The following is a 71,563-nucleotide window of genomic DNA, read 5'->3' on the forward strand; positions in this document are numbered from 1 at the left end:
GAAACAGGAAGTGATAAGGCGGAGGATCAGGATAAGAGACAGGATCTGGCCCTTTGGGTCAGAGGATTCGGAGAGGTAAGAAGTCACTGGTGGCTGTTCCTCTGCTTCTCTGACCTTTTCACTTTTACCCCAAGATCTGACTCCTGGTTTTTATTGATAAGACTAATTAGAATCACGCATCAAAGAAGCATGCCTACGTGGTCTTGGTCACAGTGTGGACTCAGCTCTGGTCTGTCCTGCAAAATGGTTCTGTGAGTTACCAGAAGAGTGTAAAATCTCTTCCTGGGGAGCAAGTTCTCTCTGGCAGGCACCATGCCTTAGCCTGTTCCTTATTGCTGCAGGAATTCTTAGGTTAATTCCCATTTCCTGGAAACCATTGTTTCTTGACTCAAGAGTCTGACCACTGAATGCAGGTACGAGTGTCTCTCTTTAGAACAGGGTTTCAGGACAGTTATGTGACATCACATGTTTGTTTATAGGGAACTATTCATCATTGTTGTGGTGGTTTGAAAGAAAATGGCCCCCAAAGGGAGTGGCACTATTAGGAGGTGTGGCCTTGCTGGAGGAAGTGTGTCACTGTGGGGGCGGGCTTTGAGGCCTTTTTCTCAAGCTTCCCTCAGTGAGACAGTCAGTTGACTTCCTGTTGCCTGCAAGATGTAGGACTCTTAGCTCCAGTACCACATCTGCCTATACACCACCATGCTCCCCATTATGATGATAATGGACTGACCCTCTGAAACTGTAAGAAAGCCACCCTCAATTAAATGCTTTGGAAAGAGACACCTAACAGGCTGCCACGTTATGCCCATGCAGGCATGGATTCAGGATTCTGACAGCTCACAAAGCATGACCATTCCAATGGAAAGCCTTAAAAATCAGCCTTTTGAGGCCACCTCACTCCTGTGGTGCTGAGGTCCAGCAGACACAGTAACTCTCCATCAGTGTGGATTCCCAGCCTAGGGCTAGGTGACAGTCAGTCTCGGAGGTCTGCAGGCAGCAAAATACTTAATTACTATCTAAACTAATTTAAAAGGGGGTGGGGGGTAACCTACTGTGGTTCTTCCTTATCCATGTTTTTTCACTTATGCAGTCAGTTACCTGTGGTCAATCACAGCTCAAGAATATTAAATAAATTTTTTCAGAAATAGATAGTTCGTAAGTGTTAAGCTGTATACAAATTAGAATAGCCTGAATAAATCTGATATCCCATTCTGTCCCACCTTGTCCCAATGAGTCATTCCTTTGCCTAGTATATCCACACTGTGTACACACCTGTTCGTTAGTCATTTAGCTCCCAGTTCAGTTATCAGATCAGCTGTGGCAGCCATAGCAGTACAGGTATTTAAGTAACCCCCAGTTTACTTGCTAATGGCCCCAAAGTACAAGAGGAACGATGTTGGTATTGGGTGTGCTGCAGAGAAACCATGATGTAGCACCTTCAGATGCAAAGGCAAATGAGGGCAGGTGATAGAGTGCTTGACATGCCAGTGTGGGGAGCTGAGTCTGGATCCCCAAAGTTCCCCTGGAAGTAGCTGCACATTCCTGTAATCCCAGCGCTAAGGAGGTGGGGACAGGAGAACCCTAGGGACTTCCAGCCAGGACAGCTGAACTGGTGACTTCCAGATTCAGTGAGAGACTTTGCCCCAAAATTAACATGGAGAAGCAGTTGAAGATATCAACACAAGGTCTAGCCTCCACACATAGGCTCACACACCTGCACATGCTCACGCACACACACACACACATACACCTACCTACACACCTACATGTGTACACACATGGACATGTGCAAACACACACACACAAAAAAAAACTTTTTATGATGTACTAATTTTTTTTAATTTTGAGAGAAACCACATTGACGTAACTTCTATTATAGTGTGTATGATAACTGTTTTCTTTGTTAGTTGCTTCCTGTGTTTAATTTGTAAGTTAAATGTTATCATAGGTATGGATGTAAGAAAAAAAAAGACAGTGTATGGAGTTGGGAAGCATGCATGTTCCAAGGGTGGCAGGTCATAGCAACAGAGGGAAAGGGAGCAGCTGGAGATAGAGGCACCAGCATGGGAGGAAGACATGTGGATCCCACCCTCCTCCTCACACCCAGAAGCCATGTAGGGAAAGATGCACTGGAGGCTGTGTAGGCCTGTTTCTCCTCAGCTGTCGCCTGTGGACATTACTTTAACTCAACTGGGGCTTTTAATACAAACTGGATGAGACTAGACTTCAAACTGAGTATGACAGGGTCACATGTCAGCCAGGACCCTGGGAGATGGACAGAGAGAGACCAAAATAAAGGAATGACATCCTCTCTACACTGTAAGTTCAGCTGGTGACTCCACACTGCCTTTGGCTCAGGTCGTACATTTCCTGCTGTAGGGCTCTGGCATTGGTGCTCTGAGGGTCCCTGTTTATACATGAGGAGGGACACAGGACAGATAGAGACTTACAACAGAACTAGTATGTAGGGTACTCAGAGTCAAACCCAGAAACTCCATCGGGGATTGTAATCGTATCTCACTAGTTCTGAGCAAAACATAGCTAAGATTTGAAATGTTTGAGCCACTGAGCTGCCCAGTTCACCAAAGGAAGACACCCTGTGGAGTGTTAGGAAGACACCCTATGGAGTGTTTGTCAGGAAGACACCCTGTGGAGTGTTTGTCAGGAAGACACCCTGTGGAGTGTTTGTCAGGAAGACACCCTGTGGAGTGTTTGTCAAGAAGACACCCTGTGGAGTGTTTTGTCAGGAAGACACCCTGTGGAGTGTTTGTCAGGAAGACACCCTGTGGAGTGTTTGTCAGGAAGACACCCTGTGGAGTGTTTGTCAGGAAGACACCCTGTGGAGTGTTTGTCAGGAAGACACCCTGTGGAGTGTTTGTCAGGAAGACACCCTGTGGAGTGTTTGTCAGGAAGACACCCTGTGGAGTGTTTGTCAGGAAGACACCCTGTGGAGTGTTTGTCAGGAAGACACCCTGTGGAGTGTTTGTCAGGAAGACACCCTGTGGAGTGTTTGTTAGGAAGACACCCTGTGGAGTGTCACGAAGACACCCTGTGGAATGTCAGGAAGACACCCTGTGGAGTGTTTGTTAGGAAGACATCCTGTGGAGTGTCAGGAAGACACCCTGTGGAGTGTTTGTCAGGAAGACACCCTGTGGAGTGTTTGTTAGGAAGACACCCTGTGGAGTGTTTGTTAGGAAGACACCCTGTGGAGTGTTTGTTAGGAAGACACCCTGTGGAGTGTCACGAAGACACCCTGTGGAGTGTCAGGAAGACACCCTGTGGAGTGTTCTGGCACCAAGCAGAAGTCTCCCACCAGTAAATAATATACATAATTCCAAAGTATCATGGGTCCATCAGCACAATCTGCCCTCACAACCCAACAAAAATTTAAGGCAACAGTTAAAGATGGGATGGGAAGAAGGGGAAAAAGGGGGATCAGAAGAGGTCTCCTGTGAGAGGAGTACATGAGAGAAAGAAAGATAAGAAATGTTTTTCTCTGATGACTCTGGATCCAACTTTGAAGTTTGATTAAAGAGATGACCTTGAGCTACAGCAGAGAGTAATCAAAGATGGCGTCCAGTAAGTACATCCTCTCTGATGAGTGGGTTTCATTTTATTTTTAAACTGAATTCAGGAGAGACCTACATGCATTAGGTTAAGGTGATTAACAGTTGAAGTTTGACCTTGAAATAATCTTTACATTGTAAATTCTTAATGATCAAAACCGTGTTCTCAGTGATTAAGACATATTAGTAATTAATTATTAAAGAGGAGTAATTGCAAATACATATTCTTAAAATCTTGAGGCTTTTAAGCCGTTTGTAGAAGTGACTGAACATTTTTTTTTCAAATTTGCAGGAAAAAAAACCTTCCATCTGAGTCTCGAGTTCATTGTCAATGTATCAGCAGCACATGGTCTTTCTCCACTTCTTATTTCCCATTGTCTCATACGCTGGAACTAAGCAGCAACCTGGTCCCATCAACGCCAAGGAAAATGGTTCTACAGAAACCCACGACATTAAAAAGTAAACAAAGCATGTGGCACACACGTATGAAAATGCCACAGTGATCCCGCTACGTTGGATGCTAACTTAATAAAAAATAAGTCGGTCAATTCAAACAGAGGCTGGGAGGTGGCGTTGTCAGGAATGTGCTAACTGCACACTAATTGCCAGCACTGACATAGAAAAGAAGGGGCAGCGGCATGTACCTGCGATCCTAAAGCTGGGGAGGCAGAGACGGAGGAGGCCAGGGGCTTAGTAGCCAGGTGGCTGAGCTCCAGGTTCAGCAAGAGATCACATCACACAAAGATAAGGTGGAGAGTAATTGAGGAAGACATTTGGTATCATCCTCTGGCTTCCACATATCTCTGCACACATGTATAGTCATACCACACATATATATGCACATGTACCTAGGTAACACATGAACACATACACATAAAAAAAATTATACAATAAAAAGTACCCCCCAAACTTATAAAGTCCAGTAACTAAAAGGCCAGCATGCTTGACCATATTTCCTAAAAAATACTGTAAAAGTTTAACAACAGGGATAGAATGTGGTCTTGGAACTTAAACTCTTCAGACAGCCATGTTCTAGAACATGGCTGTCCTAATGAGCATTCCCACCAATGGTGCCAAGTGCTGTGTTTTTCTCCATTGCTTCATCGATCCTTGGTACCCCCTGATGTTGACAATGGCTATCCTAGCCACTGTGATGTGACCTCTGGTTGTGGTTTGGCTGTGCATTCCCCTGGTGGTGACGCTGTAAGAAATATCTGCTCAGTCCTCTGCCCAGATTATTTCTTGTTTTGATTCTTCTCTAGTCTGGTGTCTATTGCTGTAAACAAATAACCTGAGAAAAGGCGACTTGGGGAATAAAAGGCTTATTTCAGTAGCAGTTCCGGGTTAGAGGAAACATCGTGGAGAGATCAGGCAGGAACTTCAAACAGCTGGCCACATCACATCCATGGTCAAGAGCACAGAGAAATGAAAGCATGCTTGCTCACTTGCTTCTCTATCTTTATACAGTATTAGGCCCCCTGCCTAGGGAATGGTGCTGCCCACAGTAGCCTGGGTCTTCCCACATCAACATCATCTAAGGTGCTCAAGACAGTCCCCACAGGCATGCCCAAAGGCCAACCTGATCTAAGTAATCCCTCATTGAGACGCTCTTCCCAGGTGATCCCACGTTACGTCAATTTGATGATTAGAACTAACTAATCACAGTTCCTTGTATGTTTGGGATACTAACTCCTTCCAGATGTATATATGCTTGGAAATGCTTTCTCCTGCTCCTTAGCCCACCCCCCATATACACACAAATTTTTGGTGTATGGATACATATGTAGTGCTGCAGATCAAACCCAGGGCTTTGTCTGAACTCCACATGCACTGACCCTGAGGTAGACCCCTCAGCCTTCAGCCGCCCACAGATGATCTCTTCCCTCTGCTGTGTCCTCTGCTAAAGAGCAGAGTCATTCTTATTGATGCAGTACCATTCATCCACCTTTGCTGGTTTTTTTACCTAAGTTACTGGGGTCAAATGAAAAATATCTCCCAGACCAATGACATGTAGTTGGACTCTGGCTTCACACCACATTCAAATAGATGAAGGTCCTAAATGCAGGGCAAAAGCTGTGAAGTACTTAGCAGAAAACAGATTTAAACTTTAGTGACTGTTATTTATTATGCGGCACTGTTTACTGTGGGAGAAAAGCCACAAGGCACAACAGAACCCACAATAGGTGTCTATTAAGGGAAGAGAACAGAAGGGGGCACTTCGGCCTTTTGAAAGATCATGCAGGAATGGGGGAAGGGGTGTGTGGAACTCGCTTTGATGGATTGCCCCAAACATGCACATATGGGCTTACATAGCTACACCACACATGTGCATACGTTACGTGATAATGCAGTACACGGATTACGAGAACATTAGGCCCTGGGATAACTAAGCATCTTGCCAGTTCATGTGAAGTCATGGGGGTGTGGCTAGGAATTCTATCAGTGACCTTTGGTTAGGTTTCTTGAATATGTCACTAAAAAGTACAAGCAACTAAAGACCAAAGAGATAAACTGAACTTCACCACAATTAAAACTTCTCATGCTTCAAAGCATGTCAACAAAATGCAAAGAAAGTTCATAGAACAGGAGAAGATATCTGCAAATCTAGTATACATGTGCTAAATGTCTAGTACCCAGAAAATACAGCGGACTTTTACAGCTTAAAATACAATGCAAAGAACCCACTTAACAACATATAACTAACTTGAATATATGTTTCCCCCAAGAAGGCACAATGCACACATGAAAATATTTCCAATATCATTACTCATCGAGGAAATGCAAATCAAGTCCATGGTGAGATGCTATTCATGCCCACCGAGATGACTACCGTCAAGTTGGCCGACAAAGAACAGTTGGCGAGTATGAGGAGTAACCGGAACATCGATACATCACTAAGGAGAATGTGATGGTCCCAGATGCAGCCACTTTTCAATACACCTGGTGGTACCTCAACACACCACCCCTAGTTATGTTCCCAAGAACTGAAAACATGTGGCCACATGTAAAAGTGTTGTGTAGAAGTGTTCAGCATTGTTCAGAAAGGCTGAGAAGTATAACACAAAGCTCCATCAGTTCATGAGCTGAATAAAGTACAGTGTGTGTGTGTGTAGCGAAATATTGTACCATACAAAATTTAACAAAGTACTGAAGTAGACTAAAACACAAACTTGGAAATACCACACCACGTGCAAGAGTCAGTCATGAAAGACACATAGTACATGCTTCTGTTCATATGAACTATGCAGAACAGAAAAAGCCATGGGGACAAAATGGGCCATCACAGGGCCTGAGGAGATGGTCCAGTGGGCCATGATTCCTATGGTAAGGCTATTTCTTTGGGTGGGAGTATTCTAGTATCATTTTTGCTTCTATGATAAATACCCTGATGAAAAGCAGCATAAGGGAAACCAGAGACAAGGCTCAGCTGTTAAGAGCACTGGCTGCTCATGAGAGAACCTGGGTTTGGTGCCCAGCACCCACATGGCAGCTCACGACCATCTGTAACTCCAGTTGCAAGAAATCCGATGCCCTCTTGTGGTCTCTGTAGGTACTAGGCACACACATACATACACACAAAATAAAAATAAGTGGATACCTTTAAAGCAGTAGAGAGGAGGAAAGGGCTTACTTGGTTTACAGTTCCAGGTTACAGTGCATCATTGAGACAAGTCAAGGCAGCCGGTCAACCACAGCCATGGTCAAGAGCAGAGAGAAACAGCCACAGCCACGCTGCCTGTGTGCTTGCCCTGGGCTGGATCTTTTCGCTGCATTTAGAGCCCAGCCTGGGTAATAGTACCGCCCACATTCAGGGTGGGTCTTCCCACCCTCAATTAACAATCAGGCTCCCTAAGGTGCACACAGGCCAAACTGGTCTAGGTAATTCCTTGGCTAGACTCTACCCAAGTGAGTCTAGGTCGAGTCAAGCAGACAACTGGAGCTCACCAGCACAGGGAGTGATGGAAATATTTGGGGACAGATAGTTGTACAACTTCATAAATATACTGAAGATGGAGTTCTCTATTTTTAAATGGTAATTCCTATGGGATGTGAATTGTATCTCAACATTTGAAAATCCTTTGAGAACCTGAAGTTCCCAAGAATATTCTCGAACAGATACGGTGAGGAGAAACAGGAGGAGAGAGATGTGTGAAGCACAGACCCTGCGGTGAATGAGAATCCGTGTCACAAGGCCCAAGAGGACTTGAAGCTGGAGCTTTGTAAGGGACAACTCCAAGGTACGTGTAGAAGACTGATATGCTAAGCCAGGGAGCAGCAGGGGCCTTCAGCTATCAAGTCTCAGGAGAAGAAAGACATGGTCTCTTAGTGCTATGCATGTTGGAGTGATACTAAGAGTCTATTAATGTTATCAGCAGAGTGAAAAGTTTTTTCTAACATGTATTTGTGTGGTAAAGTTTGTGTATATGTCCATGTATGGGGGTATATGAGCACCTCCACATGGAGGTCAGAGGTCGATGTCAGTGTCTTCTTCCATCACCCCCACCTTATTTTTATGACAAGATGTCTCTTGTCATATGAACCCGGAGCTCACTGGCTGCTAGGATGGTTATGCAGGGAGTCCCAGAGCTCCTCCTGTTTCGAGCTCCACACATGGGATTACAGATATACACAGCCCTTCTGGGCCATTTACAGGGGATACCCAAAACTTAGTCCTCGTGCCTGTGAAGCAAGCACTCTACTGACTGAACCATCTCCCCAGCCCAACGATGTAAAAAAATAAAATAAAAATCTTAGTGATGCAGGCTCATCTGACCCCATGAGCAGACCAGGGGATTGAGTCCTACCTCTGCCTCGACACTACCCACATGCACCTGAACTTCCTTCCAACTCTGTAGTTTCTATGAAGTAAAAACTGAGAATAGGAAGGTGGGGTGGGCAGGAGAACCCAAGGAAAAGATGGGGCTAAGAATAAGCCTGGAAGCGTGCCCTCCAGGAACATGGGAAGAGAGTGGAGCTTAACAGAAACCTGGAGGGAGGGAAAAGGAAGAGCACGTGATTCCTCAGGAGCAGAGGGTGTAAGGAGAGATCCTGTGGGCCCAAAGACTCAAGTCGGATAGAAAGGCAGGTCAAAGGAGAGAGTTCTTTCAGGGCAAAAGTATGGGGAAAACAGATTTGTTAGATGCCATAAGGTAACACATGTACACAGACATATAGAGAGAAAGACAGAGATAGGGAGAGAGACAAGAGATAGAAACAGAGAGAGAGAGAGAGAGAGAGAGCAAGAGAGAGAGAGAGAGGGAGGGAGATCAATAAACCTTGTTTGTAGTTGCTGAGTAGAGTATTGCTGACTCCTGGGTGTTCTACAAAATCCAAAGCCCTTCCTGTTCAACGGTGATTTAAAGATGGCACAAGATCTTGAACTTTTTGTCTGTGGTCAAAATATGTAAGTGTGGAAAAGGCAGTGATATTAGTTTATAATCATGGAATCTGTGATGAGAATTCACAGGGTTGGTGTGCAGGGGCCTTTCATAATTGATGAATGACTTCATTATTATGTATCACTGATTGCTTTTCAAAAACATTGCAACTGTGGGAAACATCCATTAGTCAGTATTTATTAACATTTTAGGGACAGATTAAAGTGTACCAGTGTTTGGGGAGCAAAGAGAAATACGGGATATGATCTCAAACGTTAGAACATCAACAGATTCCTGGGGAAGAGTGCAGGAAAGCAGAACACTGTGGGCCATCTACTCACTACCATTCCCTTTGGGCAGGTTTACCAGTTAGCCCTCATTGTCACCTAGAAGGATCTCAGCAAAGTTTTTAAGTGGTATGGTAGTGTTGGGGAAGCCAAATATAATCTAATGTTACACAAGATCATGTTTACATTGTGTTCATGTTATCGTTTAGATTGTATCCATAGTTCACAGTCTACTTTTAGCCTCCATCTCTCTTTTTTAAGGGCATTGAGGCCTGAACCTAGGGCCATGATCATGCTAGGAAAATGTTCTATCAAAAGCTATATCCCAGCACTTTGGACTTTTTATATTTGAAATACGGTCTCATCAGTTTTCCAGGCTGGCCTGGAACACAGTCTATACCCCAAGCAGGCCTTGAACTTGTGATCTTCCTGCCTCAGTGTTCCAAATAACTGAGATTACAAGCTTGTAACACCAAGCCAGGCTTCATCTTAATATTTTAATTAGAACCATCAAATTTTTTCTGGGTTTCTTTTGAAGGGGGTTAATTCTTTTTTATTTCTTTTTATCAAAATGTGTTTTGTAAAAATATCCACTCCTTAGCCGGTGTGTGACAAGCCACATGGTCTCTGTATGGACACTCATAGCTGCCTTTGCAAAAACAAGCTAACCATGTACAAGTGAGTAAGCGTGGCTGTGTCCCATCAACTTCATTCACAAGGAAAGGCGTCAGGCTAGACCCAGCCCATGAGCACAGTTCATCCTGTCTGTGCAGTCCCAGAATCCATACAGCATGGCTCCCATTTCACACCTCTATGCCTTTTGTCATATATGGGTTTTGTATTTGTCCAACATAATGAGACAAATCATCCCTTTCCTTTTCTCTTTGTACCCTGGCAAATTATACAGTGGGGGCAATACAAATTTGACATGTTTTAATGAGACACATCCAGGAAAATGAAATGAGTGAAAGGCAGCAGAGGAAGAACTCTGAGGAGGAAGTGTAAAATAATAAAAATCGCTGCTCCTCACAATGCTCCTTCATGTCCTTCCTCCCCATCTGGATTGGGATTTTTGTAAGATAACACATGAGGAAACACAGTTTGAAATGTGATGTGCTTGGGATGGGGCTGCATTAGTTTCCTTCTTCGTGTGGTGAGCAGCCACCTGACAAGAGGCAGGAGGGCAGGGAGCGCTCATCCTGGCTTCCTGTTTAACAGGACAGAGCCCTTCATGGTGGGGAAGGCATGGCTGGGGGAGTGCCAGCACTGATCACACTGGGGTATGAGCTCTGATCACACTGGAGTGCCAGCACTGATCACACTGGAGTGCCAGCACTGATCACACTGGAGTGCCAGCTCTGATCACACTGGGGTGCCAGCACTGATCACACTGGAGTGCCAGCTCTGATCACACTGGAGTATGAGCTCTGATCGCACTGGAGTGCCAGCACTGATCGCACTGGAGTGCCAGCACTGATCACACTGGAGTGCCAGCTCTGATCACACTGGAGTGCAAGTTCTGATCACAATGGAGTTTGAGCTCTGATCACACTGGACCTGAATCAAGAAGCAGAGAGCAGACAGGAAGTGAGGGCACACCCTAAGATCACAGCAACCACCCCTGTGACCTACCTCCTCTGAGGAAGCTCTGCCTCCTAAAGGTTCCATAACTTTCCAAAACTGTGCCACCAGCTGAGGGAACAAGTATTCAAACAGATGATCCTATAGGAGACTGCGCTGAATGGTTTGTCAGCTTGACACAAGTCATCTGAGAGGAGGAAACCATAATTACAACAATGCCTTCATAAGAGCAGGCTGCAGGCAAGCAAGCCTGTAGGGCATTTTCTTAGTAACCAATGGGGGAGGGACCAGCCAACATGGGTGCCATCCCTGGGCTGGTGGTCCCGGGTTCTATAAGAAAGCAGGCTGAGCAATCCATGAGAAACAAGCCAGTAAGCAGCTCTCCTCCTTGACCTCTGCATCAGCTCTTGCCTCTAGGTTCCTGCCCTGCTTGAGTTCCTGTCCTGACTTCCTTCAGTAATGACTATGACCTGGACTCATAAGCCAAATAAACCCTTTCCTCCCCAACTTTTTGGTCATGGTGTTTTATCACAGCAAGAGAACCCCTGGCTAAGACAGAGGCCCTTCACATTAAAATTACAACAGACACCAAGACAGGGAATAGGGCCACTCCCTACCTAGGACACCCTTGTCATGGGCCACTCCTTTCCCATCCTCCATTTCTCAATCAACCACTCCAGAAAGCCCAGCTCTAAGGATGGGGTGATGTTAGCTTCTTGACCTTGCTCTGGGCACCTCCTTTCTGTCCTCCACAGCTCAAAAGAATCCCAGAGCTGACACCAGTTCCGTGACCTTCCACGTGGGAAATACCCCATCTACTTTATCTTCTTCTCTGATCCCTTTCCATAAAACACAGCTGAGGCTCCTTGTTCCACTGCTCTGGATGACCGCCATGCAGCAGAAGTATCATCTGAGACAACCACATCACCCCAGGCAGCTGGGAGGTACACACAACTAAACTGGGGAGTCCATTGCATTAGCTGGAAAAATATATGTATTTGCTCTAGGTTTAAGAGAGTGGATGGATGTCATCTCTATCTCAGGCCAAGAGTTTGCCCGTGGCTAGAGCATTCTCCAGTGGGATCATCTGGTAGGTACTGAGTGCCAGGTAGCAAAAAACAAGGCCTGGCTCAGGGACCAAAAGAAGAAATCTCCAAGGAAGCCATGCAAGAGGGCTCATAGCTAGTGTACTAAGTCTAGCAGAGACCAGCTAGCTTTCCTTGTAAAGGGCCAGAGGAAAATGTTCTCCCTTTGTGAACCACCCTATCTCTGCCTCAACTAGTCAACTATTGCAAGAGACAAACAGGCAGGCACCACCTTCCATCATCCTGGGGACACACGGAGCTATTGACAAGGACTCAGATACTAGTGTGCCCATGTTTGCTGCAGCGTTGTTACAATGGCCAAGAGGAGAAGCCGCCCCAGCATCTACCGGTTGATGAACAAACATTGTGTGTGCCCATGAATCAGAATATCACTCGGCCTTAGTGAAATTCTGCCATCTCAGTGAACCTTACAATCATCCGCTAAGGAAGAGTCAAAGAAGTCTGCAGGAAGGGACAAATTATGTAACATAGCAATGAACATATTCTAAAGATGCATTTGTATCCCTCAAACTGACTGCCAGACTACTGAGGAGATAATGGACTCCAAGAAAATAGAATCCCTCAGCCGGGCAGTGGTGGCACACACCTTTAATCCCAGCACTGGGGAGGCAGAGGCAGGCGGATCTTTGTGAGTTCAAGGCTAGCCTGGGCTACAGAGCGAGATCCAGGAAAGGTGCAAAGCTACACAGAGAAACCCTGTCTCAGAAGAAAGAAAGAAGGAAGGGAGGAAGGAAGGAAGGAAGGAAGGAAGGAAGGAAGGAAGGAAGGAAGGAAGGAAGGAAGGAAGGAAAGAAAGAAGGAAAAGAAAAGAAAATAGAATCCCTCACTGGAACTTAGAAGGGAAAAGCTGAAGCCAGCCACCACTTTGGCAAGGACTCACACATGCCGGCAACTTGCCCGACCATTTTGCTGGAGGCATTGGAGTCCAGAAAGTGATGGGCCCACAATGAGCAGACCTTGACCAGAAACCCAGCTGTGCACATCCCTGGCCTCCTGTTTAAACCTCAGTCTCTCACCTCAGGACCCCAAAGACAGACTGGAAGAGGTCATTGGATCTCTGTCCCTCCTCCAAAGGTGGCCGCATTGAATGACTCCTTTTCTGCTTTTTACTGTCAGCTTGGCTGTTTGAACTGGCTTCTCAAGCATCAGTGTTTGAACTGGCTTCTTGGGGTACAAACTATGACCCAAATTTCAGTAACAACTATATTTATGTGATATCACAAAGATAGATATTATAATGGAGAGTACCAGCAGCCATGGGAACAGAGGACTTCAGGGGTTACTGGTGAATGTAGGGTACCAGCAGCCATGGGAACAAGGGACTATGGAGTTACTGATGAGTGGTGCAGAGCTTCTGCTTGGAGAAGGCAAACATTCACTGCACTAAGTGTACAGTTTCAAACGTTCAGAGGGTAAACTGATACTGTGCACGCTCAGTCACAGGAAAATATGCTTGCATTAGGGTGGCTTTATTTACAAAAACAAGGAGTAACCATAGTTTGCCAATTCCTGGTCTAGAATTTTCCATAATATCAAAGAATAGGAGACAATAAGGCAGCAAGTGCTGGCCTCTATCATGCTCACTGGACTGTGTTTCAGCTTCAGGTAAACACACACGCACATATACAACACACACACACACACACACACACACACACACACACACACACACGCCCATAGTGTGGAGGATGGCACATTTACACCGCCTTGTGTGAACTTACACCTCCAGATTTGTGACTTGACCCATACTCTGGGCCTGAGCAGAGGAAATATGCTATCCAGTGGATCATGGTGACCACGGGTTTCAGAGGCCCAGTCTGTAAGGATTCTGTCCTTAATTACATCATCAGCCTAAAGAGCAGGTGGGCCCTCTGTGCCTTCCTTTTCCCTTTCTCTGCACTCTCTTCCCTCTGTGCGGTCTGTCTGCCTCTCTCTCTCTCTCTCTCTCTCTCTCTCTCTCTCTCTCTCTCTCTCTCTCCCCCCTTTCCCTTTCTCTCCCAATAAAGCTCTAAAAGGTAACTATAGTGCACTGACTCTTCTGTCCAACACTCTCCTCTGTCGGCATGGCCACCACAGGCGGCAGCCAGCCAAGAGCACCACTGCCTTAACCAACACAGTCCCCACTCACCCTAGAGGCCCAGTCACTGTCTTGTCTGCTCGCTATGGCTGTGACAGAATGGTGACCATGTGTGGGGAAAGGGTTTATTTCATCTTACAGCTTACAGTCTCAGGGCAGGAACTCAATCAGGAACTGAAGTGGAAGCCATGGAGGGATGCTAACTATTGGTTTAATCCCCCTGGCTTGGTCAGACAGCTGCCTTTCTTACACAAACAAAGACCACCTGCCCAGGGGGCGTGGCGGGGGGGCTCGCATGTCAATCCATTTATCAAGAAAATGCTCACAAACTTGCCTACAGGTCAATCTGATGGAGCCAATTCTTCAATTGAGGTTCCCTCTTCCATAACGGCTCTCCCTGGCTTCAAGTTGACAAAAAATAAAATAAAAAACTCTCCCCTGACCAGCACGCATTTGGCTCAGTTGCATCAGATGAGTCGACCTGGCTGGCTGTATTATGCCCTGCACCAGACATGGGCACTGCTTACATGGGAAACCATATGTAGGCACTATGCCATCTCATGAATGGCTGCCACCATCCTTAGGCATAATAACCTCATCCAGAACAAATACCCTGGTAGAAACGTGTGAAGTGTGAGCTCATCACTCAACATCTAACAGCCTGCACACCTGTTCGGGTTCATTAGCTAGCTAGTAAAATAAACCTCGGTCGTGTTTCAGATGACTTCTCACTGTCCTGGTTTCTCCAGACTTATTGTAAAATCGGCTGTGACGTGCTGTTTCCTGCAGCCCCACCCCCACCCCAGGTAGAAAGGGATTAGAAGGCTAAAGAATGCAGACATATAGTGTCTGCAGAAACCATTTTCAGGAAAGATTGAATGTAATGTTTTCTTTCAACAGGGACAACTGCTTTGAGATGTTCCATGCAAGCAACCTTGAACACAGCCTCCGGGGTTGGCCAATTACCCTTGACAAATACCAGTTGGGCTTGAGTGATACTGTAAATGAAGTAAAACAGCGGAAGGCTAAGAAACGGAGCATGATGAAAGAGTTGGTTTCTTTGGTTTTTGTTTTTTTGTTTTTTTTGGTCTGCTGAGAACTTCCTGTAAGTTACATATTCACAAGCCAGGCCCCACTTGCTGCCGGGGACAGGCCCCATGTGATCTGGAGTTCTGTGCTGACTTTTGTTGAGAGTTTTCTTGTCTCTTAAAAGGGAGTCAGCTCTCTCTTCCCCTTTCTCAAAGCAAAAAGATGCACATAAGCAAAGGCAGGGCTGCTCTCTGTCATCCTGCTCTCTGTCATCCTGCACCATCGGCTAACAGGCGAAAACAATAAAGCCACCGGCCGGCAAGTCTGCAGCTGTCCACAGCTCCCCTGGTCACTGTACATCAACCATAGGCATGTCGGAACCCGCGGAGAGAACCAGAGCCCAGGTAAAGAAGAGGCCCAGCAGTGTTCAGAGTGAGCTTGTCTGGTTCCTCAGAGTGTTCAGGCCCTTCTTCCCTCCCTCCACCCTTCTCTCCCTCCCTGTCTCCCTCGCTCCCTCCCAGAAGCCAGGGTACCCAAGACAGAACAAAGACAAAGCCAGCCCCGCCCCGGATATTCTCACCATCCTCCCTGCCCCTCACTCTTAAAGACTCCAATGAAACTTGACCTCAAGGGCTGAGGAGCATCTGAGGGCTGCCATGGACAACACTGAATGAGCAGAAGCACACGTGTCTCCTTCCAGCCGACAGCTTTGGGCAGACAGGCCTTCCCTATGAGGCGGTGGAGAGAGACTGCACATGTTGTGTTAGACATTCTGGGGGTCTGCAGCCAGGCTGCCCAGATGCCCTGAGTACATGATTGGGCCATGGTCCAGAGGCCCCGCTCATACACCAGTAAGATTTGGGATCTGCCGTGCCCCCAAGAAAAGAAACAAAACAGCAATCACCGCTGAGACTCCTCTAAACACAGCTCTCCCCACCCCCTTTGGAGTGTGAGCCCCGCCGGCTCCATGTGTTGAGAGCAGGTCTCCCCACAGAGTGAATGGATTACTGATGGTCACATGGACCAGCCCAGAAGACTGGTATAAGCCAATCCTCAGCATTCATGCATGCATTCACCCTTGCAAACACCAAGTCCCTCACACAAAACGGCATACAATTTGCAAATCACTCACATGGTATGCATACTTCAAATCGTCTTTACTGTTTAAAGCTTTATCTGCTGTAAACGCTATATAAATAGGTACACTGTTGACCTAGTTCTTGTTCACTGTTGACTCAGCTTCTAGTCATCTGCGAGGAAAGCATGGATTGAGGCGCTGCCTGGAACAGACTGACCTGAGGCCATGTGTGTGCAGACTGATTGTTATTGGTGTAGGAAGGCTCAGGCCACCACGGGCCATACCATCCCTAGACAGATCGTTCTGAGTTGTACAAGAAAGTTGCACAGAGCATGAGCCAGAGAGTGAGCCATCCAGCAGCAGGCCTCCCTGGTTTCTGCTGGACCTGCTTAGCTGTTTGGAGGTAATGCTTTGTGGGAAAGCGAGCCTTAGGTTCCTGCCCTGATGTCCCTGACCATGACAGGCTGTGACCTGAAGGGATGAGATGAAATGAACCCTTGCCTTCCACAAGTTGCTTTTGGTCGGTGTGCTTTTATCCCAGCAACAGAAAGCAAACCAGAACCAGTTTGGACGCAAGGATGATTGACTCTCGGATGCAGAACCCGTAGATACTGTGGGTACTGCACACTCCACACAGCAAAGTGACTCCATCCCTGGAGGCAGCCACACCCCTGCAGCACAGACATTTTAACTTTCCTGTGCACAGATTGTATGGATGCAGACTTTGTCTTGGTGGGTCAAGGAGGGCCAACATCCTGCATCTCCCACAGGCTGCTGGAGCTTCTAGCTGCAGAACACTGTGAAGAATGGGGCTATAAAGCAAATGACCCCAATAAAAGGCATTGCCTTCACTCCCCAGGAACGCTTTTGGACAACAGGGCCGGTCCTCTTCTACAGAAGCCTTCTGTGGACAGGGAACCAGAGCGATCAAACTCAGTTCTTTCAAGATTCTGAAGGCTATTGAAGCAACAAGCTGAATCCCAAACACAACCGGCAGGCTGCTCCAATCCGGTAAGAGGTAATACATGCTTCTCTAGTTGGACTCTTTTTGTTTGAAAGTAAAATTCCCATGCTGTGATAAGGGCCTCGTCCAGACCAATGTGCTGAAACAGACCACACCAACCCAAGGACCAAAGTCAGCAGGGCTCAGGAAGGGGTGAGGACAAAGAGCGAAACGCCTTGACAAGACGGTTTCCGAGGCCACCTGCGTGAAGTGGTGTGTGGGGAGACTAAGTCGGCCCAGCACGGGGGTCTGCAGTCTGTCAGCGGCCTGTGCACAGAGGGGCCAAGAGCGGGGTGAAGCTTGGCGCTCAGACCTAGGGGCACCCCCACCTAAGGCTGGGCCATCTGTCCGCAGAAACAGATTCTTTCCAGCCCTCCACAAAACGCACCTTTCTAGAAACATCACCAGATGAGGCACGCTGAGGCCCTGAGGACTTTGAGTGGGTGGTCCATTCCGCTCCTTAAAGGCGGCTCTGGTCTTTGCCTGTCCATCAGTCAGCTAAGTTCTCAGTTAAGACGGAAGTTAGCATCTGCTGCCTGCTCCTTCCCTGCGGTGCTGAAGACATCGCTATACATCTGTAGAGAAACACAGCTAACCTCTCCTCCACCCTGAACTCAGCCACCCCAGCCGCACTGCCCAGGCCCCTCCCGCTCATCATCGATGACCTTGAATTGACGTCCATCTGCTCATTTCTCACACCTCAAATAGATACTGCTTCCCAAAAGGAATGTAAATATAATTTTTGTCCCAAAAGCAAAACAGAGAGTTGTTTTTGCCTTACTGGGATCCTGCTAATATGGGTTGCTTGATTTGATAGGGCCCTAAGGCCCAAATCAGCATCCTCAGCGCAGCAGTCCTCTGGCGCCACCTCGTGTATAAAGATGGAAATGACTCAAGGCTGCAAAGTCCCTGCACCTGAATAGAGGTGCACCTGAATAGAGGTCCACCAGAAAGGCTTCAGGCACTGACCCGTTTATTAAGGGAGCCTCGTGAGAAAATACAAAGCCTATTACTTGTCATACACTGGGCGCTGATATCTGTGTTTTTTGCGCCAAACAATAAAGCATCTGACCCTTGGGTGCCTCTTTACTTAACACGAAATGCTACCAGTTAAAAAGTATTTATATAGCAGTAGCCTCTCTCCCTTCTCCTTTCCAAAACTACCATAACTGAAGGTCTTTGAAAACAGAACATTCCATCTGGGAACAGCTGCAGCAGATTATCCCAGAGGATACTGCAGGCAGCTGTGCCCGGGGAGTCTTAAGGACCCCAATACCCTAGCACGCTCCAGAGCCATTCAGTCTGCCCCTCTTCAGGACTGATCCACATCTTCCAGGTTTCCAGTGAGAATCCAATGCACAGCTAAGGCCTGGGAGGCAAAAAACAAAACAGGTCTCAGAGACTTGTGCCTCTGTGGCCAGAACACCCCCCTTAGGGTTGACCTGCATCTGCGGCCAAATTCTGAACTCCCTTTGATCTTAAAGAAGTTTAGAGTCTCCAAATGTCATGAAGGCAAAGTTAGACTGAAATTGTTTACTGTCTCAGTAATTGAGACGTGGGCTCTGTGCAGCCCATCATATTGCAAAAACAAACAACAACAAAACCCACCAACTGCTTTAAGGTGGTAGTGACTGTCCTATATCCTAAGCTACCTATGCCTGAAGCCAGAAATGGGCCTCACTGACAGACCAGACTTGAGCTCACACTGGACACTTCTGGGTTTTGATCTCGGAGGTGTGATGCGGTCCAGGTCACTGGGCTCCTGGTGTCTGGGCTTCTCTCACTAATAGAAGATGCAATCAGTACTTCCTAAGACTACTGTGGAAAATGAGAAAGACAGACACAGAATGGCACCCCAACTGGCAGTCCCTTCTCTTCTTGGGTGGAGGCTACCACTTCCCTTTCTCCTCCCACAGCCCTGTTCCAGCTTCCTGGCTCCAAGTGGTTCCAGGGACCCCTGAGGAAGGGTGTCTGGACCATACAGTCTGAGAGGAGGATGCAGAAAGTGGGGGGATCAAAACTGGCAAAGACATGGATTCTGATCCTAAATCTGTGGCAGCCCAGAGTGTTTCAAACTCTTGTAGTTTCTACCACAAAGTGGGGGCTCTGAAACATAACCCCAAGGTCCCATTTGGCCCCAATCCTCTGATGCTAAGTGCCCTGAGACTCACCTTGGATCCCTCTTCAAATCACACAGGGATCTGAAGTCAAGTTTGCTTAACATCACTTATCAAGAGTCAAAGGACTCACTGACACCCAGGACTCCTGCAGAATTCTACATCAGTGGTCCTCAATTTTGGCATGGTCAGGAATTACCTAGGAGCTTCTTTGAACTCTGCATTACTGAACCAAAACCTGACTTGGGTGCCAGGGCCTGATGAGAACATGACCCAAACAGACTCCAGCAGCCTTTGGGGGAGCCTCCCATGCCAGCCCTGCTGCTCTTCCCTTACATGCACAGTCCCTGGACATATGTCCTCACTCTGAGCCTGTGTCCTGACTGGGGGCAGCAGATGGCCGTGGGTGCGGTTAGGAGGCTGTGAGGGATAAAGATCGGCATGCTGTGTAGTCTGCTGTCCTGATTTGTGAGAACACTGCAGTGCTGTGTGTGTTAAGGAGGTCGGAGGTACTGCAGTAAGGAGCATCCAGCAGCCATGTGTGTGGTGCATGCCTGTGGTGCATGCACTCCAGAGGATACCACAAATCTTAAAAGGTCTTATAGTAAAAGAAAACCCAGAGTCAGATAATGGGGTAAAAGCTGAAAGATCAGAGATGCAGGCCAGCTACTAGCTTACCTCTACAAAATCCTCAGCCTCAAGAGAGCAAGTTCCTGTTTCCTCACGCCTTATATACCCTTCTGTGTCTTGCCATGTTACTTCCTGGAATTAAAGGTGTGTGCCACCACCTCCTGGCTCTGTTTCTCTCCTAGACTGGATCAATCTCATGTAGCCAGTGTGGCCTGGAACTCACAGAGATCCATCTGGATCTCTGCTTCCCTAGTGATAGGATTAAAGGCATGTACCACCACTGCCTGACCTCTATGTCTAGTTTAGTGGCTGTCTCTGTCCTCTGATCCCCAGGTAAGCTTTATTAGGATACACAATACATCACCACACCAGAGGGTAGGGCAGAGGATCACCAATTGAAGGCCCACCTGAACTACATAGCCAGGCCTTGTCTCAAGAAAAGGGCAGCTAAGTGGTTGCTACTGAAGGACTCCATTTTAGGCTGTATCCCAGTAGAGAAATGTATTTCTGCTTAGTGGAAAAATATTTCTGCTTAGCTCTTACAGAAGGCTTCCACGTTGTAAAGCTAGCCCGCAGCTCTTGCAAAAATAAGCTGCTTGTGGCGGAACCACCTTGTAAAACCACGTAAAAGCCACAAGATCCAGCCGGATGGCTGAACTCCGAGCGACCCTCACTCCCCAACCCATGCGAAACTGCCCTATAACAAGCCTGCGAGCTTGAGCTTCAGGGTCTTCAGTCCCACGCTTGACTGATTGACCCGTGTGCACGCATACAATAAACTGTTTCTGTGTGACCTGATATCGGAGTGAAGCTTCTGGTTTCAGCGCCGACTCTAACACTACAAGCTGCAAAAATATACAAAGTAGGATTTCAGCTGATTATGACAAAGCTAATACCTGGAAAAAGCCAAGGGCCTCCCAGAGGTCAAGCTGAGGTTCAAGGAGCCTTGGTGATATTTGGCTTTTGATTATCAGCTGTTTCCTGCTAAGAGTCTCTTGTGTGCTATTGTAGCTTTTCCACCATTTATGGGGCACTATTTCCCCTCTACTAAAGGAATATTTAGATAACCTTGTGCGCTGACAGCTGTGCAGAGCCAGAACCCCAGTTCAAGCCTCCCTGTAATTATCATTGGCAGCATCTGGCCAGGTCCATCCCCAGACAGAGGAAAGTATCTCATCAGAGATACCTCTGTACTCTCTAAGAACAGACTTAAGCATCCAGACTGCCTGTTTGAGAAGGCCTGGCAGATATGCTAATTAAGTTTAACTTCCTCCTTTCCCAAACCTTACCTCTAGTTCCAGATCTCCCTTTAACTATCACCAGAGGCATCTAGCTGTACACAGGTTGCCTAATGACCAAGCACACTTTCCCCCACCCTGCAGAAAAAACAGCAGATAGCTTGGACAGATAGGAGCCACAGGAAAAAGAAGGCAGTTTTATTTTCTCCCATTGACCTAGCAACTTATAGATTCTTAACGTTTTCTACAAATCATGTTTAAGATTATAGTTGAGCACATAAGATCCCTCTTCTTAGATATTACCTGAATTTAGCCTTTAGTTAACTCATTTCCTCATTGGTCACTTCCTTTTGGAGTTGCAAATGATAATTAATGGTTATTGCCTCTCTGTGTGATTCTTATCACCCCACTGTTTGACCCTGGAAGGCTGGCTTTGCACTGCTTGTAAGTGTATATATACTGTGACTTCCAGGGCATGGGAGACGGAGAAGAGAAAAGAGAATGGAAGAACTAGATGGGTAAGAACTTGAGAGGAACAAACTGAGATGGGGAAGAACTAGATTGAAGGACTAGAAGAGAGTACTAGAGGAACGAGATGGTAGATGAGGTAGAGCCAGATAGGGAAGAACAAGATGAGGAAAACCAGAGGAGAGAGAAGGAGATGGGAGAGGAGCTGATATGGAAAAGAACCAGATGGATAAGAACCTAGAAGGGGCAGATGAAGGAATTGAGATAGAACCTGGAGGGGACAGTAGTTAAATATAGAGAAAAATCAGGCAAGAAAGGAGCTAGACATGAGAGCAGAATAGAAGCTTGGAGAGAGAGAGAGAACTGACTCAGAAGAATAAAGTGTGTGGACTAAGGGGGTTTGTGTACATAGACTCATTTCTTATCCTCAAAGATTATCAGCTGGTTGTACATTCTTCCCGGGCCCTGGGAGGGAACTATCAAGGAGCTGGACCCCCATAATCCCTGGTAAGTGGTGAAAGTGCTTGCCAAGGTGTGATGACCACAGTGTGGATCCCCCAGAATCCACAAGAATGCCAGGTGGGTATACCAGCCTGCTTGTGATTCCAGTGTGCAAGCAGAGATGGGTACCTGGAGCAAGGTGGCTATCCAGACTAGCAATATTGGTGAGCTCTGGAGTTATCTGAGAGGCATTGCCTCAGCAAAGAAGCAGGAGATCAACCAAGATGCCCAGCATCAACCACAAGTTTCTACATGCACACACCATGTACCCTCGCACAGGCACACATACATACCCTCACACGTGCAAATGCACACTCACACAGGCACACACAGAGGAAGCACAAACACAAGCAGATGCTCACGGGCCACTTTTTCCCTCCCATGGTTCACGTTCACTTCGGCTCACACTTGACTTTCTGGCTCTGTACAAGCAAGTTCACTCCCGAGGGACCCAACCTGTAAGCATTCCTGACAAAGGTCCCAGCCAAGAAATCAAAACACGTTTGTTCTACTTTCCCTCTGGGGACAAAATGACCAAAATGACCCGGCCTGTGGACAGGACTGCTGCTGACCACACCCCACAGCCTGAAGTCGGCTCTGCTTCCCTGATGCCAGAGGTCATTTTCAGAACCACAGCTTCTCAACAGTCACCCATAGCTTCTACCCTGGGGCAAAATCACTTAAGGCCCCAGCATGAAAGGCTGACACTGCCAGCCTGCTTTTAGCCGGAAGGGTGATGTCGGAAGGCGGCACATAACTTAACTCCTTGATCTCTATCCCCTGGGGCCAAGGCACTAGAGGGAGGCTTACCACCCACAAACTCAGGAACAAGATGGGGGAGGGGAGTGTAATAGAAACCTCAGGTGGGTGAAGCTAAAGGTGAGGGTATATGTGAGGTGTGGAGTACGGAGGCATGATGGGTACTCAAAATGCAGAATAAGACAAACAGCACCGGCCAGGCCTTCCTGAGGTGGGGGAGACAGGTCTGAGGCTATGACCATTGGCTTTTTAAGAATGCATCAAGATGGGGTGGCCTAGAAATAATGGTCTTACCTGGAGGCCACAGACGCCCACCAGGAGCCAGACCTTCTGGGGGGGGGGGGGCGGTTGTGGTTTCTGTCACCTGTAGGCGTACTTTTGCCAAGGGCTGGCTGCAAACCAGTCCTACCCACTGTCCTTCAGATAAACTTGAAGTGTGACTATAAAATACCACCGTGTATATGGTGATATTTTATTTGTGCTGAAATGTGATTTTATTTGTATATTAATAAAGTTGCCTGGCAGTCAGAGCTAAAAGCAAGCCATTTAGCCCAAGTCCGGTGGTGGTGACACATGCCCTTAATCTGACCACATGGCAGGCAGAGTCTGTGTGTTCAAGGACACAGCCAAGCGGTGACCCAAACTGCTGTGGATATCGCTCTGTGTAAATAAAGTTCTGATTGGCCAGTGGCCAGGCAGGAAGTATAGGCAGGACAAGAGAGTAGAGAATTGTGGGAAGTAGAAGACTGGAGGGAGACACTTCCAGCCACCGCCATGAGAAGCAACATGTAAAGACACTGGTAAGCCACAAGCCATGTGGCAAAGTATAGACTAACAGAAATGGGTTAATTTAAGATAGAAGAAGTAGATAACAAGAAGCCTGCCACAGCCATACAGTTTCTAAACAATGTAAGTTTCTGTGTGCTTTCTTGGTTGGGTCTGAGCGACTGTGGGACTGGCGGGTAAGAGAGATTTGTCCTGACTGGGCCAGGCAGGAAAACTCTAACTACAATTGGCGCCCAACGTGGGGCAAGAATTTCCACCTAAAACCTGAGAAAAAAGATTCTAAAACAGAGATAAAAAGAACTTCCTAGTTGTCTTTCTCAAGTTAGTGACAGCCTGCCAGTTTGAGCTACTATGGTGGGTTCCTGGCGTGTGCATCTGACCTGCAGTGTGGCAGGAATGAGGAATCTATAAGCGACACTTTACTCTACTGCATGGAGAATTTAGCCTTTGCTAGTTAAAAAAAAAAAAAAAAAAGATTTCTGGGCTATGCGCTGCTTTAATAGAACTGATTCTGATAGTTGATGGTACACATGGCTCCAGACACAGAGCTGGTGGTAAACTGAACCACCACCATGTTGAGAAGCTGAGGTGGGCGGAGCCAGCAGCCACAGAGGCGTTTCAATCTTACAAAGATGGAGAGTCTGGTTTGTCTTGTCTTTGGGACTTTTAACTGCAAAAAAAGATTTGATCGTAAAAGCTGTTGAGTTAAATAAATATGTAAATTTTAAAGGTAACTTGACTTCAAAATTTGGATATAAGGATATGTTGCTTTGAAAAAGAGTCTCTGCTTTTGTTTCCACAGAAAGCCAGAGGCTATGGATTTGTTCCAGATTAAGATACATCAGGTTTGATCAGCCAAGACCAACCTGAAAGGTCTCTGATGACACCATGGCCCAGATGATCCTACATCCAGAATGCTTTCAAGGCAACTGGGTCAGAGGTTCACCCTAATGGTCTACTCCATAATCCTAAAATTTTCTTTTTGTCCCCATAAGATAGAGCGCCCCCCTCCAGCAGGAAGTAGTAAGAGAAACTACGCCCAAATTCCCAGCTGGCTTTGGAGATGGAATTGGCTCACTCCTTCTCTAAACCCAGACATATTGCTAAAAGAAAAGGTTAAGAGATTCTTGTGTCCCAAATCAGAAGAGCCCTCTGGTGTGGGACAGAGAAAAACCAGTATTTTTCTTTAAAGCAGGTTGATTATAAATGTGATCTCTTTCTAAAGAATAAAAGGGGATATGATATAGATATAATAGGATAAAAGGATAGATTAAGGAACTTACTTCTAAAGAGCAACAACTTGTTTAAAATGTTTTACATTGGTATAGACTTTAGTCTATTGATACAAACTTAAAGTTAATTTTGTTATACTGTGTGCATATTTCTACTCATGTTTAAGGTATGATGTTTGTATAGCTCATTTAAATTGTAATGGATAATTAAAAATAGATTAATAATTAGTCATCTATGATAATCAAACTCGTAGCCATGTTAGTTAAGTCTTCTAGGTATACATAGAGATATTTCAGATAGATAGGTAATCTTCAAATACTTCAAAGACCTACAGAATATGGCATTTAAAATACTTTTAAAATTTAGACTTTCTGGACAGTGAGACATGTCTGCTCCTGGCAGCACCAATTTACTTCAGAGAGGAGGATGGGCATTAAAGACACTTCATATCTTATCTTCACCTTTGCAAAAATAGCCATTTGGGCAAGAAACTGTTCTTGCCTGGACTGCTTGATCGACTAGACATGCAGGACCCATAGAAAGGTGACCACTAAACTTTGCTTGACAAAATGGTCCTTCAGGTTCCTGCTTCGCAGAGGAAACTGCCAGACATTCTACAGGACACTGAGAGAAGTGATAGAGAGACTCTAGCCCTGTGGGCTGAAGACAAATGCCCCAACTTTACAAAGGAACATTAGGTGACTGTCCAGGCTACCAGCTGTTTCTGTCTACTCTTGCAAGACTCCTGAAAAATGCTTGCATCCTTCTCCTGGTTCTCAGGTAATATTATATCCTTCTGAGGGCTTTGATGTGGTTGAAGACTAGACAGTTATAATTTCCTCAATTATGATAAAAGATAAGTTAGATATAAAACCTTAGACTCACATATATAAGATAGATAGGATATCTTCAATATTGTAACTATAATTCTTGCTTGATAATTGTTTTGTTATATGTAATTTTACTATGTAAAAGTTAAAAACCTTTCTTTAAAAAAAAAAAGAAAAGAGGAAGTGCTGTGGATATCACTCTGTGTAAATAAAGTTCTAATTGGCCAGTGGCCAGGAAGGAAGTATAGGCAGGACAAGAGAGTAGAGAATTGTGGGAAGTAGAAGACTGGAGGGAGACACTGCCAGCCGCCGCCATGAGAAGCAACATGTAAAGACACTGGTAAGCCACAAGCCATGTGGCAAAGTATAGACTAACAGAAATGGGTTAATTTAAGATAGAAGAAGTAGGTAACAAGAAGCCTGCCACAGCCATACAGTTTCTAAACAATGTAAGTTTCTGTGTGCTTTCTTGGTTGGGTCTGAGCGACTGTGGGACTGGCGGGTAAGAGAGATTTGTCCTGACTGGGCCAGGCAGGAAAACTCTAACTATACCAAACCTTTAATCTCAGTAAGAACCATAGAGACCTGGAGGTCTGTATAGACAGGCAGTGAGGAGGAAGTCATGTGGTTGGGTTTAGAGCCAATGAGAAGGCAGAACAGAAAGGCAATAAAAGATAGTCACAGGAGAAGGTCTCTCTCTCAGGGGAAGGACGGCAGCGGCTGGTAAGCTGAAGGCTATTCGCTAGTGCTCTGACCTCTTGGGCTTTTAACTCTGTATCTGGCTGTGTGTTTCTTATTTAATAAGACCGTTCAGAATTACATTTACAGATGTAACTGTGTCCAGGGAACTGTGGGGGACAAGTAGAACAATAATAACCACATGTTGTCCATGGAAGTCTCGATGTTCAAGGGGAAATTACGATTCCAATGGTACAAAGGAATGATATGGCCCATCACCTGACCTTGTAAACAAAGTTTTGTTGAAATACAGCTCTGTGACCTGCTTGCCCATGGCCTTGATTCTGTCTGGAATACACCAGGACAAAGACCACTTTAAGAGCCAGGAAACTTAAACTATTTAATATTTGGCTCTCTACAGATATTCTGCCAAACTCTGGCCTAGTGCATCATGGGATACATTATAGCTGTTAAAAAGAACCACCGGCTAGGGAGTCAATCAAATGTTTGCTATGCAAGCATGAGGACCTGAGTTCAATCCATGGAGGGGGGGGGCTGTCAGCACATGCTTGTGATCCCAGCACGCAGAGGTAGAATGGGGATCCCTGTCTGGCCGGCCAGCCTAGCTCACCTGGGGAACCTCTGACCCCACTGAGACTCTATTTGAAAAAAAGGGTAGATGACTCCTGAGAAATAAGACCCAAGGTTGCCCTCTAGCCTGCCACACACAAGTGCACCCCACACACACAAGTACACTCACACAACACGCCATGCACATACCATGAGCACAGACATTTTTTTAAAGAGAGAGAGCTGAATTGCTGAGAGGCTCAGTGGGTGAGGGCACATGCCACCAAACTGGATGTCCGGAGTTCAGTCTCCAGGATCCACAAGGTGAAAGGAGAGACCCAGTTCCCACAAGTTATCCTCTGACCTCCAAAGCATACCACGGGTGTGTGTGTGTGTGTGTGTGTGTGTGTGTGTGTAAGGGACACACGTACACACACACACACACACACACACACACACGAACACGAACACGAACACACAAACATACACTCACACACAAAAACACACATACATGCACAGACAAACACACATACAAATACACACACACAAACTCATGGGCACACACAAATGTGTTTTTAAAAAGCCAACACACACAAGTTTATGTGCACACTTGTATGAATGATGTGCAAGGGAAGTGTTCAAACACAGCTGCAAATGCTTGTCTGCACTCACTGCACCCTGCTGGGCTCCACAGAGAGAAAAGAATTAGCTAGGGGAAGAAGGGCTGGGGCAGCAGCCATGGCTGCCCGAGAGACCCCGTTTGGCGGTCAGGTCACAGACTGACAAAATTTCTGCGCCCCGGGTCTTAGGAGAGAAAAGACGAAACTCAGGGAACAGACACAGACAATATGTCATAGTGTCTTTAGTTGTCCTGGACTGAACTGTCACTGTGAGGGGGCATCAGCCGTCGCCTAGGGGACTGCCAAGTTCACTCCATGGCATGAACACAGAACCGAACAACCCGGGAAGACAGGAGAGCAAGCCGCAGAGAAAAGACTGTTTCGTACATGGGGGGGGGGGGGGGGGGGGCTGGAAGCTCGCTCAGTGGAGGCTGGCTCGGGTATTTTACAGGTCCCTGGGCACCCCTCCTCCACCCCCACCCCGCAACTGGTCCTAACACCTGCCCCTGTGCCTTCTGGGAACAAGAGACACCATGCCACAGGGAGAGTGTCAGGACAGGGCCGAAAGCCCTGTGTGACTCAGTCCTTCCCTGCCTGCGGCTTGCAAGAGGCCCTCAGCGTGCTGTCCTCAGGAAGACAAGAAGACTCCTCAGCTCACTTCCTTCAGTGGGGCTACACAGAAGGACCAACACTGTCAACCCTCCCCCCAGAGCCACCTGGCTCCAACTTGACCCTTAAGCCAAGAGTACCTGAGAGTCTTAGTGGTTCCCTTCTTGACCGATAGCAGCCAGTGAGTGAACTGACGGGGAAGACGCCATGGGCTGCCTGGCCTTACAGCTTCCCACTCTGCCGTCCATCACTCCATCCTGTTCCTTCCCACTGAACGACAAGTCTAACTCAGCCACAGGTCTGTCTTCAGCTACCCAATGCCTAGAACCCTCCTCTGCTCCCTGCAGACAGCCTTCCCTGTGCGGGGAGCAGCCACCATTCCATCCCACAAAGATGCTCTTCAAAGTTCACTAATTATAAGAAAAGCAGAGGGGAAAATATTAAACACATTACTGCTTAATAGAAACCATCCAAAGACTGCGATAATTTCATATAAAAGTCTATTTATTCCAACCTCAGTAAAAAATGCAGAAAGTACACCCTCCACAGGAGGGAATCACGTGCGTCCTGTGATGTCACAAAAAGGAGGCTTGTAAACTGCTCACAACCTCAGCAGAAGCCTGGAGAATCCTCAGCTCTTCCATCCACAATGCTTCCACCAAAGTGAGTTGATTTATCAGCAACATTTCCCTCTCCTTCATGTCAGAAACCTGCAAGTTATTAACTTTTTATTATAATAGAAATACGTTATAAAATACACTGATTTAACTGCTTTGAGACAGATGGTCAGTGGCCGCAAGTCCCCCAGATCACTTTCTCCTCCCACCCAAAACTCCTCTAAGGATGAAAGAGTAAGCCAGCTCCCCTCCCCCAAGCCCTGTGAATCTGCCTGGCCTGGAACCCCTGTAAGGGGACAGTACTTGTCCTTTTGTGGTTTCATTTAGCATAAAATCTTCAAAATGCACTAAGTTTTTTAATTCTAATACAGTCAAGTCTCTTATAAATGAACTGATTTCTCATTAAAACAAAAAAATTATTAAATTAAGACGCACATAGGAAAAAAACATTTGAAGCACCGTCACCAGGAAATCAAGCACTGATAAAACAGAAGGCAAAAATTGAGACTCATCCTAAGTACCCAACAATGACTGAGCAAAGGAAGTGTTAATAACTTACACAATGGCATCATCTAAACAGAAAGGAAGGAGGCGACAGGCTCAGGTTTAGAGTGTGGGCCTCTTCCCCAGGGTCACAGAAAAGGGGAGAACAGGAGACCCTATTTGTCTGGAGGACATCAGGTTGAATGTCACAAAACAGAGTCTGGCTAGAGAAGAGAAACGGATCCCAGAGTTCCCTGCACACAGTTAGGAACCAGACACACAGTGCATGTCAAGGAACAGACTGAGAGCCCCGGCGTGGATAACACCGTTAAACAGTCTGACCAAGCAGTTGCACAGGTGAGTGTGCATCGCACACTGTCTGTAACCCTTCCAGACTGGCCCACACCTGCACACGCAGGGGCCAGAGGCTGACACTGAGTGCCAGCCTCTACTGCTGTCCACTGTAGTGGGTCTCGGTCTCTCACCTAAGCTGGAGCTCACTGGACTAGGCTGGCTGCCAGTGAGCCTTCGTGATTCTCCTGTTTCTAAGTCGACCGACCCCAAACCCCAGCACTGAGTACAGGCACACACACTGCCACACCCAACTTTTACATGTGTGTTGGGGATCTGAACTCAGGTCCTCACACTAGCACAGCAAGCATGTCACCCACTGGGCTGTCTCCCTGGCACCATATACATAACTTTAAACTCTGTTAACACAAAACATTTGCTCATTGGAGATTCTCAAGACTTTCCTAACAGCATGCCTGACAAGCACCCTCAGGACTGGAACTGTGTGTCCAAGCAGCACCAGGGAACACACCTTACGCAGCACAGCATGCGTCTCTTCGATGAAGTCAGCGCATATTTTCTGTGCCGTGTCCAAGCTTCTCTTCTCATTTGCATCTGAGATGACTTCTCCAAGGAGTACTTTTTTCCAGGATGTACTAGAACCAGAATGTCCAATAAGATCATTTCAGCAGATCCCCCAGTTACAGGAGACAGCATTCACTCTGCAGCATGACACACAAGCACGTCCCTGTTCTTCCTGAGCACAATGAGGCTCATCCCCTAAACCTGTAATATCACTGCAGTCCCTGAATGGAAGCCACAGTGTGGTAGTTTGAATGTAATTGGCCCCCATAAGTTCAGGCACTATTAGGAGGTGTGGTCTTATTGAAGTAGGTGTGGCCTTGTTGCGGAAAGTGTGTCACTATGGGGGTAGGCTCTGAGGTCTCTTTTGCTCAAGCTTCACTCAGTGTAACAGACAGTCCACTTCCTGTTACCCTTCTGATCAAGATGTAGCCATCACCATGTCTACGTGCATGCTGCCATGCTCCCTATGATGATGATAGTGGACTAACCCACTAAACTGTAAGTGATCCCCAATTAAATATTTCCCTTATAAGAGTTGCCATGGTCAAAAGTCCAAGCCAGGCCCAGAGGTTCTCTCTTTCTGCTGCCTATAGATCCAGATGTAGAACTCTCAACCACCTCTCCAGCACCATGTCTGCCTGCGTGTCACCATGCTCCCTGACTAGATGAAAAATGGACTAAACCTCTGACTTAGTTAGGGTTTCTATTGCTGTGAAGAGACACCATGACCACAGCAATTCTTATAAATAAAAACATTTAATTGGGACTGGCTTACAGTTCAGAGGTTCAGTCCATTGTCATCATGGTGGGGAATATGGGGGCGTGCAGGCAGACGTGGTGCTGGAGAAGGAGCTGAGAGTTCAACATCTGCATCTGCAGGCAGCAGAAAAAGAGTGTGGCACCCTGGGCGAAGCTTGAGCATCTGAGACCCCAAAGCCGGCCCCACAGTGAGACACTTCCTCCAACAAGGCCACACCTCCTAACAGTGCCACTCTGTGGACCAAGCGTTCAAACACATGAGTCCATGGCCCATTCTTATTCAAACCACCACAACCTCTAAAAATGTAAGCAAGCCCCAGGTAAATGCTTTCTTTTAGAAGAGTTTGCTGTGGTCATGGTGTCCCTTCACAGCAACAGAGCACTGACCAAGACAGTCTATAGGCTATGCATCAGTTTTGAAAACTTTTAACTTTTTATGATACACTTGCCTACATACAGCAGTAAATTTTAAAATAGAGAACTATGTGTACATGGTTTTCTATTTTTCTTTATCTAGAATTAGCCTGTTCTTACATTTTTCCATATTTCTATGTGTAATTATTTTTTTAAAAATTTAATTGCCGGGCGGTGGTGGCACACGCCTTTAATCCTAGTACTGGGAGGCAGAAGCAGGCGGATCTCTGTGAATTCAAGGCCAGCCTAGGCCACAGAGTGAGTTCTAGAAGAGGTGCAAAGCTATATAGAGAAACCCCGTCTCGGAAAGAAAAAAATGAATTAATTCCCCGTAAGTGAATCTGCCCGGTGCAAACCTGTGCTGTCCATGACAACTCCATTTCCGGTACTGAGACCTGGGAGAAACTTGACTTCTGAGTCCCCCAGGAAGAGTGAAAACGCCAAGGAAGACAGCGCTGTGCTGAGGCTCTTCCTACCCTCTGCTGGACACCTGCCCAGAATGGTGGGCAGCAGCAAGGGAACCGCTGTCCTCATCAGTCCTGGGAGGAGGCCCTGTGATGGCCAGAGCACACCATGAGGACTGACGGCTCTGGACGTGACTGACAGTCCCTTGGGAAGATGAAGGAGCTAACCAGAATGCATGTCTACACTGGGGCTCCTCTCATGGAAAAGCCCTTTAGCAGGACTTCTAAATCAACCCCAGGGTAGAACTGGGTAGTGTAGTATGAATCTTAAAGGTACTTGTTAATAAAACTCAAACTCAAGGCCAGTTATTGGGGTGATTGCTGGAAGATCAGAGAAGCAGAACAAGCCACAGCTATCTCACCTTGCTAGTTCCTCAGGTGATCCTGTTTCCTCAGGCTGGAAGCTTCTGAGTCCTCATCCCAATGGCTCTCAGCTGAACTGTGTTGCTCCAAAGCCTGAACGCTTAACCAACCAAATGCTTAACTAACTACATGCTTTACTCCTTTAGTTCCTGGTCCTCACGCCTTATATACCTTTCTCTTTCTGCCCCCACTCCCTGGGATTAAAGGTTGGGTTTCTGGGATTAAAGGCATGGGTCACCATGCTTAGTGTTTCTAAAGTGGCCTTGAACTCAGAGATCCGGCTAGCTCTGCCTCCCAAGTGCTGGGATTAAAGGTGTGCACCACCACCGCCCAACTTCTGCTATGGCTTACTCTTCCCATTTTCTAGCCACCATTTTTGGCTTTGTTCTAGTGGCTATCTATTCTCTGACCCCAGATATGTTTATTTCGGGGAACACACAATATTTCAGGGAACACAATACCCACAGGGTAGGGGTAACATAGGACCAGATAGGGCGGAGTCAGGCGCTTGCTAAAACCCACCTCCTCAGAGACATGCCTCTGTGTGTCAGCGCTGACAGCCCCCAGTCACTTACTCAGGCTGCCACCATGGGGGGTTGGGGAGGAGCGGGGGTACCTGAACAGAGAGTGCTAAGTTCTCAGAAAGGTTGGGTGGGCCAGTCAAAGCAGCAGCTCCGGGGTGGTCTCCCCTTTGTCCCTCCACATGCAAGCCTCCCAAACAAACCCCTTCAATTTTCACCAAGAAGCTGGCACAGATTAAAGCAATGCAGGAGCCGGGCGGTGGTAGCACACACCTTTAATCCCAGCACTCGAGAGACAGAGCAGGCAGATCTCGGAGTTCGAGACCAGCCTGGTCTACAGTGAGTTCCAGGACAGCCAGGGCTACACGGAGAACCCCTGTCTCAAAAACACAAGACAGGAAAAAGAAGAAAAGAAATGATGTAGGTGAAACTTACTACTTCTCAGCCTCCAGACACAGCAACTTAAGAGCTGTGAGTAACCTCCAAGAGGGCCCATCCCATCCGAATGTCAAATTTCTGCAAGAGAAAGGCAAGCAGCACTAAGTCTGTCACTTAGACAAACGCCGAAGGCACCTAGCAGTGGCTGTGAATGGGCACATTCGTCAGGTCACCTCCACACAAGGTCAGAACGGAGTGAGGAAATGAACCTGTGGACACTGTGGAGGAGGCTGGGTACAGAACAGTCTGTGCTTCATCCACACAAATGGAGTTTGTGTTCTGACTGGCCCGGGTCTTGCTGGGTAGTTTTGTCAACTTGACCCAAGTTAGAGTCAGTGGAGAGGAGGGAGCTTCGACTGAGAAAATTACTCAATAAGATCAAACTATAGGCAGGCATATAGGACTCTTAATTAGTGATTGGTGGGGAAGGGCCCAGCCCATTGTGGGTGTTACCATCCCTGGGCTGGTGGTCCTGGGTTCTGCAAAAAAGCAGGCTTAGCAAGCCATGAGGAACAAGCCAGGAAGCAGCTCCCTCCATGGCCTCTGCACCAGCTCCTGCCTCCAGGTTCCTGCCTGTTTCCAGAGTTCCTGTCTTGGCTTCCTTCAGTGATAAGGAAATGTAGACCAAATAAACCCTTTCCTCCCCAACTAGCTTTTGGTCATGGTGTTTTATCACAGCAATAGTGACCCTAAGACAAGGGTGAAAAGCCATTTCCAATCAGTTTTAGTAAGACACTGAACTTGTTTAGGGGACCACAGCAAGAGGCCTGGTAACTACACCACACAGTTGACAGTGAGATGAACAGGCAAGGCCTTAGGTCATCCTGGAGAGCAAACACACAGCTACCCCACCCAGCAGCCTCACACTGTTGCTACACACGAAAACCCTAACTTATACAGAAAAGAAGATGTCTTGTCTCTCACTGCCCCTGATCTGTACCGATGCCAGCAGATGGGTTCTGCTAGGGGGTCAGCCTGGCTTGTGATAACCCAGCGCTATCCTGCCTGAACCTGACCCACCTAACAACATGCACAGGACTGTTTCAAGCTTGACTCACATTCCCAAGCAACTGTCTTCCACTCCCTGAGTGTCTACAACACCGAGCACAACTGTGCTACACAGTAAGACCTTAATAGACACCATCTGTCTGCTAACACAGAGGCACAAACCCCAAAACCCTCAGGATTTTCATGGGAATGTTCTGAAGGGATCATTTCCAGGTAGGAGGACACTCACTCTGTAAAGCCGTGGTCCTTCAGAATGGACATCTTCTTGTGCACCTGCTTATCTGCTGGTGGGAGGTACTTAACCAGCGTCTCTACATGAAAGAGAACATCAATGTCAGAGCAGGATGTACTTCAGACAAAGTACATGCCCCTCTCCTCCAGCCCACTTTTCCTCCCATTACCACCCTGTGCAAACACGAGTGTTTCCTAGTTCACACTAAGTGTCCTTCAGGGCAACTCGCAGAAATCGTGGGTCCCCAAAAGGCCGTTACAGTTTCCAAGGCTGAGGACAGAATAGGGAGAATCAAGGCTCACACCCCCACTAAGCACATCCACAGTGTAACAGGCACAGACCCTAGAGCCATGGCTGGGGGACACAGCCGGGGAACAGGCTGCCTAAGAATGCAGGGAGGGAGGATGGTAATACAGTTTACGAGCCAGATGCAAAGCAGTCCCCTTGTCCATGATGAGTGAATTTGTGAAAACTGAAGAACATTTTTGAAGGAAAAAGAAAGCAAAGGATTTCTGTTTTGTTTCTGAGATGATGATAGGCTTCAGTTCTGCATTTTATTTTAAACAACAACAACAACAAAAAAAAAAAAATCAACAAACAGGGATTTGGGGTGTAATTCTGAGAAAAGCAAGCCTTCCCCTTCCTTCGGTGAAAGCCTTGCATATACCAGGCCATTGTCCCACCACTGAGCAGATCCTCAGGCCCTACTCCATTTTTAAGTGTACAAATCACGGAACGTAGTTGTTCAATGGGCTTACCTGGCAACTGTCTACAGTTAGACCCACCGTATGGTAACTGCAAGGACTCTGAGTGAGGCAATCTCAAAGCTGCTCTAACTCACTTCACACTCCCCTGCTCTCATTTTTCTTTAAATTATTACATGTATTTATTTTATGTGGTGTGTGTGTGTGTGTGTGTGTGTGTGTGTGTGTGTGTACCACATTCATGTGTGAAGGTCAGAGAAGAAGTCAGTACTCTCCTTCCACCCTGTGGGTCCCGAGGATTGAACTCAAGTCATCGGGCTTTGTGGCAAGCCCCTTTGCCCACTGACCCATCTCTGGCCCAGTTCTGGCTCTCCTCTCTTTAATCTAAGAAACAGAATTATTGTTCTGCCTACCGGGTTCATCTGAGCCCACACATAAATACCTCGGATATACGCTGGGAAATCCCGGCCCCTTGCCGTGGCTTAGAAGCTGCTTCTGCTAAATGCTTACTTACTAAGTTTCTGCTCAGTACAAAGACCCGCCTCCTCCCGGCCGCGGCTGTCACTCATTTCCCCACTAGCTTTCCTCCCACTCCACCCTCTCAGTTCATCACACCTCAGGATCAATCAGTTTTGCTGACTGCAACACGGAGATCCCAATCAGCGAAGGCCAGGCTAGCCCTGCCTGAGACAGGTGAGCTTGCGTGTACGGCCTCTCTCTCTACAACAGGGGAAAGCACTGCCTCGGGGAGCTGACACCAACCTCCTGGGACAGGAACACAGGCGTGAGGATTGCAGGAGGGGACGAAGCCGTACTCCAGGAGCAGCCGCTGGTTATCATGGGGGCCGTAGCAGATGAAGACTTCCTGGTGCTTCCTGCAGCGGGAGACCGTTCTAATCTCATAGCAGCCCGTTTTCTCATTGAAGGCTGCTTTCACCTACAGGGGAAAGGTAGAAGATTTCTCTTTTCAGCACGAATCTAAAAGGCTCACCACGTTATCACATCAATTGTCAGACGACAAAGTCAGTCACAGGTGGGGAATGTCCTCCTTCATCTCACCTTTACCTGTTGGTGAGGGAGGAGGTCCAACCACGGACTCTGAAAATGACCCAGCATTTGACATCTGACTCTGATCAGGAGTGGGACTGTCACAAACAGCCCAGGGGAAGAAACTATGGTGGCGCTGTGACCCATTAGTACTAAGAAGCTGCAAGTGATACGAAAAATATAGGTTATAGACATGATAGGATTAAATGGTGGATTGTTGAGCCTACTTTTAAAGAACAACTTGTTTAAAATGCTTTTAACATTGCTATAGATTTTAGTTATTGGTACAAACTTAAAGTTTAAAGTTAATTTTGTTATACTGTATATATATATTTCTACTCTTGTTTGAGGTAGAAGTCTCATGCCGGGTTCTACTTAGTTTATGTAACTCATTTAGATTGTAATGGATAATTAAGAAATACAGATTAATAATGTCTTCTACGATAGTCAAGCTTATAGTCATGTTAAGTTTTCTAGGTATACATAGATATAATTCAATTTGTTAGGTAGTCTTCAAGCACTTCAAAGACCTACAGAATATGGCATTTAAAGTGTTTTAAAAATTTAGACTTTTGGGGGCTGGAGAGATAGCTCAGAGGTTAAGAGCACTGACTGCTCTTCCAGAGGTCCTGAGTTCAATTCCCAGCAACCACATAGTGGTTCCCAACCACTTAATGAGATCTGGTGCCCTCTTCTGGTGTTCAGGCATACATGCAGCTAGAATACTATATATATACTAAATAAATAAATCTTAAAAAAAAATTAGACTTTCTGGACAGTGAGACACGTCTGCTCCTGGTAGCACTGATTTACTTCAGAGAGAAAGGTGGGCATCAAAAACACTCCATATGGAGTTTATATTCTTCTTGGCAAAAGTAGCTATTTGGGCAAGAAACTGTTCTTGCTTGGACTGCGTGACATAATGTTGTATCGACTGGACATGCTGGACCCATAGGAAAATGACCACTGAACTTTGCAAGGCAAAATGGTCCTTCAGATTCCTGCTTCACAGAGGAAACTGCCAGACATTCCACAGGACACCAAGAGAAGCTACTGAGAGACTTTAGGCCTGTGGGCTGAAGATGGATGCCCCAACATTGCAGAGGAACTTTGGATGACTGTCCAGGCAGCCAGCAGTCTCTGTCATTCTAGATTTTTGGAAGTTTCTTATAATACTCTTCCTGTTTACTTAGGTAATATTGTATCCTTCTGAGGTCTTTGATGTAGTTGAAGACTAGATGGTTATAATTATGATTTTCCTTGGTTATGATAAGAAATAAGGTAGATATGAAACTTTAGATTCACAAATATAGGATAGATAATTTCTTTAATTTTACAAAATACAAATAGAATAGATATTGTAACTGTAATTCTTATTGGTTGTATGTAATTTTACTATGTTAAAGTTAAAACCTCCGTTTTTAATTAAACAGACAAGGGGAACTGCTGTGGGATAATGCTTTTGTATACCAGTTTAATAAGACACTGATTGGCCAGTAGCCAGGCAGGAAGTATAGGCAGGATAAGCAGACAAGGAGAATTCTGGGAAGAGAAAGACTGAGTAGATACCAGCCTGCCGTCCAGGGAGCAGCATGTAATGGCACACAGGTAAAGCCACAGAACACGTGGAGACACATAGATTAACAGAGGTGGGCTGAGTTTAAGTGTAAGAGCTAGTCAATAGTTAGCCTGAGCCAATGGCTGAGCAGTTTTAATTAATGTAAGCCTGTGTGTTTACTTGGTTCTGAGCAGCTGTAGACCGAGCATGCCATAAGAAACTCCAGTTACATGCTAGGGCTTTCCCAACTCCCAAGTTTCATTTGTTTATAGTCCCTGAGCCTATAAAGGTCTTCTGTAGCTCGGGCCCTCAGGCTCCCATCAACCAGCTATGGCTGTGTTCTTCTAGGGTAGTCTATAAAGTCACTGAAGTACAGACATCCACAAACACTCCAATAAAACCAAAGTGAGGCTGCTGGGGACTGATTCCCTGTGTCTAACATCCTATGACCTTTCACCTACCATTGGACTCACACACTGGAGACTATGACCCTTCACCTAACACTGCACTCACACACTGGAGACTATGCTATGACCCTTCACCTAACACTGCACTCACACACTGGAGACTGTGCTATGACCCTTCACCTAACACTGCACTCACACACTGGAGACTATGCTATGACCCTTCACCTAACACTGCACTCACACACTGGAGACTGTGGGAAATGCCCATGCTGGGGTCATCCTAGGGCCAAGGACAAGCAGGACCTCCCTGAGTCCTCGCACTGCCATGTGAGGTGACAAGGTGACATTGATCTCTCCCTGGTGGCATGTCTCTTACTGGACAGCAAAGGTGCAGATCCCAACCCAGTTGTATCCTAAATAGGTTTCAGATGAGCTGACAGATTGCTTCCTCTCTGCCCTCCAAGCCTGGCCTTTGTCACCTAGTCTTTCTCCCAGCATGCCATACAAACATATATCTCCAGTGTGAGCCAGTGGGAAAAGGGCTGAGGGGGGCATCATGACTTGGAATTATTAACTCCAGCTGGCTAACCAATAGCAAGTAGCAGCCTGGCCCAATGAGCATGGTCTTCTCTGAAGAAACATGACCAGATAAGAAGGAGGGGGCTCTTTCTTGGACTATGGGGCGCTTGCTGAAGGCACGGCTTGGTGACCTTCCCACCTTCCCTTAGTACCAAGATGAGGAGCGGCGGCAGCGGCGGCAGCGGCAGCAGCAGAGGCGTTGACGTCAACACACCTTTGATCTGCATCATGAGTGTATCATATTGATATCACCTGTGAATAGACCTGACTTGCTCCCTGACTCCTATCCCTCTTCTGTGACCCCCAGACTCCTAGTCACACAGATTCTCATCTGTTCCACAATCAAGCCTTGCCCTGGGCACTGAGGTTTCAAAGAGGAACAGCAGAAAGCCTCAAGACCTGAGTTCACTGAGGAGGCACAGACAATCCCCAATCAGAACAAAGACACACGTGCAGACAGCTACACCAAGTGTGAAACGTTAATATTCTGATCCCGCTCTTTGGCGCCCCCCTATGCCCTGATGTAGAAGCCTATTCTTATGGAAAAATTCCACCCATTCTCTCCCTCTCCCTCTCCTCCCTCCCCTCCCCTCCCCTCCTCCTCTCTTCCACTTTCCTCCCAGGAGGTGCGCACCTCTCAAACCCCTTGCCCCCCTCTCTCTTCCCCCAACTAAATAAAACTCTTCACTGAGTGCTGTCTGCATGGCATCTCTGTCTCTCACCTGCCATGGGGCACCTTGGCTCCACCCACCAGGACCTCCCGCCAGCACGTGTAACATCATAACATGAAAGGGATGGGGCAGGAAGGAAAGCTGGCCACACCCCAGCCCTGAAGAACAGGAAGGAAAGGCTCCATCTGGCCAGAGACCAGTACAAAGGCAAAGGAGACACTCGCTAGAATGACATCCGAGCAGCTGATGGCAGATTGGTCTAACACCTGAAGCAGGTTCCACCTCCACTGTCTCATTCTTCACTCACAATCCTCGTTTCTACATGTTGGAATTCTGTAGCAACAGGACACATGTCCCTGCCAGCTTCTCACCTGGACATGTGGGCTGTGATTCAGCAGATCCAGGTACGGAGCAAGAGCACACGTGTCTGGCTCTGCGGAAAGGCATTCCTGCCTCCTGGACCTCAGGTACACAGCTCTGGTGTTCACGGTGCACCAGGCCCACAGGAAGGCGCTGTAGCTGAAAATGCTCTCCACAGACGCTACAAACAGAGGCTGCAGGGTGGAGAAGAAGGCTCTGGAGGAGGCAAACAAGTCCTGCACGTGGGCTCTCTGCTCTTCAGCCTTCATCTTTAAGAGTTCGGGCAGAAGATCTACCACTTCCGGCTCCAAGCAGACTGGGCAGGTGTAGGACTTGGGTAAAATGTTCAGGTAGGACTTCCAGAGGGACTGGTCGCCGGCATGCTTCTCTGAGATTAGAAAAGCACACAGGGCCAGCAGAGGAGATGGAGGCGGCTTCCACCTTGTAAATGAAAAGACAAATTGAAGGAATTAAAGTGTAGACTTGGCCAAACAGTCTGGTTTGCTTCAGAGGGACTGTGCTCAAGCTATCAACACTCCACCCAAGACAGAGGCGTCTTTCCTACAGCTGAGCCTCTCCAGAGCATGCCCAACATGGTCTATGTTCTCTCTCCCACCGATACCATTTCTGTGGCTAGTAGGTAAAATTCACTTTGCAGCAAAAAAAAAATCTTGTTTCCAGCCTGGTTCTCCTGTTGAAGCTTTCCTTTCTTCCTCTGCCCCACCTTTGTTTTCTGAGACAATGTTTCTCTGTATAACAGCTCTGGCTGTCCTGGAACTCACTCTATAGACCAGGCTGGCCTCAAACTCAAGAGATCTGCCTGCCTCTGCCTCCCGGATGCTAGGGTTAAAGGCGTGCGCCACCACCGCCCAGCTCAAAGCTTTTTCTATAAGCTCCCAGATTTCATCTTGTACAGATCTATACTATGGGGAATCCAGAGGGGTGAAAGATTCAGAGACGCAGCATCCAACCCATGAACTGTGGCTCACAGAATTATTTCAATTTAAATGACTTACAGTTGAGCAGTGCTTAAGGGTCATTCTTTAGTAAAAACAAGTCACATTCCAGTTACTCAATGGGCATTTGTGATTCGCATCTTGGATAATGCAAAACAAAGCACCTCCACCGTTGCTGGAGGTTCCTCTGGACAGTGCCCACTGAGACAGGAACTGTGTCTGCTTGTTATACGCTGATGGAATCTTTGAGCTTTGGTTCCCAAACTTCTGGGTTCTAATACAAATTATATAGTTGTGTTCTGAATAATTACATATCAGCCCCTACAGTATAAACAGACTTAGTGATGTTATTATCATCTTTTAAAATTCAAATTCCCATGGTACCACACATTCTACTTGGAATTTCTGAATGATTCAGAAATTAAGGATTCAGAGCATCCTTGCCTCTACACAGGCCCATATAGAATGTGTGTATGTGGGGGATGGGGGACTGCTTGGGTTATGAAACAACACAATCTTTGATTGAAGAAATCACTTCTGCTGAGACTCTCACTGCCCTCAGGATGCTCCAAAAACAAGGCTCTCCATCATGTGCGCAGAACAAGGCTCTCAACCTACACTGCCTGCTCTCCTTCATCCCTAACTAAATCCAACTCCTCCCTAACAGGAAATCCTACACTGCCTGCTCTCCTTCATCCCAAACTAAATCCAACTTCTCCCTAACAGGAAATCCTACACTGCCTGCTCTCCTTCATCCCTAACTAAATCCAACTCCTCCCTAACACCAAATCTTACACTTCCTGCTCTCCTTCATCCCAAACTAAATCCAACTTCTCCCTCATGCCAAATCCATTCAGAGCTGAAGTCAAGCAGGTACAACAGAGAGAACCAAGACAGGGAAGTAGCATCTGTGAGACTTTCACCATCCCACCTCATGCTCACTTCCCATAAGGAAGGAACAGGGTTCAACCCACATCCCAGGCAGCCTACTGAAGACCTTAGAAACACAGTTCACAGGGAATTAAGAAGAAACCTAGAAGAGGATAAACCTTTCAAACAGCACCCAGTATTCTGGGTCCTCACGCCCTGTCAGCCATGACATATCTGCCAATGGCAGACAACAGGTGTGCAAGGTGTGGTCACTTACTTCTTAATGTAGGGCCCTAAGGAGCTTCGAATCACAGTGTCCGTGGTGAGCAGACAGCTCTCAGGCAATGAAATAATCATTTGTCCCTCCTTGCCAAAGAGAAAGCAGAGTTTAGGACACCTCAGCTTTGCAAACACTGAATCCCATCACTACATATCAAGAGCTAACCCCCACCACCCAGTGCAGACAATGCAGGCCTGGCCTACAAAGAAGGAAGCACAGGTGTATGAAGGCCATTCATATGACAGACTTTAATAATTAAGAATCTGTGGGAGTAAAATTTGGCTTCACCAGGACAATCAATGATAATTAGCTTGGCTGTGATTGAGAGAGCAGCAGCTGAAATAAAATCTTCCTCAGGATCAGCCCATAGAAGCTGTGGCCCAGTGGAGACGAAGGCTGCACATAGGGCTGGCAGCAGAGCTTGGTAAACAGTGTGTAAGCCTTTCACATGCACCAGTTTGAAGGCGGGAAGGATCAAGAAGAGCTGAGGCTCGGCACTGTGAGATCCAGGAGAGGCCACTGGTGAAGGTACAGCCTCTGTGGCAATGGAAACCCCAGGGCTGAAGAGGCCATGAAGGCAAGCTGAGGTGTGGCAATGTCAGAAGCCAGGAGAGGCCACTGTGGATACGCCTCAACTTGAGTGGAGACTCCAGAATCCTGGAGATGCCAGGACCATGAGGTGAGCACCTAGGACAGCAGCAGATAGAAAATGGGACTGTGCTCGGCCTACAGACAAGCTGTTATGGAAGGCAGAGCCCAGAAGATCGTAAGTGAGCCCCAGAAGCCAGACAATGAGCTACAAGGCCTGGGGATGCACTGCTGGGCTTTGATTGAGCATGGCTGTTTTTATGCCTTGGTTCTTCCCTTTTGGACTAAGAAAGTATTTAACTTTCTTTTTCTAAGTCCCAAGAATTTTGTTTATTGTAACAAATATTTTCATGGCATTCAACAGGACTCAGAATTTCTTTGAAACAAATTCAAATCTATAAAACTAAATCAACCGGAATAAAGTATTTTTAAAAAGAGAAGACTCCAAACCACCACAAGGCACACTTTATAGAGTAACAAAATATAAAAATGGAAGCCAACTGAAAACCACAACTGGGAAACATGTAAGAACTTCCAGCTCTGTCCATGTGACTTCTCTGTTCATTACTCCACACCTAAAACAAGTCTGACGGGATGAGAATAGTCTTGTAAGACTTACTTAGCATCAATTTCAAATTATATTCTACTTCAGTGATGTTTCTGATGTACATTAGGAATTTTCACCTCTGCAAACACTTGTATTAAGTTATTTCTTTAGATGGATTTTTTTCCTGAAGAGAGCTGCTCCAATGAAGTCACGCCTTGCCTAGCATGTCCAGGCCCCAAAAGAAACCCGATTACTTTGTGTGAAAAGACAGAAATACCAAGTAATCTGGAAGATTTATTTATCTTATTTACTTACTTATTTTTGTGACTGGGTCTCTCTACGTAGCTAGCTCTGGCCGGCCTGAAACTCACTCTGTAGACCAGGCTGGCCTTGAATTTAAGAGATTTGCCTGCCTCTGCCTCTGCCTCATGAAGGTGTGAGCCACCATGCTGGCCTTGAAGCTTCCTGAATTTGCCATTACAAACATTATCATTCCCCACAGAAAAGCAGAGTTGAAGTAAGCATGTTCTCAGCTCCTCAGAGCTCGTGGGAGGCTACGTTCTCCCCTGGTGTACACTCTGAAGAATGTTCTTCTAGTGATTCTTCACATCCTCATACAAAGCAACAGCTGCTGTGAGTGAGGATAACACTTCATTTCACAGCATCTGGACTTGGAATTCTTCAGGTGTGTCAGCATTTGCACAATGGTGAATAAGGCACAATATTAGGGCTGAGGCATAAGGTCCGTGACCACTGGGAAGTTCTGAAGAACTTGCCACTCACAGTTAATTACAAGCTGTCAGGCTCCTTGTCTTTGCCCAAGAAAGCAGTGGAAGAGGGGTCTGTGCCTGACTAAATGGGAGGAATGACTGGAGAAGCCTTTGCTTCTGCTCAGCTGCTGTGTCCGAGGGCTGTAACAGGGAGCAGCTGGATGGGCTGGTGACGGTGTACCGGTAGTTTCTTTTCCAATATTGCATCATATCATTTAAATATCCCGGCACCTCTGCAGTGTCTGTGTCAAAACAGTACACCAGGGAGACTGGACACCTTTATCTGTCAGGTCTAATAGCCATTCAAAGAGCTGCCTGAGTTAAATCTCATTCAAATTGTCTATGGCATGTGGAAAGCAGCTCCATATAATGAAAGGCGCTGCATTACAGATCCAGTCATAAAGGCCTGCAGCTGATAAAGAGCTGGAATGCTCCCTCCCACTTTAGTTAAAATCTTCTCACAGTGGCCAGAGAACCTCACTCATTTGTCCTTTCTTTCTGGAGGGCCACACTCCCTCTGTGACACTGGGTGACGGCAGCCCCAAGAGGAGGTGCTGCCGTCACGGTCACTGCAGAAGGCAGAGCTACGGTGCGGAGGTGTTTGGAGGCCATGACTCCCGCAGTTGAAGAGGTCTGGGAGGAGGGCAGCCTGGCTCAGTGCCAGCTGTGACAAGGTCCTGCTGTCCTTCTCTGCCAGCTGTCCATGCATCCAGTCCTCTCACCACAGCGTGGTGCCCAGCCCACTCCAGCCTCTACAGCTGTCTCAGCTTATGGACCTGCTTCACATCAACTCTGGGTCCAAGATTCTACAGGGTAAGGGCACCAGGTTCTAGAGATCACATCTTTGCAGAGAGTCTTCACGCCCGGAGTAGAGGCTGAACATCTGGGCCAGAGTCCCTGCACTCAGAGAGAAATCAGCCCATGACGGAGACCACCAAGGCCCAGAGGCAGCTGAGGGAGGAGGAAGGCAGCGTGCCAGCAGTGGTATTTTAACTAGCCCTTGAACTTTTAAAGTGTTGGGTTTCTTCCAAGGCTGTGAGACCCGAACGTTACCCTACAGTCTATACTGTGGTGTCAGCATGAGACCCTGGAGAGAAACAAGGGGAATCAGGGGTTGACGGTGACGCAGCTTCAACTAGACTGCTTAATTTCTGTCAACTGAAATAAACTAGACTTACACAGGACAGGAGACCTGAACTGAGAGGCTGCCTGCTGTGGGCTGGCCTGTGGGCATTTTCTTAATGACTGATGTGCGAGGGCACACCCAACTGTGGGTGATGCCACCCTGAGCAGGTGGTCCTGTTCTGTGCAGGAAAGCAGGCTGAGCAAGTCATGCAAAGCAAGGCAGGAAGCAGCGTTCCTCCGTGGTCTCTGTCAGTCCCTGCCTTTGGGTTCCAGCCAAAAGCTCCCACCCGGACTTCCTTCTGGGGTGTACTATTAACTCATTCCTCTTCAAGCTGCTTTGGGTCAGTGTTTCATCACAACAGAAAAAAACTTGAGCAGACTCATTATAATATATATATATATATATATATATATATATATATATATTACATCAAATATACATTTAAGATCTGTACACCTCACTGCATATAACATATATCTCTATTTTCAAAACGTTTCATAAAAACACACATTTCTGAGTGCACGTAATGAAGTGTCATGGCACACACCCATAACACCAGAACTGCAAAAGTGGGAGATGGAGTATTTGAGGTTGGCCTGAGCTACATGCTGAATTCCAGGCCAGGCTGGGCTATCTCAAAACTGGAAGGAAGTCGAGGAAGGAGAAAAGCCAATGTCACTGCCCACTTCATGGTCTAAGCACGGACCCCCTCATAACACTCATTGTGAGCACGGTCCCCGCACAGCACTGCTGTGTGAGCACGGTCCCCCATAATACTGATTGTGAGCACGATCCCCCCACAGCGCTGCTGTGTAAGCACGGTCCCCCATAACACTGATTGTGAGTACGGTCCCCCATAATACTGATTGTGAGCACAGTCCCCCAAAACTCTGATTGTGAGCCGGTCCCCCCACAGCACTGCGGTGTGCATGCCAGCTGTGGCTCTCCTTCCAAGTGCTGCTTTGTACAGAATTGCTGTGACAGCCTCAAAAACAGAAGTACTCAAGGGGAAAGCACTTGCCCCCAAGCCTGGTGACTTGAGCTCAATCCCAGAGCCAATGCAGAGGAGGAAGAGGAGAATGAACTCAGAGCTGTCCTCTGTTTCACACATGCACATCACAAACACGCACACTCATCATTTTTTATTTTAAAACGTGTTAGGTGATAAAAAGTAGAAATACTGCGCACTAGTTACTAGCACTGAACTGGACACTTAAAAACAGTAGAAACAATAAATAAAAACAAAACAGCATTATTATAAAATTACAACACAGAAACGTACATTCTTTTGACTGAACACACATACAGGACTAAGTTTAAACAAATTAAGGAATTTAAAAATAAACTTAGGGGCTGGGCTGTTGCTTTGTGGTGGAATGTGTACTTAGCCTAGGTAAGACCCCAGGTACAAACACCAATGTAGCAGGAATCTTAATAGGTCTTACTAATAAAATCAAACCTGAGCCAGGTATTGATTGGGGTGAATGCTGGAAAATCAGAGACACAGAACAAGCCACAGCTTCCTCACCTTGCCAGTTCCTCAGCTGGTCTTGTTTCCTCAGACTGGAAGTCTCTGAGTCCTCATCCAAATGGATCTCAGCTGAACTGTGTTGCTCAAAGCCTAAAAGCTTAACCAGCCAAATGCTTCCAGTTTCTGGTCATCACGCCTTATATACCTTTCTGCTGTCTGCCAATCACTCCCTGGGATTAAAGGCATGAGTCACCAAGCTTGGCTGTATCCTTGAACACACAGAGATCCAGGTAAATCTCTGCTCTGGAATGCTAGGATTAAAGGTGTGTGCTACCACTGCCTATCCTCTATGTTTAATATTTTAGCTGTTCTGTTCTCTGACCGCAGATAAGTTTATTAGCGTACACAATATTTCGGGGAACACAATACCACCACACACCAACACAAAAACATTTTGATAAATAAACTTATGTGATTTTTAAAATAAAGAAATTGATGTGCAACTATTGAGAAAGTTACACAGTAAGTAATATTTTTAAATAGCATAAAAAGGGAGGACCAGAGAGATGACCCACACTGTGACTGTCATTTTCCAGGTAAGGAAACAAATGCAGGCTGTGGATTGGGCTCCAAGGCCTACTCCCAGCACGTGCCTGCTCTCTGTCACAGCACTAAACCACCACCACAGACACCATCTAAGCTCTAATGTGCTGTGGCATACTCTGCAGCCTACCCAGGCTGTCTCCTTCCACCTCAGAATTCCACTCAGACCGCACAAGGCCAGGGAAAAGACTGTGGTGATTTTTTTTATTTGTGCTGAAATGTGGTGATATTTTATTTGTGCTTTAATAAATAAAACTTGCCTGGAGATCAGAGGAAACAGCCAGCCATTTTAAGTGAACATTTGAAAGGTAAGAGAGACGGTTACACTGGGGAAACACATTTGATTCACTTGATGTGAGCAAAACACACACAGGAACGCACACACACACACACAGGCACGCGCACACACACACACACACACACACACACACACACACAGGCACGCATGCACGCAGCAGGATCTATCTTGAGCCTCGAGGATAAAAGAAAAGTTCTCACCTGCAGTGACGTTTTGCTCATCAACCCTCTTCCTGTTCCTAGAACCAAAACATGGAGGTAAGTCCTACTGCATCTTGGAGATCTGGGGGCCTTAAGGACTAAAAACAGGTCGCAACAATGCACTGCTGCAGGTGGGTCTCTTGGCCTCTCCCTCCCAGAGAGGATGGGATCAGGAAGCAGTTCTGGAATATGACCTGACCTCTCTGTGGGTTTACATTCCTTGAACAGCAAAGCTGGGCTCTGAGTCAAGCTCTAAGGACCTTAACACGAAGACAATGCAGACACCTTTCTTGGGACAAGCTAGAGAAGAACTCCACATGCTACAACCCAAGAAAGGGCCTTACTGACCAGTCCTTGACACACAAAAACACAAAGCTAAGTATGCTGTCCTTGGCTGACAAAGCAGCTCACACTCATAAACCAGCAGACATCTTGACAGCACTGAATGTTATCAGAAACAAAATGGAGGCACACTTACACCAAACCCTGACAGATGAAGCCAGAGAGAGTCAAAAAGGGAGACGCTTCACACTTAATTGTCTTACACTAGGACTAGCACAAAATAATCTGCTAAAACTGTAACTTCACATAAACAGTCATGTAAGGACACCTGCCCAGCAGTCATCTGCCCAACACTACTCACCCTGACCTTGTAATTCTCTGGCTGTGGATAACTGTTTCAAAGCAATTATGTAACCCTTCCATTTTACCATTAATTTTTTTTTCCTCCCTGAATGCATCCATAGTTCACTATGGCAAAATATTCAGCTCTATAACCTGCAAGTTACAATTAACCTCTGTTGATATTCAGATTGGCAGCTCAAATCAAGCATTTTATTCCAGAGTCACCATATGTAAAAGACCCACAGAGAGTACCCTCATGTGTATCATCTCTCTCAGCTGGGGACCCACGTGGGAAATCATTTACCTTGGGAGATATAGGAAGTTAATTTATTCCAAATTAAGCTAACTAGTGGCCAGAGGGAAAGTCCAATAGCATATGCTTTTAGCACTATGATCATACACAGTAGGCCCTGTGGGATCTGAAGCAGGCCCTGGTGTGAAGACCTCAGGGTCCTAACTGCAGAACTATCTCTGCTACACCAGACCCAACTCCTTCTGAAGAGCACATTGGTCTGCTCTGTAGCTGCCTTCCACCCACGGCTGTACGACATTGTCTCCAAACTAACGCCAATTTAGCCTCCACAAGAAGCTATCAAATTCCAGAGGAAAATGTTGACTTGCCTCACTTCAGATGACCTAGAAGGGAGAAACAGATCCAAACTGCCTGAGGGACAGGATTTGCTGAGCCTCACCAAAGGCTCCTCTCCTGGAGCCACACCATGATACAAGACAAGTATCTCAAGTGGTTAGTTAGCTGGAACATGCCTCGCCCACAGAAAACTACTCACTTAAGGGGCCTGAGACAATCCCATCAGCAAGCATCGTTTCCAAAATCCTACCAAACCTCAGAGATATAGCTGAGCACTCCCTGCTCAGTACTCACGCGCTGTGCCTTGTAAGGACTCAGCCTAGACCTTTCCTTCAGGCTGAGGAATACCCAAACATCTAACTTGACAGGGTCAGGTTTTTCATTCCAGAGCTGACCACTTTGTGTTGGCTAACCAATAAGGAAGCTCATCCCTGAGAGGGGCAGTCATCAGTTGTCTAGGGGTGGGACCACAAATGTTCCCCCTCCACATCATCATGTCCATTGATATTGGCACTGCCCTGGTCTTGTGTACACAGTCATTTCCGGGAGAGACTGTTTCACAGTGACTTCCTGGTGTTCTGGCCCTTACACGATTTCTTCTTCATAGACGTTCCTGAGCCACAGCCACAGCCACTGTGATGCAGATGTGTCTGCTGGGGCTGGGTTCCCATCATCTGCTGATCTCTGCATCCAGGTGTTGTTCCTGTGATGGTCTGCTGTAAAGCGGCTTCTGCCGTGAGGGGTGGGAGCTCTACACTTGTGGCTGACATTTGGAGATGGGGGTACCACAGATGGGAAGGGTGTGCACTGTCATCTTTCTGCGCCTGGATTACCTCACTCAATATGATCTTTTCTAGGTCCATGCATTTACCTGAAAATTTCATGATTTCATTTTTCTGCACAGCTGAGTAGAACTCCATTGTGTACATATACCACATTTTCATTACCCATTCATCAGTTAAAGGACATTTAGGTTCTTTCCATTTCCTGGTAATTGTGGACAGAGCAGCAGTGAACATGGCTAAGTATCTGTTGAGTCTTTGGACATATGCCAAGGAGTCATATATGGCAGATTCACGTCTTAGTTGTTTGGAGGATTCTCCATACTGGTATCCAGAGCAGATCAATTTGCCTTCCTACCAACAGTGAATGAAAGAATCTGTTTCTCCACAAGCCTTTGTTGCCAGGTGTTTTGATGTGAGCCATTCTGACTCAAGTGATAGAATCTCAAGGTTGTTCAAATGCTAAGGAAGACGCACATGTTCTGAGGTTTGTTTACAGGCCCCTTAGGTCCTGTCAGCTGCGTGGGCTCTTTACACAGGAGTCAAATGCTGCTCTCCCACGAGTGCATAAGACTTTCTGTCTTTCAAGTGTTAGCCTTATTCATGGCTACACCTGCTTTTCTTTTCTTTTTTTTAATCTATATTTTTTTTGAGACAAGTTCTCATTATATAGCCCTGACTTGCCTGGAACTTACCATGTAACCCAGACCTGCCTCAAACTCAGAGACCGGCCTGCCTCCACCTTCTGAGTGCTGCTGGGATTAAAGGCATGGGCCACCACAGCTGGCCTCATGGTTTCATCTTTTATTATTCTCCTTCAAATGTAATTTTTTCCTCATCTGTCCATCCCTTTCCATAGGAAAGAAAGGTAAAACCCAAACAAACAGCGACGCCCGATATTCAGCAACAGATGTGTTTCCAGAAATGACTGCCACTGCAGGAAGCACCCCCTGATCCCCCAACCCCAACTGCGCCCACCTTCCACTTGACTCTCACCTGGAAAGCAGGCGGGTACTAAGCCTGTGTCTTCAAACTTTCTATCTTTCAGCCATTTTCTCAGCTCTATAAATTCAGGTCTGTAGCTTTCATTCACTGTCAGGAGAGACAAGAACACACCACGATTAACATCGCTGGTCAGTGGACCAACCTTTCATAGGTACGAAGCAGACCAGACAGAGCATAAAGGGAATAAATCTCACTAGAAATGAGGGTGACACACGCTCAACAGAAAAGCTATCTGTCGTACATACGATTAGTTCAATGCATGCACAAAAACATCATCAGTCTGGTAAAAATCATCAGCTAATGAAGACAGAAGGAAATCTCCACACCCAGATAAACAACAACAACAAAAAAAAAAAAAAACCCACAAGCGGGGAGGGGGCGGTAGACAGGGCAGGGGTTATAGCCCAGGGGTAGAATGTCTGCCTCACATCTGTAGCCCTGTGTTCCATTCCCAGCACTGCCATACAGACGCTACATTAACAGCGAAATGTATTGAGTCTTTCTCTGTCCCGCCAGCCAGCTCCCAAATAATAACATGGAGACTTATTAATTATGAAAGGTTGGCCTATAGCTTAGGCTTGTTCCTAACTAGCTCTTACTACTTAAATTAACCCACGTCTATTCATCTGTTCTACCGTGTGGCTTTTTACCTTTCTTTCATTCTGTCCAACTCCCTCCACATCTTGTTGGCCTCCCCACCTCCTACTTCCTCTCTCTGCCCTGAAGTCCCACCTATACCTCCTGCCTAGCTACTGGCTGTTCAGCTCTTTATTAAACCCAGTCACATATATCTTCACACAGTGTACAAATATCCCACAACAGTGAAAAGCTAAGTGACCTCCTCTAAGATCCAGAACAGGGAAAAAATAGACTTCTCTCACTTTTCCTCAAATACAAAAGCTATTTAACCAGTGTAACAAGAGAAAATAAATAAAAAAATCAAATTGGGGGGAAAAATTTTTCAGAACACATATGCATAATCATGGAATATCTAAGAGGAATACCAAAACAACAAATGATGTTAGCAAAGTTGGAAGATAAAATCAACACGTAAAAATTAATTATATTTACATATATTAGTAATAACCAAAAAAGTCAAATTCCAAAAATGCTATTAAAATACAAATTTTGGGGCTTGGGGGGATTTTTTGGTTTTTGGGGGGTTTTGTTTGTTTGTTTGTTTGTTTGTTTGTTTGTTTGAGACAGGGTTTCTGCTATGAGCCGTAGGAATATAAAAGGAATTTAGCTGGTTATGACAAAGCTAATACCTGGAAGAAGCTAAGGGCCTTCCAGAGGATTAAGCCAAATCTCAAGGGGTATTTGGTGTTATTCAGCTTTTAGTATATCAGCTGTTTCCTGCTGTGAATGTCTTGTGCGCTCTCACACGTTCCCCAAGAACTCCTAACAGTGTAGTTTATCTGATTTACTTCTCTAGCATCCAAAGCAAAAGGCAGACAGGACAAAGCATTTCAGACCAATTGCTGGGTCCCTGAATTAAGGTAAACACCCTTACGGAGACACTGCCTAACTTAGATGCACACCTTTGTTACTTGTGCAAATGAAGCTCAGGCCCTCCTTTCTCTCACAGCCCAAGTGCATTCCAGAGCAACTGACACAGAACGAAAGGGCTTTTGCATACCAGGTGCAGTGTAGCTTTGAGACAGGTTTCCCAGCTCCTAGCAGAGTTACCTGCCCTGCTAGTATATGGTGGCATAGGAAAGTTGAGGAAGTTTTTAAGTGACTTATAGACTCTTTTAACTAACTACCTGTAAGATTGTAGTTTGAGCACATTTATGATACACTCCTAAAATTTTACCTAACCACTTCTAGGAATGTAGTTTGAGCACATAAATTCCCTTCTTCTGATACATTAACCGATTTTAGCTCTTAGTTAACCACTCCCCTTTTGGGTTATAAAAGAAAGCCTGACGGTCACTGCCTTAATGACCCTGTAAGAATTCAAGCCTGGTGACCTTGCCTTAGCCAGAGCATTGCTACTGCAGGGGTATATGACTGTAAACCTCAGAGACTGGGGGACTAGACTGGAGAACTGGATGGAGAACTAGAGGGACGAGATGGGGGCTGAGAAAGAGCCTGACGGGGAAGGACAAGGAGGGTAAGAACGAGATGAGAAAGACCAAAATGGGTCAGAGCTAAGAAGAAGGAATTAAGACAGCACTTAGAGGGGACCGCAGAAAGATGTGGAGAGAGTCAGGCAAGAAAGGAGCTAAGTGTGAGTGCAGAAAACAAGCTGTGTAGAGGGAGAACTGACTCAGAAGAATAAAGTATATAGACTAAAGAGTTTTGTGTGCGTAGATTTATTAGTGAACCCCTCGGATTAATCTGCCTGGCAGCATCTCTTCTGGAACTCTGGTGAAGGCTGTCAAGGGACAGGTGTTCAGATTCCTGGCCACTCCCCCAGCTGCATGACTGCACATGCGCAGTTAGTAAGGGGCCTTACAGCCTACATAAATCCGTGTGCTGTGCATAATCTGCGCATGTGCGGCGTAGCTCCATAAACTCATATGCGCACATGCAGGGGAGTCTATAAGAAGCAGACCCCTCCCCTTCCTCTCCTTCCTTCTCCTCCCCAATCTCTCTCCCAATCTGCATGTGTCTCTTCCACAGGCCTGGACACGCTCTCTTCTGTCCCTCCCTTCTAACAAAGCTCTGCTCTGATAGTGGGTTTTGTGGTGCCTCGTGGCTTTTCTTGCATGGTAACAGCACCGCTTAATGAATAACACAGCCGCAGCATCGCCCTCATTAAAACCAACAGTAGGACCCAACAGCTTTCCTTAGGTTTCTCTGTGTAGCTTTGCGCCTTTCCTGGAACTTGCTCTGTAGAGAAGGCTGGTCTCAAACTCACAGAGATCCACCTGGCTCTGCCTCCCAAGTGCTGGGATTAAAGGCGTGCGCCACCACCACCAGGCCAAATGTTTACCGTTATAAGAGTTGCAGTGATTATGGTGTCTATTCACAGCAATAGAGAACCTAACTAATACATATATATAGTGAAAAGACAATGAGGAATTAAAATACCAATTTAATATAATAGAAAACACTAAAGGAGAAACAGAAGAACAAAGCCAGACACTAGACATAGAGAAAACAAAATGGAAAATGGCGGCAGGTGTAAGAAATCCATCAAGAGGCACCACCCACCAGGCTGGTTAAGGACAAGACTGAAGTATATCACACCATCAACCGGAGATGCTTTATGTTCAGAGGGAGACCAGAGCAAAAGGACAGACAGACAGAAGCAGAAACCCAGGGAAGAGCCAGAGAGAAAAATGTAGAAACAATGAGTGAAAAACGTTCATGCTCTCATACTGGGGTAAGGATGCCATTAAAACATGTTCTTTATGGACTATTCTCTTTGAACAATGTTCTGAGGAACACTGTGTGAACAGACCTTGCAGGAGGCTCTGGGAGTATCCAGCAGGTGACAACTAGTATGTAACAGGTCAACCCACCAGGCCCACCTGATGGGGAGCCCCACCTGGCAGAGCTGTGGAGTCACTGACTGGAAATGACCGGTTGCTCCTGTCTGTAATCTTTCTCAGGTACCACTTCATTCCTTCCCTAACAACAGCTACGGGTATTTTCCCCACTGCTTGTGTGTTCATCTCATAAAAATATTCCATCTTTGGGCACACATACACTGCTGTGGATGGTCAGGAAGATGATTTCTGCTTAATCTGTATAATTCTAATAATATTAAAATATTCTTCACAACTGATACAGGAAAGTAACAGAATTTTCAGTCACAAAGGCAGCTAATTTTAGACTTGAGGACATATTCAAAGCAAACTGGCTGCCCCTGGAGACAAATACACGAAGATGAATTCCCAAGTACTGTTTGTTGCTGAATCAAGGTCAGATTTGAGGCAACTTTGGTAGACATAGCCCTTTATGGTAACTGACTTTTTGCATGTCCCAGCCTCAGTTTACATTACAGGCTCAAGATTCAGCCAAACTGTTTACTTTCTGTCTGGGAACCCTCACCGACATAGAGCTATGTGCATGGCTAAGTGTTACTCGCTGGCAGGTCAATGTGACCTTCCTAGCCTGAAAGAAACCGTGTGATTCCTTATGTGTATCAGTTTGGCTCTGTCTCTGATTGTTTATTCAAGAAATGCTTTGTGATCCTGAAAATGTAACTCATTTTTGGGCAGAGTCTGGCTGTGAGGGGAGCTGTGTGAAAGAGCTGTGTGAAGGAGCTACTGCTATGTAAAGACCTAGCAGGGAGTGTGTGTTAGTGTGTTAGGGGAGGGGTGTACAGAGGGATCTGAGGAGAGGATGAGCAGCTAGACAGGAGAGAGAGCACGAGACATTTTCAGAAAGAGATTCTAAGATGTATGTCTGTGTAAAGAGCTGGGCAGAGGTGAAAGAGAGAGAGAGAATGTGTGTGTGTGTGTGTTTGTGTGTGTGTGTGTGTTGACAGAGCAGGACATATATGCCGAGAAGTACACCTGAACAGATGAGTAGCTTTGTAGAAGAGGGAGCTTGAGTAGCTATATAGAAAAGAGATGTAAGGGAGAGGTGTGTGCGTAGAGGAGAGTGAATGAGTGAGAAAGTGAGCGAGTAAAGACTGAGTGAATGATCTAGCAGCGTGTGAGGGAATTTGCAGGGTAGAGAGAAGAAATATGTACAGAAGAGAAGTATGGAGCCATGTTAAAAGCTGTGCTGGGAGAGGTGTGGCTGCCTGGTGAAAAAGCCATGTAAATGAGACACAGCTGTGGCTGTGTGGAGATTTGGAACGAAGAAAAGAGATGTACCTGCCAAAGAGGAATGTGGCTGTGGAGAAGGTGTGGAGAAGGTAATAGTGTGGAGAAGGTGTGGAGAGTGTGTGGAGATTTGTAATGAAGAAAAGAGATGTACCTGCAAAAGAGGTATGTGGCTGTGGAGAAGGTAATAGTGTGGAGAAGGTATGGAGAGTGTGTGGAGATTTGTAATGAAGAAAAGAGATGTACCTGCAAAAGAGGTATGTGGCTGTGGAGAAGGTAATAGTGTGGAGAAGGTATGGAGAGTGTGTGGAGATTTGTAATGAAGAAAAGAGATGTACCTGCCAAAGAGGTATGTGGCTGTGGAGAAGGTAATAGTGTGGAGAAGGTATGGAGAGTGTGTGGAGATTTGTAATGAAGAAAAGAGATGTACCTGCAAAAGAAGTATGTGGCTGTGGAGAAGGTGTGGAGAAGGTAACAGTGTGGAGAAGGTGTGGAGAAGGTAATAGTGTGGAGAAGGTGTGGAGAAGGTAACAGTGTGGAGAGTGTGTGGAGAAGGTAACTGTGGAATGTAACTATGTGAAGCAGGATTTTCAGAAGAGATTTATTTTCTAGATGAAGTAAAGGAGAAAGCTACCATCAGAAAGCGTGTGTGTTTCCTTACTTTCCCTCAGATAGAAAAAGTCTAGTCTTCAGATAGATAAAAAAATTTTCCCTGCATTCCTGGAATTTTTTTTCATACTCTGGGTAGCTAAAGGCTGGCCCTCCAGCTACAAATAGACCCTCCTCCACACACACAGGGCTTCTTCCCTCCACACACACAGGACTTCTTCCCTCCACACACACAGGGCTTCTTCCCAGTCCCGGACCTACCTCCTCTAGAGTCGGAACTTCCCCTTCGCCTTCTGACTCTCCCTGTCCTTCCTTTTCGCTTCTGCATATTAAAACCGGAGCCTCTGTGTCGTGTTCAACCTAAAATGAGGAGAGTCTCGGCCTTACTCTCTAGTTGGATGCAATCTAAAGGCCTTGGTATCTCTGAATATACAATTACATGTTTTGGTGAATGTTTTCATTTTAAAAAATCCTTTTATTAAAAGCTTTATGCAGCGGTGTTGGTGGTATAGTAGTGGGCATAGCTGCCTTCCAAGCAGTTGACCCGGGTTCGATTCCCAGCCAACGCAACCTACCAATGTTGGGCTGGAGAGGTGGCTCAGAGGTTAAGAGCATTAGGTATTCTTCCAGAGGTCCTGAGTTCTCAATCCCCAGCAACCACATAGTGGCTCACAACCATCTCTAATGAGATCTGGTGCCCTCTACTGGTTTGAAGACATACATGCAGAGAGAATACCGTATACACAATAAATAATTTTTTTAAAAAAGCACTTTGTACACCAAAACTTTTTACCAAGTGCTAAATCAGGATCCCTGCAGCAACAAACACCAATAATGTAGGCTCTGAAACAATGGTTTTCAACCTGTGGGTCGCGACCCCATAGAGGTCCCATATCATAGATCCTGCACACCAGATATTTACAGTACAATTCATAACAGTAGCAAAATTATGGTTATAACATAGCAGTGAATAATTGTATGGCTAGAAGGTCACCACATCATGAGGAATAAGGGCAGCAGCATCAGGAAGGTTGAGAACCACTGCTCTGAAAACAGCAAACAAAACCATTTGGAAGCCTCCTGACTAAATTCTCACAGCTTATTTCCTAGACATAGCCTTTGGTGACTTTCACAGTTCAGTGCTAGCCAACACTTACAACACCACTTAACAAGTTCCTAAGAACGGAAGGATGGGAGACAGTGCGTCAGTGCATACACGGCACACATGAAATGCACAGACGTATGTGAAGGCAAAACATCCATACACATAAAACAAATAAACACAAAAAAGAATGCACAGTCGTTATGAGGCACCCACCAGCTCAGACATCTTAGAAAAAATAAACCCGCATCGGTGTAAACTGAATTTTTAGACACTAGGCTCTAGAAATAACGATAATTAAATGGGTGTTTGCAGTAGATTAGAGAGAAAATGAAAACTAAGACAGTCTCTGGGTCCCTGTGACACTATGAGAGACAGCAGAGAATGGAATGTAGGCTACCTTTCCAATACCTTTTGCATATTATGCTTTGTATATTAATTACCATCTTAAGGTAAATTATTATTAAATAAAACCTTTATCTTCGCAGGGTGCAGTCAGTCCCTAGGGCCCACATGTGTAACTCCAGTCCCAGGGGATCCGACATCCAATGTCCTCTTCTGGCCTCCCTACGCACTGCGTGCATGTGGTACACAGACATATGTAGGTAAAACACCTATATACGTAAGGTAAAATAGATCCCTTTGGGGCCTTCCTCTGAGCAAAATGAATATATAACTCTATAACAAAACGACCCAAAGAACCATTATCTGAAAGCATTCTAAAGAGAGCCTTTTCTATTTCACATCCTACCCTGTACCATACCTGTGAACACTAACGTGACATAATTTAAGTGATTTACACATACTTGACACGTACTATACCAACGTAAATGATCTGAAAATCTACTTCTTAAGAAAAAAAAAAAAAAAAAAAAAAAAAAGGCCGGGGCAGACATAGACCTCCAGCTAAGCCGTGCAGGCGGCGTTAATTATCTACCTAGGCGGGAACACTCGACACGCAGGCCGGGTCCCTGCGGATGCCCAGATGTGGGTGCCCAGATGTGTGCAGCTCCACCGAAGCCCTGCCCCCCGCTCCCCACCAGCGCCCCACAGCACGGTCCCGGCGCACCCCATCAATCACTGCCGGTCACCCACACAAGCAAACAGGGTGGGCAGAAGGCCTCCGCATCCTGCGCCTGCGCAGTGTTCGGCCCTGCCCTGACTTCCGGTCAGGGAGAGGTCGCAGGCAGGCACAGAAATTGGGGTCGGGATCCGCACAGAACTCGAGAAGTCGAAATTCCCTCCCCGCTGCCGTTACCCAGGCAACGCCAAGCCAACTCGGAAGTCCTCCCTCTCACCTCCGGAACCACGCGAGGCGGGTGCGGAGATGCAGACCGCACGCCAAAGTGTGGCGGAAGCGGCTGCGTGCTGAGCCTGCGCCTCGCTGTGCGCACGCGCAGTTCCCCAGCGCCGCCCCCCCCCCTCCAACACACACACACTCAACACGCGTGCACACCCGTGGCTGCCAACCCGCACTCGAAAGAGCCAACGCAGAGCCTTTCCTCACCTTGTCCTTTCTTCCTCAGGCCTCCTGCCCCCTCCACCAGGCTGGCTTACCTGGCTCCCACCTTGCCCTGCTCTCCATCGGCCAGGACCCGGGCATACCATTTTCCCAGACAGCCTGTTCCTGCCTCTTCCCTCATCCACTCCTATGTATGCATTTGTCCTGTCCCAAGACTTACTGGAGTTGTTAGGGTCGAAGTATAAGGAAAAGTAAGAATTAAGCTTGTAGGGAGAAATAAAAGATGAGAATTTAGACGTCCTCAAGCAGCGAGGAGCAAGCTTTATTCAGTGCCAGAGGAGTGTTTCTAGTTCCGGCCATGCGCGCCATGATCAGGCACAGGACTCAACCAAAGACCAGAGATCACGAGAAGGCACATCCCATGCTTTAGGCTGGGGTTTTGTAGCTAAGGATGTGGAAGGAGCTTGCTAAGGACAGAATGAGGATCTTAACCAGTTTGACACTACAGGATCTGTTGTCCCTTTTTGCAACAGCTGGGTGACTGGAGTAGGAGGTATCAGCTGCTTTTTGGTGTGCGATTCCGAATAACTGTTCAATTTCAAGGACTTGGCTTTTTTTTTGGGGGGGGGAGCGGGTTCAGAACCTTTTTATAGATAAAGGAATGGGGGAAGACTTCTGTCTGGCTACTTCCTGTTGACAGGGGGGATCGTTTTACAGGTTTTTCAGTCTGGGATAATTCTAAAAGAAGTACTGTTTTTACTTTCTTTGATTTGTGTGATGGACTAAGTGATGTCGGTGAAATGTTCCAAGAGAAATTTCTGTTTAAAAAAAAAAAAGTTTAAAAGACAAGGCAAAAATGTGAGGGGGGGGGGATAATTGGAGGAGCAGGATGGCAGGGACCAGGAGCCCATCCAGAGATGAGATGGTTGGGTTGTTAGTACCTGGTCCTTGAGCTGCTGAACCATCTTTGATTTGTTGGTGTAAAAACAGCATTGTTCCTGGAAGAGGGTGTAGATCCCTCTGTGGGAAGCAGCAAGGAGTTCCAACCCCCACCATGGTGGCCAGAGTCAAGTTCATCTTGAATGGTGTTGGTCTGACCTGAAATGTCTTCAATAAATTGAGACAGTTTCTAATGAAAGGCCCTAATAATTAGCCTAGAATGACAGGAAGACCCTAGCATGGTTCCCAGAAGTGCCAAGTAGGAAAGGGAGCTGAGAGTGCCTTCAGTGATCCTAAATCACCGATGATGCTCTCCTGCAGCTTTGTTTAAAACAGCCGAACTCTCAGCCCCTTCAAGGTTCCTTATGTGCCAAGAACTATCACTGAGTGGCTTTTGTACTGAACTAATTCAATGCACATCCTTCTAACACCAGCTCACTCCAACAGAGAAGAAAGTATCCAGTGGTATGGAAATTGCAGAGCAAATATTCCCTGGGATAAAAACTTGTCCCGAGTGAGAAAACAGTTGCCAAAGACCAAGCTTGGTGTGACTTCAACTGTGTAATACTGCCGAGCACCGAGGAGCAGTGGAGGGGTGTTTCCCCAAGAAACAGTAACAAAAGGGGTCCTGATGCTGAAGGGATATTTAATGCCTTGAGTGTGACAGATACAAACCTAAAATTCCAATGTCATTATTTAGAATAAAGGGACTTAACTGCAAATACAAATGAGAAGTCTGAATAGGAAGGGAGATTGTCTTATTGTCGACATGTGATAGTTCACTATAGTTTTGTAAATACATATAATCCCTGCATTATATCTTACACTTCCATAAGATTCTCCAAGTATCTACAAACAACTTCAAGGGATAGGTGCTGGTGAGATGGCTCAATGGTTAAGAGCCCTGGTTACTCTGATGTCCAGCACCTACATGGTGGCTAACAACCTTGGGCAACTCCAGTCCATGGGATCTGATGCCTGGTGCCCTCTTCTGGCCTCCAATGGCCCCAGATGTGACACACAGTGACCAGACATACACATAAGCAGAACACACACCCACACACACACACACACACACACACACACACACACAGTATTTTCAGTTGGAGAAAAACATGCATCCTTCCTGATTTTTAAAGTTATTATGCACAGGCATAATTGTGTGTGTGCATGTGTGTATGCACAAGTGTGTGCACAAATGTGTGCATGCCTGCCCAAACACCACTACAAATACACAGAGGAGTCAAAACAACTTTGTGGAGTCAGTTCCTTCCTTCCACCTTTCCATGGGTCCCAAGGATTGAACTCAGGTTGCTGGGTTTTTCCAGGCACCTGCCCTCACCTGCTGAGTCAACCCATCCTTGCCAATCCTTTTTCTGATTATTAATGCTCGAGAAGTGACCGACTAGAAGCCTGCCTTGAAATGGCGATTTACAACAGAATCTTTTGTCATGGATATGCCTCATATCTGCTTCCTGTATTTCACTGTTTTCCCAATACAACCACCCTCACACATACTGTGATCAGTGCAACTCAAATGTCTCACTTTAATTTAAATGGTCACTTGTGGCTACTAGCAACCTACTGAACAGTTAGGAAATGAAACTTGACCTTGAGATCCCTATTTCCTTATTTCCAGGGTGTTAGCAAACAGTGAGGATTTGTTCCCCTCAACAAACCAACTGTAAACATTACGAGCAGAGCATCCTGTCATCTTAAAAGGGGGAATATAAGGGGTGCGTCGTGGTGCTATTTTGAGCGCAGAAGAGCAACCTTCCCTGATGGCCCTCGCTTCTGTGTACCTCAGTCCTCACATCCAGGTAAGGGAAAGCGCTTAAAGGTATGTAAAGGATACCCATGCGGTTAGTAAGGAATGTTTCCTGCCCAAGGATTAACCAACAGCTTTGCTTCAGTATTCTAAGTGGGAAATTCAACACAACTTTCCATTCTTCATCATCGTCTACCAGTTCATCCTACAACTCTAGCTCCTACGACTTAAGGGGCAGTGCGTTATTTTTCTAGACACCATTGAGACTGTCTACAGAGGTCCAATTTGCAAGTTGTGGAATACAGTGCAAAATTCATACAAGATTCAGTCGCATGGGCAAGCCAAATGCCTGACTGCCAGGTGGACAGCTGCAGCAGCATCTCTCTGACCTTCTCCTGTAGCCTGGGGGCTGGCTTCCAAAACGCCTTATGGAAAAAGCCTGAGCTGCCCAAGAGTTGACCCCGTCGTCTTTTTCTGGCTGTTTTTTAACTCCCCAACAACACCAGCATGCTCTGGGCTAGCAAAGGACCTGGCACGTTCCTTTCATTGTAAACTTTTCTAATAAAATTTAACCCGATACTGCGAAGGTGAGCCACCACCCCGTAAATACACAACCAATAAGACAAAACGTATAGCTCATCCAAGAACAACCGCCAGTCTCCCGCCACGCCACGCCCTCCTGGGGGCGGGGCCTGAAGTGGGCCTGCGCAGTGGGCCTATCAAAGGCCCCTAGAAATACTCTTGTGTCCGAGAGGCTGTCCAGCAGCTACCTCCCGCTGCCTTTTGCCCCAGGTTCGCGGCACTCCGACCGCCTCGCTACGCCCACGCAGCCATGTCGTCCTGCAGCCGCGTGGCGCTGGTGACCGGGGGTAACAAGGGCATCGGCTTCGCCATCACGCGTGACCTCTGTCGGAAGTTCTCGGGGGACGTGGTGCTCACGGCGCGGGACGAGGCGCGGGGCAAGGCGGCGGTGCAGCAGCTGCAGGCGGAGGGCCTGAGCCCGCGCTTCCACCAACTGGACATCGATGACCTGCAGAGCATCCGCGCCCTGCGCGACTTTCTGCGCAAGGAGTACGGGGGCCTGGACGTGCTGGTCAACAACGCGGGCATCGCCTTCAAGGGTAAGCCATGGGGTGCGAAGAGAGGAGGCAGCTTCCCCAGAGCCTGGTGCCAGGGTGGGCTCTGCCTCTCTAGGATGCTCCGCTCGGGCAGGGGCGCTCTGGCGTGGGAGTGTAGAACAGGTCCCCTGGGAGAAACAGGGCAGGGTGGGGGCTGCGGGCAAAACAGGCTCCGTGGTCCTTGTGTTTACCTAACTAGGACTAGACGCCATCGTTCCCAGGTTTCCCTCGTCCAGTTGTTGAGTAATTGGGCTTGGGGATACTTGAGTGGAACTCTCTTCTGATAGTGAAATAAAAAGAGGAAAGAGAGCGTGGGAAGAGGTGTTACATTAAGATCCTGATACACAGCCCTCCCCCAGCCTCCCCCAGGGTGCTGCGGTCTTTCACAAACAATAGAGCATTCTCAGATTGACAGTGGGCTCTGACTAAACATTTGGAAGTGGATTTCTAAGGCTCCGGGCCAGGTTCTGTACAGCTTCATCCAGTTAATTCCATTCTCTTTCTCCCCCGAAAGTTGCTGACCCAACCCCCTTCCACGTTCAAGCAGAAGTGACCATGAAAACGAACTTTTTTGGTACCCGAGATGTCTGCACTGAGCTCCTGCCTCTCGTAAAACCCCAAGGTGAGTCTGGTGGGAGGTCTCCAGGCCTGCTTCTCTCGCTCTGTGCCAGGACTGGCTCTTGCCTCTCTGCCACAGGAGGTGTGGCTCAGCTTTTGGTCTCAATTCTTCTGTGGCCACAGAGTCTCTCTTTGTATGTCCGATTCCTCTTTAAATGTCCGCTCCGCTTCCACATCCTCACATTTGAGGGGCTTTTAGGATTCCATTCCTCTTTCAAACATTCTGCACACCAGCTGGCCCCCTGCAGGTCACAATGCCCTGCCCCCACAAACCTCAGATTATGCCCCGAGTGCCTCCCTCAGCTCACCTCCACAGCAGGTCTCAGCTGTCAAGCCGCGCTGCTGCCAACCCACCCAGGAAGCCTCCTTTCTTGAGCATGCTCCTTTCCTGGGTTTCTACACCCTGTCTACCCAGCTCCTCCCCTCCCAAAGGTCCGTCAGGAAAGGGCCCAAGCCTTTGGCATGGTTCACAGGACTCTAGAATCTCACCAGTCTTTCCTCCAGGCTGTTAGCGCTCCATCGACCTGTTCCATGTTCTGCAAAACAAACTATCACATTCCTTTTATCATGAACTACTAATACCCAGGTCATCTGGATAGCCTGGGAGCCACTGCTCATTAAATACATACCAGCAATGACAAGTGAACCGCTTTAGGAATGTGAGGTTCTAGTTTTGAGTTCAGTAAGTATAGCTCACTCTAAACTGATGTCCTCCTTTCTCTCCCTTCCCGTCCTCTGGATCTCTAGAATATCAAAGGGCAGCTGTTTCCATGGCCACCTGGCTTCTCTACCCAACCAAACCTTGAAGGAAAGAATACAGTTTCTTATGCTTTCTCAGGCCTGCTCTGTGCATCCTTTCCTCAGATGGAAACTTTCTGATGTAAAATCTCACCAGATGTAAAATGCCCTTCTTGCATACGCCTCTCTACATAGCAATCTGTGGTGTGTTTTAGGCAGAGTGGTGAACGTGTCGAGCATGGTGAGCCTCAGGGCCCTGAAAAATTGCAGCCCAGAGCTGCAGCAGAAGTTTCGAAGTGAGACCATCACCGAGGAGGAGCTGGTGGGGCTCATGAACAAGTTTGTGGAAGACACAAAAAAAGGAGTGCATAATAAAGAAGGCTGGCCGAACAGTGCCTATGGGGTGACCAAGATCGGGGTGACAGTCCTGTCCAGAATCCACGCCCGGAAACTCAGCGAGCAGAGGAGAGGGGACAAGATCCTCCTCAATGCCTGTTGCCCCGGGTGGGTGAGAACCGACATGGCAGGACCAAAAGCCACCAAAAGCCCAGAAGAAGGAGCAGAGACCCCCGTGTACTTGGCCCTTTTGCCGCCAGATGCAGAGGGACCTCACGGGCAGTTTGTTCAGGAGAAAAAAGTTCAACAGTGGTGAACTCAACCCTCGCCTCTTCCCACGGCATCCCATCCCTGCTTTGTATCCTGTCTTGGTGAGGGCCAGGGTGCATTTTTAACAAGACTAACACAGTTTAGTAACTTGACACTCATTAACTAGTTGACTCATTGTGTGGCCTTGTATTCCATGACGTTCTTTATGATTCCCTCTATGATGTAGGATGAGAAAAAGTAAATTCTGGAGAAGAAAAAAAATAAAAAATAACTGGTTCTTTAAACATGTTTTCTGTTCATTCTTGTGGGGTTTTCCTTTATGTGCATGAGTGTCTTGCCTGGGTATATGGAAGTGTACTACATACATAAAGTGCTTGTGGGACCAGAAGAGGGACGAGGCTCCCCTGGAGCTGGAGTTAAAGATGGTTGCGAGGTCTCTAGAGGAGCAGCAAGTGCACCTCACTGGGAGCCGGCATTCCTGCCCTCTGCAGGCTCTTCCCATGCAAAATTGGCTTCCGCTCAAGAGTTTAATTAAAGCCAAAGGGAAGGCTCAGTACCACCCCAGACAGTGAGCATCTAAAGAGCCAGGACAGATTACAGGTGGCTCCGTGGAGCCTGCAGTCATCTGTGGCCCTTACAGGTGTGTCCTTGGGTGACAAGCAGGACAGAGTAAGAAGCCCGAGTCAAGGACCATGTCTACGGTTCAAAACAGAACTCTCAGCTCTCAAAAGAAATAGATCATTTATTCTGGAGCCAGAATACCCTCATTTATTGAGTGACCCTGTCCTAGGAATACAGAGTTAGATTACCCCAAATATAAAAGCAGTTTCATAAAGGTTTTGTATCTTTCTTTGTTCTATGAAGAAAGTCATAAATCAAGGCAACTTTAAAATACATTGGTAGGCAAACCAGAGAAATGGGTACAATGAGATGGGGGAGCTGTTTTATAAGCCCAGGATGATGTCTGATGCCATGCTCAGCTCTTGGATTAGTGGAAGCTAGTCTGCTGAATTAATAGCTTCTAAGAGTTATTATCATCATCATCATCGGAAGCTAGTCTTCTGCTGAATTAATAGCTTCTAAGAGTTAACATCATCATCGTCGTCGTCATAGTGAGGTGCTGGATCATAGTGGGGCAAGTCCATTGCAGAAGCTAAAACCATCCCAAGATAAAGTAATTAGCCTCTGAACCTGCAAAATTTCAGTGTCTCCACAGAACTGAAAGTCCCATCAGTCTGCCAGTCTGCAGACACAGACTCCTCCCTGGAGTTCTGTTCACAGCAGGCACAGCTTCTCTTCAGGAACTTTCTCGTTCACAGTTCCCGTGCTGACCAAGCATCACATTTTGTGCAGGCAGAGGCCACATGTAGAATGTTCTAAGGCCCCTCATGGCTAGAACTGAGGCCCAGGATCTGATGTAGATGAGGCTTGAAGTAGTGGGCAAGATGGCACTCTGTAGGAGAGAGGAATACTGGTAAAGGGTTAAGGAAGAATCGCCTGGTTATATGGGAACTATTAGCCACTATGATCCACATCTGAATTACTATCTTTTATACCCTCTGGACCTAGCATTACATTTATATGTGACATAGATTACCATAATTAAATAATCAAGAACACAGTTTGGCCTAATGAAGTGAAAATTACAGATGAAACCAATGTCTAAAATAACTAAAATTCACGAGATCAACTACATAGTTCCCCCCTGTATTTACAGTTATTTGTATTTGATGAATTTTACTTAGTTTTAAAAGTTTAGCAATGGAACTTTCAATGTAGTTACTCTGATATTGGCTCTCTTTTCTTTTGTTTTGTTTTTTTGTCTTTTTGTTTGTTTGTTTGTTTGTTTGTTTTTTGAGACAAGGTTTCTCTGTGTAGCCTTGGCTGCCTTGGAACTCACTCTGTAGACCAGGCTGGCCTCTAACTCACAGGCCTCTCTTTTTTTCTTACTAAAATACTATTTGATTGTTTTTTAATCCCAGTAATCATACTATAGAACATTTTAGATACCAATTTAATCAAGAAGCATCAGTGTTTAAAGTATAAAACATCAAGAATGTTGCTATCAGACATTGATGTCTTTTGTATAATTTGGATAAAGAGAATTAACCAAAAATCTTTGAGTATCTCTAGCAAGAGTAAATGGATTGTATTAGGGTTCTCTAGAGTAACAGAATTTATAGAACTAATCTCTCTCTCTCTCTCTCTCTCTCTCTCTCTCTCTCTCTCTCACACACACACACACACACACACACACACACACACACACACACACACACACACACAGTGTTCCAATGGCTGTCTATGTACACACAGTCTAAGAATCCAGGAGTTGTTTAGTCCACGAGTTTGGATGTCTGAGTGTCTGAGCTTGTCTTCAGTAGACACCAGAATCTGGAAGAAGTAGGCCAGTGAAGAGATGAACTTGTTAGCAAGTATGGGAGGAAGCAGCCAAAAGACAGACTTTCCCTCTCCCACGTTCTTTATGACGCTTCCAGCGGCAGAAGGTGTGGCCCAGATTAGAGGTGTGTCTTCCCACCTCAAAAGACCTGGATTAAAGGTGTGTCTTCCCACCACAAAAATCTGGATTAGAAGTGAATCTTCCCACTTTAAATGATTCAAGTAAGCAAAAAAATCTCTCATAGGTATGCCTAGCCATTTTTTTGGATTTTAGTTGATTCCAGGTATAGTCAAGTTGACAACAAAGAATAGCCATCACATGGAGTTAAAGTTTAATTTAAAAACTAGACCTTTTATTTTATCAAATTATACTGAGTAGTGAATATATGTATTTGTAAAAACAATGAAAAGAATCTTTCAAACATTTTTTTTGAAAGCAAACAGTCATAACAAAAAGGCATGATGAATGAAAAGCCATTATATTTTCATTTGGAACTATTAAAACCAAGACTAGTATTTCTTTCATCATTTAATACACTAGATGAAATTTAAAATATAATTTCAAAAATATTTAAGAAACTGTAATGAGCATAGTAAAAAAAATGCTTTTTAGAGAAGTAAAATTAGCTTAGTCAGAAACCCACTACACCAAGGCTGTACCCACTAACCAGAACCCAGTGACATTACTCACTCAAGATAACCAGACACAGTCCTGGAACCCCATGACGCCCATTGGACAGTATATAAACAGACCAAAAGCAACGCTGTGCTCTGCACATCTGGAGAGACACCATCTGCCCTGCAGCTGGAGAGTCTGCCTCAGGATCCGGACCCCACTGGAGCCGACTGTGAGAGACTGGACCTGATCTTCAGCTAAAATATGTCTAACAGGTGCTCAGCCCAGGAGATAGGTTTTGGAATTTAAAGTTTGAACCTTGTGTGATGACATTCAGCATAATAAAATACAACTTTTGTTATACTAACTATGTGTATCTACCTTCTTTTCATGACAACCTCAGCAGCCTTGAACTCACCTGCCTCACAAGTGCTGGGATTAAAGGTGTCTGTGTCATCAGGTGCTATAAAACTCCTCGGTCAAAGGCTTGGCAGGGTCATGGGGAAAACAGCATAAAAACAGAATTAAACATTTGAGAAGTCAGGGGACAAAGGCCAAGTGATAATAAAACCTTTCAAAGGCAGATACAAGGAGATGGAGGAGCTATACTATAGACCCAGGACACTGTCTGATGATACCCTTAGCTCCTGGATTGGTGGAAGCTAGTGTTCTGCTGAGCTAATAGTTTCTGGGGGATTTTTAATTATTGTTATCATGAGGTGCTAATTCAGATACAGAGGTGGGCAAGGAATGGCCATTCCAGAAGCTAAAACCACCCCAAGATAAAGTAATTAGCCTCTGAACCTGCAAAATTCCAGTGCCTCCACAAAACTGAAAGTCCCATCAGTCTGTCAGTCTCTGCAGACACAGACTCCTCCCTGGAGTTGTGTTCATGGCAGACACAGCTTCTCTTCAGGAACTTTTGGTTCACAACGAACAGCCACACAATGAGTATTCACAAATGGGGGCTTAAAGGAAACACACACAGTGTGTGTGGGGGGGGGGTAACTTCTTTTGTGTGATGTATGTGCATTTTCATGGGCATGTCTGTGACAGCCTCAGGGGACATTCCTCAGGTGCTGTCACCGTTATGGTTGACTATAGAGTTTTCATTTTGTTTTGAAGATGAAGTGCTTGCTAGACTAGCTGGCCAGCTAGCTCCAGGGATCTGCCATCTCTGTCTCCTCAGTGTGTGTGTGCGCATGCTGTGGATCCTGGGTGCTGACTCCAGTCCTCAAGCTTGTAAACAAGCACTTTATTGACCGAGCACACTCGCTCCTCGGTCTGAATGATGCATTCTAGACTTTTTTTTTTTCTTTTTCTTTCACCTTTTTATCTGTTGAAAGATTTCCAGCCACAGGGAGAGGCTAGGATGTAGCTCAGCCATAAAGTACATGCCAGCATGCCTGAGGCCCTGGGTTTGATTCCCTAGAACAAACAGGAACGTGAAGCAAGTCATGGCTTTACCTACTTAGTACATGAGCTGAAACAGGATGACTATGTCTTGCTGTGCCTTGATCCCATTAACTCTCAGGTGAGGATGACAATAATCGAATAGAAGTCGTCATTTAGGTGTGGAAACCATGCCAGGTGTATGGACATGCATGGTCTATGCATCAACCCGCACTGCCTTTGGGAATGGCACATCCCAGAAATTAAGGGAAGCACATGTTCATTGTCCATTACCCCAGGGAGCTCCAGGGAGCATCAGGAACTGCCCATGACCCTCTTTCCCTCGGAAACACTGCATACTGCTCAAGGCCTCTATCATTATCTCACCGTGGACCAGTGACTCCCAGGCTGGCAGAAGGAGTAGTCACCCCTGGAGACTAAGCAAGCTCTCTAGGGGTTCACTTTACAAGTATCACCTTCCAACGGGGCTGTTCACTTCCTCCTACTCATTTTGTGTCTGTAAACAGAAGCCGGAAGATCAAGATCAAAAATCCAGGCTATAGCATTCCAAGTGCTAGAGTGGAAACTCGAATATACTCGAACCCAGAGGTATTTTTTCAATATTGTAACAACAGCTAGCATCGGAAGGGCTTTAAAGAGTGTACCCCAAGTGGAAATCCTTGATTGACCATGGCATCTGGGAGCATAATTATTCACTGTTTCTAAAAATTTGTTTCCTAGGCTGAAGGATAAGGTACACAACACTAAAATGGGAGTTTCAGAAAAGACTAAATTGTGACTCTTATAGATAGGAGATTAAGCTTCTATTAAATACATTTATGAGTGTTCGTATGTAAGAGGGATCCAGGTGAAGGGCTCTAATAGGCCTGAGCATGGCAAACATGGCTCTGGAAGGCCTGGCCCTTCCCCCATTCCCTCTGCCTTGCTAAACTGTTCGATAATATTCCTGAAGCTAGTCACCAAGGTCTGTTCCTTTATTTGGTCACTGCCTCCTCCTGAGGCTGACAACCAAGGTCCAGCAATCAAAGTACTGAAGTCTGGCAATCAAAGGCCCCTTTTGGCTCACCCAATTAACATGTCCAATCAAAACAAATCAACTCATTTTAACACAGGTTTCTCCTTTTTCCTTTATAAACTGTCACGTGCCTGTGGGCCATGTCTGTCTGCTCTCTCTCCGGAGGCCATCCTTTGCCCCTCAAGGGCAAATATCCCTTCCCCCTCTCTCCTGTTCCCTTCCCCTTGCTCTTGTGACAATTATGTCCTTTCTCCAGGTATACGTGGTAGTGGGTCCAAAAGTAAAGATTAAAGTGTTCAGGTTTACATGGAATAACGGCACACCGAATTAAGTATAAATGAAGACAAAAGGCAGTGTGTCCATGGTGTAGAGGAGCCACTCAAACCCCCATAAGTAGGGACAGCATTTCCACGTCTGTCAGTCCTTACAGTTCAGAAGTAAACAGAATGAACAAGGCCAAAGCCCAGTGATAGAAACCTTCCTGGAAAACCGTCATCATGAGCTTAATAAGTAACCGCCATGCCAAGCACACACAGAGAGGAAGGAATCACATAGGTTGACAACCACAGTCTCCAGAGCTAACTACCTCATGAAGTTACTTCCTTCAATTCCCTAAACTAATCAGTATAACTGATGACTTTAACTTTCTTCTAACTCTGTGGGCATACACATGGTACACATGCATACATGCAGGCATGCACACAGTACATACACACACATACAGGCATACACATGGTACACATGCATACATACAGGCATACACACAGTACACACACACACATACAGGCATACACATGGTACATATGCATACATGCAGGCATGCACACAGTACATACACACACATACAGGCATATACATGGTACACATGCATACATGCAGGCATGCACACAGTACACACACACACATACAGGCATACACATGGTACACATGCATACATGCAGGCATGCACACAGTACATGCACACACATACAGGCATATACATGGTACACATGCATACATGCAGGCATGCACACAGTACATACACACACATACAGGCATATACATGGTACACACATACATATAGACATGCACATGGTATACACACACACACATGCAGGTCAAACACTCTGGCTGGAGAGACGCCTCAGTGGCAAAGAGCACTAGCTGCTCTTCTAGCAGACCTAGGTTTGATTTCCAGCACCTACATGGCAGCTCACCACCATCTGTAACTCCAGTTCTAAGGTATCCAATACCTTCTTCTGACATTGCAGACATTCACAAATGTGGTGAACAGACATACATGCAGGAAACATACTTATATAAAGAAAAAAAAGTTCATACAAACAACCAAAAAATGAACAAATCAAAAAGGTTTATATATATATATATATATATATATATATATATATATGTATGTATGTATGTATGTATGTATGTATAATAGATGGTGTCAAGAAGAGTTACCCAGTACACCTGCAACCAGACACAGACAGCTATCTCTTCCCTCCTGCTATAAAAAAAGCAGAGGCCCTGCTGCCCAGGCCCAATTCCTCCAACTACCCAGTGTTCTTGCGACATGCATTCTAATTTCACCACTAATTTTTTTATGGAAAAACATGCTCCCAGACTGCTCTAGAAGAATTTGAGTCTTATTCAGGGTGTTCTCTGACTCCCAATTAAAATTAGAAACCAACTGTGGCATAAGCTGAAAAATAACCCAAGTCTTTAGGAATAAGTTACTATGCTCCTTGGCACCCTTGTCCAAAAGAAAAAAGGTATCAAAGAGGAAAATGAAGGGGCCGGGAGATGGCTCAGCAGTTGAGCGTGGGTGCTGCTCCTGCAGAGGACCAGAGTTCAGTTCCCAGCACCTGGGTCAAGTGGCTCACCACCACTTGTCACTCCAGCTTCAGGGCATCCGATTCTCTCTTCCGGACTGTGTGTGTGTGTGTGTGTGTGTGTGTGTGTGTGTGTGTGTGTGTGTGTAAAGCAATTATTATAGAAGGGGAGATGATGATCTTGAGAGAATGAGGGGGCACATGAGGGACTGGCGTGGGAAGGAGAGGTGGAAATGATGCAAACCTGGTATTTATATATGAAAT

The 71,563-nt window shown here is 46.3% G+C and overlaps 2 protein-coding genes across 4 annotated transcripts; one reads left to right on the forward strand and one right to left on the reverse strand.

Moving 5' to 3' along the window:
* Positions 1-28,630: 28,630 nt before the first annotated feature.
* Positions 28,631-58,151, reverse strand: Setd4 (SET domain containing 4). 3 transcript variants are annotated; one of them, XM_036203123.1, is made up of 11 exons: positions 58,091-58,151; positions 55,952-56,050; positions 50,346-50,441; positions 47,355-47,392; positions 41,749-41,837; positions 39,657-40,086; positions 35,786-35,960; positions 34,317-34,398; positions 33,077-33,157; positions 30,068-30,191; positions 28,631-28,854 (listed from the first exon to the last, which is right to left on the reverse strand). In XM_036203123.1, the coding sequence occupies exons 2-11, from the start codon at positions 56,016-56,018 to the stop codon at positions 28,720-28,722; spliced, it is 1,317 nt and encodes a 438-aa protein (XP_036059016.1). In that variant the 5' UTR covers positions 56,019-56,050; positions 58,091-58,151; the 3' UTR covers positions 28,631-28,719. The 3 variants fall into 3 exon arrangements, with proteins under 3 accessions (XP_036059016.1, XP_036059017.1, XP_036059018.1); XM_036203124.1 differs by lacking the exon at positions 58,091-58,151 and adding an exon at positions 57,730-57,783; XM_036203125.1 differs by lacking the exons at positions 47,355-47,392; positions 55,952-56,050; positions 58,091-58,151 and having other exon boundaries at positions 28,651-28,854; positions 50,346-50,405.
* A 3,497-nt stretch (positions 58,152-61,648) lies between these two features.
* On the forward strand, positions 61,649-64,321 carry LOC118593990 (carbonyl reductase [NADPH] 1). Its single transcript, XM_036203692.1, has 3 exons — positions 61,649-62,082; positions 62,594-62,701; positions 63,651-64,321. The coding sequence occupies exons 1-3, from the start codon at positions 61,794-61,796 to the stop codon at positions 64,085-64,087; spliced, it is 834 nt and encodes a 277-aa protein (XP_036059585.1). The 5' UTR covers positions 61,649-61,793; the 3' UTR covers positions 64,088-64,321.
* The last annotated feature ends 7,242 nt before the right edge of the window (positions 64,322-71,563 follow it).

Source organism: Onychomys torridus, chromosome 12 (assembly GCF_903995425.1).
Source record: "Onychomys torridus chromosome 12, mOncTor1.1, whole genome shotgun sequence".
Lineage (NCBI taxonomy): Eukaryota > Metazoa > Chordata > Mammalia > Rodentia > Cricetidae > Onychomys > Onychomys torridus.

What these genes read in the sequence shown, in the direction of transcription:
- Setd4 (XM_036203123.1), bottom strand. Translation starts at nt 56,018, where the DNA reads ATGCAGAAGCGAAAAGGAAGGACAGGGAGAGTCAGAAGGCGAAGGGGA. An exon ending in AAGGACCACGGCTTTACAGA is followed by an intron (nt 33,158 to 34,316) that starts GTGAGTGTCCTC and finishes TTTCTCTTGCAG; the next exon opens with AAATTTGACATTCGGATGGG. An exon ending in TGTCTGGAGGCTGAGAAGTA is followed by an intron (nt 30,192 to 33,076) that starts GTAAGTTTCACC and finishes TTCTGGTTCTAG; the next exon opens with TACATCCTGGAAAAAAGTAC.
- LOC118593990 (XM_036203692.1), top strand. Translation starts at nt 61,794, where the DNA reads ATGTCGTCCTGCAGCCGCGTGGCGCTGGTGACCGGGGGTAACAAGGGC. An exon ending in CGCGGGCATCGCCTTCAAGG is followed by an intron (nt 62,083 to 62,593) that starts GTAAGCCATGGG and finishes CTCCCCCGAAAG; the next exon opens with TTGCTGACCCAACCCCCTTC. An exon ending in GCCTCTCGTAAAACCCCAAG is followed by an intron (nt 62,702 to 63,650) that starts GTGAGTCTGGTG and finishes GGTGTGTTTTAG; the next exon opens with GCAGAGTGGTGAACGTGTCG.